This window comes from Rhea pennata, chromosome 1 (genome assembly GCF_028389875.1).
Source record: "Rhea pennata isolate bPtePen1 chromosome 1, bPtePen1.pri, whole genome shotgun sequence".
NCBI lineage: Eukaryota > Metazoa > Chordata > Aves > Rheiformes > Rheidae > Rhea > Rhea pennata.
In genome coordinates this window covers 29,552,099-29,624,187 of record NC_084663.1, presented here as the reverse complement: position 1 = coordinate 29,624,187, position 72,089 = coordinate 29,552,099, and the positions used below count along the sequence as shown (strand labels likewise).

Genomic DNA, 72,089 nt, shown 5'->3' with positions numbered 1-72,089 from the left:
CATTGTGCTGTACTACATGAAGAGGTTAGACCACATTTGTCTCTAATGACTACTAATTCTCTTTTTTTTTTTTACACACTTTTTAAAATGTCCCATTAAAGTGCCACGTGAATTAGGGAAGCCATATAAACAGCAAAGAACTTATTCTTTACAGCAGGGATAACATATACACAAAGAAGTCCAAATTCTGATCTCAGGAGGGCTTTTTGGCAACTTTATTAGAGTCAATTGTATTTCACAAGAGCAATTGGGAGTGGGATTGGCCAGCAGAGAATGCTAGATAAAGCTTAATTCATTGCATGGGGTAGGTCAGAAGATCATACTGAATGCTTTATTCAAGATTATTGCTTTATTGCACCATGCAAGAAAAAAACCAGCTCTTCCTAGGGTTATATTTTACTTTTCTGGAATTCGAATTCATTGTTTCATGAAAAAAAAAAAAAAAAAAAAAAACGTTGGGCATAACCTAGTCCAGAGAGTGCTGTGAGCTACTAAATCATTCCCACTCCCCAAATAATTTAATCTGGTCATATGGAAACCATGCTGAACTCAAGAAACATGGGTAGGAGATTGGCAGGTGGCCAGGCAGCATAAACCAAAGGCTTTCTGTCCTTGGGGTGGGAAAGCTACATTGTTGGCATGAGCTCTAAAAAAGTCAGCATCAGGAAGTATCTTGGCCAAGAGGAACTTGGCACAGCATTATCTTAAGTTTTGCTGAGGGACTGTGTATGCCCTTTGAAATCGTAACATCTGTGGAGGAAGGGTAAAGTGCGTAGATACAATGCCGTTTTATGGCAGCCCTGCTTAGTCAGGGAAAGCAAATCCAAAGTGAACCAATGCAGCCAGCTGGCTTTTGGATGAATATAATTGTGGAAGGGATCAAAAAGCTAGCTAGTGCTCTGTCTTCTTGGGTAACAGTAGCGATATGAATTTCTGAGCATTAGTGAAGCTTGCAGCTGAAGTACCTAGGTGTCATTTCAGCAAATACTGAGCGCTTTTTGGATTCTTAATCATCACTCTTAATGATTCATGACAGCAATGGAACAGCAAAGGATAACAACTCCACAAAAATGAACGTGATGTCTGCAAAGGTCTCGTGAGCAAGACAATACAATGACAAAACTTGGAAACAGAAGATTCTGAAATTCAGCATGCATAAATGGAATAAAGACTGAATACTGTGCTTTTGTTCACAAAAGGAGGACAGAAACTGCACACGTTTTGTATTTGTATGACGTTTCCCATTGGATTCAGTTACTCAGCTCGTGGTGTCACTCTCCGTGCAGTGCAGAGCCACGGCTAGTTCTTGCTCTGAAATGGGCTGTGCTATGCAGCACAAATGCTCATTAATGATATTTCATTACTATTGCTCAGGTTATTGCACTTTTTATTTTGTCTTTACTGAACATTAGAAAATAAAATTCATTTTCTGAAAAGGATCGGTTACAGCATTTCCGTAAATGCTATGTTTACCACAGTGACTAGAATCAGCATGATTATAGAAACACGGCCCACTTATCCATTTCTAAAAAGCAAATTAAGGTAATTGCTAGTATTGTACCTCTCCTTGAACTTCCCTAGGTAATTGTCATTTTACAGATACCTGCTTAAAGACAAAAAATGCTCATCCTCTCTCTCTTTCCCACTCTTTGAAAGAACTATAAAAACATCAAGGAAATGACTTTAGCAAATATAAAATATTGACTTCAGAGCCCCTATTTCAAATGCTTTCCAAAAACAGAGAGAAATAATTATTTTTTAATGTCTTTTAATAAGGTCCTTGGTGTTACTTTGGAATTACAGCAGTGGGCGACTTCCAGCTGGCAATGGTCCTTCTGGTGAGTATTAGCTTTAAGATGTGTCTCTGGCATCTAACAGCTGCCTTCAGGAAGACGTACGTGGCATTTTGGTTTGTTTAATTTCTCTTCGCTGTTGCTGTGCCGTTGTTATTGCTGCCTGGAGTTCATTAGCTGAACCAGGAGATGGCAGCAATGCAAGCTGCTTTTGTGCCTGCCTTTCATAAATTACATTTTGTGGTGAGCGGGGCAATCACTGACAGCCTGGTGCCGGCCACAACGGTAGATGCTGGAAGATGTTATGACATAAAGTACAGAAAGAACTTCGTTCAGTTCTCAGGATTTTAGAGTCTTTTTTTTTTCAATGTCTAAGTTACAAAGATCAGGGATTGATAATAAAAAAAATTATTGAATGGCATGACTTTCCCTGGTTAGCACAGCTGAAATACTCCAAACTAGTCTTAAATCATTGACCTTCATAGCAAGCAGCAAGTAGCACTTGACTGTTGAGCAGAGGAGGACTGGCATCCTACAGAGGAATCATAAAGATCGTAAATGTGGTTTGGGGCTGCTGGATTTTGACATGCATTAATGATTAGGTGAGAAGAGGCGCCGGGCGTGAGCTCTTTGGGTAGCTGTGTTTATAAAACCTGTGAAGCAGCACGGGGAGAGCCAAGGAGAGTGGTTCCTTAGCAGGAGCAAGCGTTTACACTGGCACGTTAACATACTCTGAGGAAGACGACTCTCATTTACCCTTCTAAATACGGACCAGCCTTTGGGGCGATGCCGCTGCTAAACTCCGCTGACGTTGGGTCTTGCGCAGCCGTCAGGATTCATCTCGCAGGATAAAGGTGTAAGTGTCTGAGGGCCCTGGGCAACAGGCTGCCGCTGGCGCACGTTGTTGTCCTCACAGAAGTGTCTAACACCTAAAGTTTTGGCTAATTGCTTGGTTTAATGAGGTAACAGAGCAAACCCTATTTACAGAATTGAATCTGAACTGGATGGCACTCTTTTCATTCGTGAGAAGTCAGTCATGACTACTGGAAACAAATGGTGCAGAGAGGGTTTATGAGGCTTTCTGGAGCTAAAAATGCTAGTATTTCCAGAATGAACAGATTGTTTTTTGTAGCCACAAGCCATTCCAATCACAGTAGATATTCCTGAGAAATTTTTTCCTTTTAGAAATTAAAGATACACAACCAGTGTCTAGACGTAATGAGCTCCATTGCATGAAAATCTCACTCATACTGCTTGGAGATGCAACTAGGTCATGGATTATTTTGATGTAGAGCACCTTGATCTAAAAGAAGTACCAATTAAAAGGAATCTCCTTTAGTTACATAAAACCCTGGCTCTACAAAGTTCGTTAATTTGCAGAACAAATGAGCACAACCTCTGGCTTTGTTTGAAGTTTAATTATTCCATGCCTGAGAGCACATAAGCGTGAGGAAAATGCACTTTTGCACCTTTAATTCTTGCTGTGGTCAGCCTGTAAGAGAAGGGTATTCTCTTAAGCACCGCAAGTGCCATTACATGCTATTACTACTTGTGTCCAAAACATTATTAGAAGCTACAATGAGGATTCATCCAACTGCAGTCTATAATAGTCTAGTATATAAAATCTGTCTCTCTTCCTTATTTCTAGCCACTCAAGTGCCTCAAAAGCAGCCGGAATTACATTTTCAGCATGTCACTCAATGGCTGGATTTAAATGCAGGCTTGTTGCTCACACCGGAAGACTGATCAGCTCTCGGCAATGCCAGCAGACAAAAGGGATCTTTCTCTCTTTCTCTGTCCTAACTAGTGAAAGCTCCAAAAAAAAAAAAAGAGAAAAAAAAAAGAAAAAAGAAAAAGAAAAAGAAAAAAGAAAAAAGAAAAAAGAAAAAAGAAGAAGAAGAAAGAACAGAAAGAAAGAAACGAAGAAGAAACCCCAAAGAAAGTTTTGTCTTTCCTTGTCACTTGACCAACCTACCGCTCTCCTAGCAATAGCAGACATTTGGCTGCACAGTATCTTGTGATAGGAGGCAAGAGCTGTTGGCAGGAGGCAGGGAAGAGGCAGCAAAAGGCTGAGCAGGGCTTCACTGCTGACCCCTTGCGATGGGCATTTGGCTCTTAATGACAGTCCTGGAGGTGCCGTGAGGTGCTGGCACCACTCTGGCCTGGGCTGTTGCTCTCAGGGTGGACTCACGCTGACAGCACTGCTATTACCTCGCTATTACCGTGTTTAATGACCCGCTGCATGAGACACCATAGTCGTTGCTCTCTCGTGCCTCTGCTGCAACATTCATGGTGGTTCCCATTAGATGCGCATTTCCTGGGCGTTTCAAGCCCCCAGGGAATACCAGGGCACCTCCCCTGCTGGGTGGCTGACAGCGTTCCTGCTGACTGTAGCTGAAAGCCATCACAGCAGACTGCATGGCCACCGCAGAGGGCTTGGTGAGTCTTTCCAATAGCATGCATTTGCAATTTTTCTGCACACATATGCAAAATATATGCAATTTGCAGCATATTTTCCAACAGTTTCTTTTGGAGATGGGCATTTACACAACGCTTTTCACGTTGAAATTCTGTTTTTCTTCAAACAACCTGCAAAATTGCTTGCATGCTAGCGAAAAACCCTCTCTAGGACGGGGAGAGCAGTGTCCCACTAAGACTAAGAGTTTGTAGTTCCGTATCTTCGAGGCTCAAACCCAGCAGGGAGCCAATGAGAGTCTGAGGCAGCTGCGCTGATCGGTGTGCCTGGGTGTGGAGGACGGCCCCAGATGAAGTTAAGAGTTGCAACAGGCAGCAGAGGCTACTGACCTGGCATAAGTGTTGTGGTTTGTCACATGTCCCTGAGCAGCTGGTTGTGAAAGACACTGTTTAAACAAAACTACTGTGTACATTTCCATTCCAGGACCTGTCTGCCCAGATTCTTATTTTCAAAGCGTATACTTGAATGAGTCACTACTGTTGGCCAGCATTGAGACCAACTGGAAATCCTGAATATTATTGCCCTGCACATCACTTGCACAGGAGATTTCTGTATGGGTTGCATCCTATTTCTGCTCCATTCACACCCTCTTTTCCCTATTTACATCTGAAATTACTCCTTTTCTGGCATGAAGGAGTCTCAGATACCTATAGGACATGAATATATCTCCCTGCAGAGCAAAAGCATCTCTATACAGGTGTTTATGGAGCAAATATTAACTAGTTAGTGCTAGCAATTTAGTGCTCTTAGTTTTATTCATCAATGCCTGAAACGATAATGCAACTTTTGTATCCAGGAGTGAATCTTCAGCTCTGGGGTTTACGTATTTGGCTGAGTGAAGCTATTCCCTACACAGAACTCGATAGTAATTTCTGTTTGTTTATGTTTGCCTGTAATATGATAATTTTACACCATTGCATTCAATCATTTCAGAATATTGGAGGAACATTATGGACATCCTTGGGCAGAAACTGCTTGATTTTGAGGACAACCAACCAGAAGGGAATGGTCAGAGCCCCTAGTTAACATATCAAGCAGTTTCAACAATAGTTGGAATTGTCCACTGCTCAAAATACAAATTGATAAATTTTTTCAGTACAAAAAAGTACTCATCTCAGCTCTTCTCAGTGTAAGTTCAAAGTGTTTAATTAACTCCGAGAGAGAAAAATGGAAAAGGTTGAGATGGGATTCAAAGTGGCCATGGTGCAGAGAAAAGGAAATGGGGGAAATGAGCCCTTGAAGGAAGAAAAGTGTACTGAGATACTAGGCAATGTGGAAGCCTTGGCGTAAGGGAGAACTTGGAGACTGTGAATCCTTCAAATAGGCAGGGATGGGAAGGGAACACACAGTCATCTTGCAGGAAAGAGGAATGCAGGAATGCTGTAAGTAATCTGGGCTGTGTCAGGACTTTAAGGTACAACAAAGTGTACAGCCTGTTACTAAATCATATTTGCTTATTTTGACTTGGGCCATGTATCTATCAGCTCCCTTGATAGAACAAAAAAATATCAACTCTCTCTTCTTTGGAAATGACCTTTGTCACTCCTCTCCCTGTCTTGCTCAACCAGCTCTCTGTAAGCCAACAGCCGAAACAATCTTTCCCCTCCAACAATTAAACACTCCTGATATTTCCAGTTTTTGGTGCAAAGAGAAGCATGAAGTCTGAATACGACTCATTCTGCAGAGCATGGGCTTTGGTGGGTCCCAGCATTGTGGTGTAACTTGCAGTGACAGATCATCTTTCAAGTAGACAACAATAACTCCACTGACTGAATGATGATAGGACTGTAATTACATGAAACCTGATAATAATTTTATTATTAGATTTTCCTCTATTTTCCCAGAACAAATGTACAATTAAGAAATGATACTATTGATATTTGCTTTTTTAGTGGCCTGTCAAAAGAATAGGCAACAAGTATGTGGCTATTCAACACAAAATAAGGACACCCAACAGGAATATCTTGTTTTGGGGAGCAAGTACACAAATATTGCCACTAATCATGAGGACACAAAAAACCAAGAGCGTGTTAATGAAATTTAAAATTGCGATTTAAAGTGGGAGGTTTTAAATATTGCCCAGCCTGACCATGAGGTCACGCTGAAAAGGAGGAAGTAAAATCTAACAATTTGAAGTGAAAGGTCATGGAATTCAGTATTCACACGAATTTCAGATCGAAACTAGGGAGCTAATGAACTGTAAATCATGGGGAGGAGGGAAATAAAATATAGGATTCAGGCTTGTTTAAAGGAAATATGATGGCAAAATATTTTAGACAAGGTATTTCCAACTGATAAAGAAGTAGGAAAGCTACTTATAAGACAGTGATGAGACTTCATCTGGAGTACTGGTCACCTATATTCAAGAAAGATAAATTTATATTGGAATGCTATAGAATAATATATGGAATCCAGTCCTGCAGACTTCTAGACAAATCAGGAGATAAAGAGCAATGGCATTACAGCTGGATTCATACTGCCCAATTTCAGGTATTTTACTAAGACGTCTGAAATTATAAGCATAGTCACCTCAGACTCGTGTAGTCAATGGACAGAGATGGGCATCTCCAGTGAATCATTCAGCATACATAAGTTCTGACTAGGCTCCTAAATTAGACATTTTATTTCAACATTTTAAGCTAGGTAAAATGAATATTGCCCTAGGGAATTTGTGTGGGGCCTTAAAAACAAAGGCTAAGAAAGGAAACAGCTGCTCTTGGAAGAGTAAACACCACAGAAGGGGTGAAGGACAGGGTTATCATAAGGACAAATAGATAAATACTGGCCATGAATAAATTCCCACATGAAGTCAAAATTTTCTAGTGAACAGAGGGCGAGTTTGGAGACAGCCTTCCATATGTAGATGGGGGAACAAGATACTTGACTAGAAGTAAATTGCAACTCAATGAATTAATGGAAGAGGTTATATGAAGGAGATGCCTGGAATAGCACACATTTGGATTGGCAGACACAAAAGCTCCCTTCCAATTCTTTGTGCTATGTTCTTTTATTTGGATTTTTCTAATTAAATACAAATGAGAGCAATCCTTTATATCTACATTAAAAGTGATGTCTTGCAAAACTGGATGTGTTTTGGCAAAGAATTAAAGGAACATGCTGCTCTTTTATCATTGCTTATCTGCACTGTGCAGAGAGAGAGGAAAGGACAGCAAAATCTACTTCCTGGAATCGGAATTACTCAAGAGGAGAAAAACCAAGAAGAGCTACAGTGCTGAGTTTCTGCGTTACCTCTGTTTTGTTACCTGCAAACTGAATAAAACACTTGTGCCCTCTCAGAGGAGGGAGGCCTATAGCCCCAAGCAACAGGCAAATGCATCACAAGGTACTGTTTAGAAGGAACTGAAATGCTAGGAATATGCTGCTAGTTGTCACCAGCATATGGAGGGTGTACAGCAGTGTATAAAACTGATGGCAAATTAGTTAAGAGTCCTGCTTCGTGACTGTTGCAATAGTGGAATATCATGGTCCATGCATTAGCCCCATATGCAGGCCTGAAGTGGCTGGAATATACAGTTAAAAGTTTCCCAGCCAGTATAAACATGGACTATTGACTGCAGCTGTGTGTCTCCAAATGAGACAGTAGAGCACAGGCAGGTACCTGGCAAACAGCTAGAAAAGGACTTGGGGGCAAGTATGCAGTGGTTTTGGTTACAGCATTGGCAGAAATGACATTGGGAGTACTGTATTCTGCTATTTAATCCTTACTAATTTTAAAGTGAATGAGCCTCTAAATACATTGCTTGCAAATAATGGGACAGATTCAGAGACATATCTGATTCCTCTAGAAATTGCACTGAATATTGGCTAACTACTTGGGTCAAAAGTGTTATTATGCAACAGAAGTAGGTTTGCTAAGGGGAACAAGATGTGTACTCCTGATTATCATATCACATGATAGGGGAAAGGTTGTGTCATATTCCTGCTATTCCATCCAGCCCTAGTATTTTGAAAATCATTTTGGAGGACGAAAGTTGTCAAAAATTTTAGGTTTAAACTTGAACCTGGATCTAAAAAAATAATTTTCAAAAAATTACTTTCTTTTAGAATGGGAAAAAGTTGATGGTTTTCCTCAGTAATACTCAGTATCATAATCGCTGATATTAGGAAACCCAACAGTTTGCAAAACAGGCCAAAAAACAAAGTGAAGTAAGACAAGCTGACAACACACAAATTCTTAAGAGGCACAAAACACTTGCTTTTACAACACAGCTTTACAACAGCACCAGTGTTTATTACTCAAAGTTGTTTGTTCACTAAAACCCCACAAGAAACAACAAATCTAGAGTTCCATACAGGATTTTTTTTTTGTTCACCCTATTCTAACAAAATCTTACTAGCTGCAGCAAAATGTTGTTTGCAAGGGCTTCAGGTTTGACAAGGAGTCTTTTCTTGTTTTTTCCATTAGGGGGATAGTTGCACTGTGATGCTGTTATTGCCAGGGAGAACGTTTGTGGTCAGTTGCTATAGACAGTGACAGTCTAAGTTCAGAAGTCCAAGTTTAGACATGAAATTAATAATGGCATATGTACAGAGAGCTTTATTATGCATTGTTTCTTCATGACTTACCAGGAAAAATTCTCACTGAGGTCCAAGAAAATTTGGCATGAGTAGGTCATAAATATGGAGTGAAGATTTACTCATGCTCAACTGCTCAACTGATTTGTATGTGATTTCTCTAACCAGGCAAACAGGGATATCTCTGCTGGACTTACTAAATCCATCCCTCATCATAAACAATTGAACTTATTTCCTGATTAATTGCCTTTCCCCCCGCCAAAAAAAAAAAAAAAAAAAAAAAAGTCCTCTGTAAGTCCATACTCATGCTGCTGCTGAAATTAGGGAAAAGACTAAGGGTTGCTTTTGCCTTATCTTTTAGTACTGGACTGTAGTAAGGGAATAGTTAGGCCCAGGTATCCCTTTCTGCAGCCACCTGTGGACATCAGGAACTTCTCTCTATATTTGAATAGTTACTTCTTTGGCTAAAACTCCAAAACTCCCAAAGGCTCTAATTACAGTTACCCCAATAGTTATCCTGCCTACACATTTCATTTTATTCTGGACTTGGGTTTCTTAGATGTTTGACCAAAACTGGTCAGGCTTCCAAAATCTTAAACTGAAAGGACTTCCAACCTGTATAACCTTTGCTGTAATGTAATACCCCTGAAATATTACAGCGGAAACTGTTTAGCTCTGGAATACGCATCCTAGCATACAAAGATGCAAGAAACACAGCTCTTGGCTTTCCATCTATTTTTATTTGAAACTTGTATCTTACCGTTGCACATTATTGATTCATTTCACTTATGATCACTAGCTCAGACATTTCATTAATCACTCTGTAAGAACTAACCAGATATATTTTGCATATATACCTGGAAGTAGATGCATGTGTCTGTTCTTTGCTCTACCTTCATAGAGGCTGTGCCTAGACAGCATCCTGGTGTCAGGCACCTTCAGAGTGAAGGACTAGATGATCCACAGAGGTCCCTTCCAACCTCAACCGTTCAGTGACTCTGTGAAGACCTGACAAAAGGCATCCCTTCCATGTCTTAGTATTTCTCATCAGGTATAAATAAGATCATGTGCCCTACCTATATGAAAGAAAAGAATGGGCTGGCTTTGCCTACAGAGTCAAGTAAGTCGCAATCAAGTATACCACTGTAGTGACTGCAGGCAGAAAGGGGGGAGGTTGTGGCTATAATTAGTTATGGGCAGATTTATTTTGGGCAATGAGGCCACATATCAACATTGAGGACATTATTTTGGAGCAGTAAATGTTCCAGAGTGAGGATCATGGCAGTATTAATGGGTTTGCATTCAAAAACTTGTCAGTACTGGTGGGTCATTTCTGAAAGCTTGCTAGTTAACAAAGAAATACAGTGTAAAACAGGCAATTTGGAGTACTTCTCTCAGAGACTGCCTTGGCTTGGCCTGTGTTACAGCTTTGTACCCCTTTCTTGGTTCTGGGATTTTTCATAATCGTGAGAAAGCTGATTGTGCAATACAAGGCAACTACTACAAATCTGACACTCTTTTGTGTCTAAGGGAGTCCTAATTTAAGAAACAGCAGAAAAAAAAGAATCCAACGGATTTTGTTTGCAAAGACAGCAGAATGATCACACCAAAAGGAAAGGAAAACATACCTTCATGAATTGAGGATGCACCTGGTTCCCAGAATTCTTAGTTCCTCACCTTCGTTTCTGACTTCTTTACAGCATTTAGTGGTGTTAACAGAGCATGCTTGGCTATGTCTCTTAATTGTTCATTATATGATTTACATGTCTCTAGAGCAAACTCAGCCATATATATATCTCCTTCTGTTGGGCTGGAGCACTCCATTATACTTTTTTTCAGGGCTCTTGTCAGAGTTAAGCTGCCTGTGCTCAAGGCCGGCTCTGCCATGGTGCAGCTGTGTGGCCTTGGATCGGATATTGCTATGTGGGAAAGGGCTGTGAGAAGCTGGGACCCCTGAGCTGCGCTGGGGAGTTGCACTTGAGCTGAAGCACTCACCCTTGATACTTGCTTGAGCTACATTACAGATACCCCAATGTTTGGCCATGTTCCTGCAAATCCTGACACTACCTGGCTTGATCTCACACCTGCCTCGTCACTCCAGGCTCATCTGATGATCCTAGACTGTTGCCCCTGGTTACTGTCACTGGACCTGACTCTGACCTCGACTTGCTGACTTGACTTCCTGCCTTGACCTCAGACCTGCCTTGCCACTGTAGTGACTAGGGCTGTCTGGTGATCAGGACTCTCAGCTGAACTGGTTACCACCACCAGACCTGCTCTGCTTTTCGTGTTTGAGTGCTGTGGGACAGCACTCGTTCGTTCCAAGGCTGCTGCCCCCGCTTGCCTTGCTATCAGCCTTGGCTCCTGGCTCGCCTTCCCTGACAGAGCTGCCTGCCCTTGCTGCTCCCTGAAACACTTTTCCCCAAAGGATGCTCCCACCTACTGCTGCTGTCATTTGTATCACTTTTTCTGTGGCACTCCTGATACCAGTTGTTCCAGCATAAGCCAGAGAATAGGCACACCAGTTTCTTACACCACGTGACTCCTTGTAGTCCAAGATTTTTGATAAAAAGTAGTCTTGAACCAGCCCACAGGCAATGTGTGATGTTGCCAAAATTCTAAATTGAGATAGTGTGCAAGAAGTCTGTCCTGTGACACACAAACTGTGCAAATCTAAGCAGTGATATGCAGTATCTTTTGTAAGATCTCACTAACCTGTTGTTCAGATACCCAAGAAATATTGATAATCTGGACATAGTGTATTTCAGATGTCCAAGCAGATTTAGCTCTTTCAAATTCAAAGTAGTCACAGATTCTTTGTTCTCGTCACCTCTTCTGACTCATTTAGATGCCTGAATCTGGCCACACTACCTTATATCTTAGCAACTGCTTTTCCCACCTCAGCTGCAATGTTCTTTCCTCTGCCTCTCCAAGGGCTTATCTCCACCTGTCCTTGTCAGATTTTCTTCAACCATAGCTTCAACAGCTTCAACTTCTCATTCCACTATAAATTACTAATGTTAACTGTTGCTCCTGCTAGCTACATGAAACCCAGCTTACAACATATACATGTATACATGCACAGTTCTGCATGAAGTTCAGTGTTATACCTAATCCATGTTGGCACCTTAAGACAGCATTGTTGTGAGATTGGGGTATCAGCAAGATGGCAACAACAATTTTACTTAAAGCTAGGCAAAATGGATCAGCTTGTGCCTCTGAAAAACACCGAATCTATATATTATGAGGGCAAGGATACAGGAAGATGAATGTGATTGACTGTACTGAGATCATACCGCATTTAAAATACTTCTACCATAGAAGTTTCCACTGCTGTTATTAAGAATTCCAGTTTATCCAGGACAGTCACTTGTTCTAATACTGAGTCTTGTGTTTGGGGTAGAGTCACATCTTCTGTATTTAATTAGGACTCTTCAGCCTACCTGCCTGGAAGGCTGCCTTTTTCTCTAACATTTCACAGGAGCCATCCTGGAGGAGTGAAATTGGTTCTCTGAGACAGTCTGGTAGTATTGTCCTGTATATATTCAGTGTGTGTGTATACATATATATATATATATACATATGTGTGTGTGTGCATGTGTGTATATACATGTATTTATACGCATATGCATGCACTGTATTTATTTACTGGCTTTTGTCTCTCTTTTGCTGTTCTTTAATAGGATGCCAAGAGAACTGATCAGAAGCTATATAACCCGTACTTAGGCCTGTAAGTGACACGTGAACAGTTTTAACCCTTCTGGCATTCCCCACCAGCTGTATATCGCAGCTGCCGCAGCAGATCCTCCCCACGCCCCAACACTGCGCGGACGGCCGGGGCTCAAGCATTTTTAGCCGGCTCGGGGCCGCGGCAGCCGCTCCGGCCCCCGTTACGGCGCCGCGGGCCCGCGCCCAGCGCCAGCCCCCGGCGGCAGCCCGAGGCCGCGGCGCCGGCGGGCCGGGTCAGCTCGGGCCAGGCCGCCCTGCCGCCGCCGCTCCCAGCATGCAGCGCGGCGCGGCGCTGCTGACGCCAAAGCGCCCCTCCCCCACCCCGCCGCCCGCCCCCGGCGTCTTTCCCTCCCAGCGGCGTCACACGTCACGGGCCCGCGCGCCTGAGTCACCCGCTCGCTGCCGCAGCGCTCGGCCATTGGCTGTCGCGAGGGCCCGCCGCTAGGCCCCGCCCCCGCAGCCCGGCCGGCGATAAAAGCCGCGTCGGCGCCTCCTCTGCGCCTTTAGCCCCAGGTGTCTGAGAGGAGAAAGATGCATCGATTCCGCTCGCGGGCCTTCACGGGGATTTCTGCCTTCGCCACCGATTCGTCCTTCGCCTGCTTTCGCCAATCACCCCCGCTGCCTCGGTTCGGGAAGTCAGCCTCGCAGAGACGTTGTAGTAAAAAGCGATCCTGCTCTTCTATCGGCTGATTGTCGCTGATACCCGGGCGGGGGGGAGCGGAGAGACCAAGACCCGGAGAGGGAGCCGAGGGAGCCGAGCCAAGCGCCGCTGCGACCATGCCCAAGTCCAAGAAGCGGGGGAGCAACCACCAGCGCGGAGCCGGTGAGCGCGCGGCTGGCGTCGGCTGGCGGGGCTCCGCGCATGCGCGGCTCGCGGGGCTTGTGGGGCGCGTAGTCGGCGGCTGCGGCGCGCCCCAAGGGCGCCGGCCGAGCGGCCGCGGCGGGGAAACTACTTTTCCCGTGGTGCCTCGCGGCCGCGGCGGGTGGGCCGCCGCCCCGCGCGGCTCCGCGCTGGGGACGTGCGGCGCCGGCCGCGCCTCGTGGGAAGAAGGGCGGGCGGGCGTGGCCGGCGGGCTCCCCGCTGGCGCGGCGGCGCCGGGCCGGAGCCGGGCGCTGGCTGGAGGCCGCCGCCGCTGGCGGGAGCCTGGCTCCGAAACCGCCAGCTCACGCCGGCCGCGCGCATGCGCGGGGCGGGGCGGCGGCAGGGCGCGACCCGCGTCAGTGCGGGCGCGGGGTGGGGGCGGGGGAAGGAGGTGGCGGCGGCGTGACACGTTGCTGCCTGGAGAGGATGCGGTTTTGCTGGGCAGTCTGAATTTTCTCTCTGGGCTATAGTAGCTGTGAGCAGGTTCTGCTGCGCTTATAAACCAATATTTGGAAAGTGAGCAATTCACCAAGTCTTTCTGCAGCTGCAGTTCTAGCCCGTGACTCTCTCGCTTGTCGTTCTTGCTACTTTTTCCCGTTGAAGTTCCCTGCTTGACAGTATTAGAAGCATAAAGGTGGCCATGCCAGGGCTCCGAGGTCCAAGGTTTCTCAGTCGCTGTGCTGGCCACGCTCCTTTGTAACTACAGAAAACACTGAGAGCACCAACAGTGCTTCAAGTGGATGGCCAAAAGCTTCCAAACGTCTGAAGTGTGAATTTAATTTATTGGACCTTACTTAGAAGTTGTAGAAAGGACTTGGACAGCAATCAACTCAGGGTTGATTCTGCCTTGATAGAAGCACTTTGTTGGTTTCGAGCCTTCCTGAAGCTGGTGCCCTGGCTTCTTGAATAATTCAAAATTGACTATATGACACAATTAAAATGAAGAGCAGAATTCTGAGTTCTGTAACAAAATTTGAGAGCCATGGGGAAATACTGTTAAGGCTGTTCTCTTACTTCCTTAGACCCAAATTAAGGGTGAGGATAAGACTGTTATAGAATATAAAGGATACCAGGTCAAAGCTTTCCAATTCTTAATGCAATAACAATAAGGTATAGGAATAAATAGCTATTACTTTTTATTTATATAATACTTATATTTATTCCTGTACCTTATTTGTTTATAGGAAAAGATAAAGGAAAGATGCTCGATGAGCATTAGTGGGGAAAAATGCTGCTGTCATCAAAAAAGACTGAAGTTGCTTAAAAAAAGCTGAGTGTCTTGTTGGCAGTTTGATTGCACAGACTTGACTGTGACTGGTAGCTTTAAAATGAGTGAAACTGAGATCTTTCTACACAACTGTTTTGATTTGATATGCAGAAACATTCAGAAGGCTTACCAAAAGCTTAGGAATCAGAAATGGAGTTTGGAGGCACTGGTTCTTGATCAGGTTGTATAGCAGTGGGAATTGGACTCGACTTGCTGGGTCAATTAAAAGCAAGCAGCCATAGGAACTTTTTTTGACAACAGAAAGAGGTATCTTTTGTTGCCTTCTTGAAAACTGAATGGAACCTTGCACTGTCTTGCAAAACATCGCTGTGCTGAACAATTCACTTGTGTAATGTGCAGCATTTCAGCCACAGCTGTGTTTTGCTATTATAAAAACAAGTTTAGCTTAAAGATGTACGCTGAATTGGCTTTGCTGCTTATGAGACTTGTATTTTAGCTCACTTGATTCTCTGTAGTAGGCCATAAACTGAAAAGGACAATGGAATAGAGTTGGATAATGGAAGTGAGTTGCATGGTATGAAAAAATGAATAAATAATTTACATATATTCTGTGTGTATGTGTGTATACACACACACACACAAACAGAATTTGAAAACCAGGAAATGCATCCCCTCTAATACTTTCTCGTGGGAACATGGGGGAACGTTATGTAAGGAGAGCAGTAGCTTTGCCTAGCATGTCTGCAAGAATCCTTTGCACCTTAGTTTTTCCCCTCACTCTTGCTGTGTGCTCATTCCCCAAATGTTTCTGTGTGGCTGAATCCTACTACTTGCAATGTTCCATGAGCAGCATGTATTTTTTTTTTTTAATTCAGCACTTTGCAGACCAAATTTCTAGGTTATCTAGGCTATGAGTGTTCGGTTACATTCTCTAATTTCTCCAATGGTTAAATTAACATAAAGCTATTTCTAAAGAATTAGAAATTCTGTCTATACTTAGAAAACTAGATGAGTTCCTCCCTACCATCACTGTCACAAAAGATCTTCTAGAATGGAGCCAGGGAGTGCCAGAATGGGTGGGAGTAAAGGAACTAGTAGAGACAGGAAATGGTAATCTGTGCCTGGTCGGGGGAGTGAATTGGGTGAGGGGGGTCTACTTCTGGAATACAACTTTTCTTTTTCTCTGTGAAAATGACCAAACTATTGTATTCATCTCTTCAAGGTGGTCAGCCCAGAAATGTGCAGCCTTTTAGTGATGAAGATGCATCAATTGAAACTATGAGCCACTGCAGTGGTTTCAGTGATCCTGCTAGCTTCACTGAGGATGGTATATTCTTTAACTTTGATCTATTCATGTTTTTGAAGCATAAAATTTAAGTTTAAGCACAGCCTTACAGCTCTGTTTAAATTTCTGTAAGAATCCTCTAGATGATAAATAATGGTATTCTGTTAATCACTATATGACTGTTAATCTAGTATGTATCTTTCTGTATTTGAAGTACCTATGGTAAGAACATGCTTCAGGTTTTATGAGCTTCTCTTAAAGTTAGACTTCTTTAGGTTATTCAGTGCTAACTTGTAGAGACAAAAAGAATTTAAAGATGCATTACAAAATGCTGATTATGATACCACATAGTTGAGGTAATATAACTGCAAAAGAATTTGAGATGGGGTGAGTCGCATCTGCTGGTTTTGAACTAGACTTGTCCTTTGGGAGACTCTCTATGGAAGCAGCAGCCCATCTCCTCTTCTGTCTCTGCAACCTAGGCAGTTGCTAAGTGTCATTCTGTTGTGGAGTGGGGACCTGCAGCCTTTTACTGCCACAGGGGAGGGGGATAAGTGTTGGAAACTTCGCTGAATTCTCGCAGTTCTTAACTGCACTGCTGTTGCAGAGACAGCTATGAAGTGATGTTGGATAGGACCATCTGTTTGGGTAGTACTTACTACATAAACAGTGAGTACTCAAGGCATGGATATTGTGGACTGGATGAAAATACTTTGCTGACTGAATTGGTTGATGCTGTTCTGTATCAAGATTTCTCTAACACCTGGCTAGATTCTGCATTGCTTTGCAGCACATGTAAGAAGTAGATAAAGAAACAGCACATCACTGAGGGTTGTGTTGCCTTTTTTCAATGTATTTTTAAGGGGGTAGTTAATTGTCATAGGCTGAACAACATTCTCTTGCTGTAATACTGAACACTTCTGTTGCTATTGTCTATGATAAGTTACTTTCGTAGATAAATATTGAAAAGCTTTAGTGTTAAATACTAGCCTACATGCTAACAAAATGTATTATATCAGTAGGATTAATTTTTTTCATATGAATTAGGGCCTGAAGTTGACGAAGAAGCAACTCAAGAAGACTTAGAATACAAATTGAAGGGATTTATTGATCTTACATTGGACAAGAGGTACGGTATGTTTTGAGAAAACACATTCAAATGTTTTCTTGCTTCCTCTGATGTAATGAGGGAATTATGTATTGAACTTACCTACATGAAAAGAAACTACAATTTCTGAAATTACAGTTATTTCATGCTGGAGAAACTTGCTTTACTTCTTGATTTGAAATGACCTGCTACCTCCACCAAGTTTTTGGATAAGTGAGAAAAAGGCTTTCCTTTCCTAAGAACTTGAAGGTGAAGTGACTGTTTCTATGCTGGTATGCTGTCATAAGCTTTGCAATGAATAAGCAGGCATATATGTAGGATACAACAACCCTCATTTTTCTATCCTTGAGGGAAGGAGTGTGTTACTCGTCTGATGGGACTAGACAAGGACAGACTACCAGAAAAACAAATGTTGAGCTTTAACTGGAATTGTTTTCAAAAAGGTGTCTTTTTCTTCTAACAGTGCAAAGACAAGACAAGCAGCTCTTGAAAGTCTGAAAAATGCTTTTTCTTCCAAAATATTATATGAATTTATCATGGAAAGGAGAATGACACTAACTGATAGCATTGAGCGCTGTATAAAAAAAGGTAATTAACATGCTTGCTTTTCTAGAATAATAATCTCTGTGAAATGGCTTAATGTTTAAGAGGAATTAAGGCTGTGAAGCTTCCTTAGTGCTTTGTAGAGCATGTAATAAATTATTTAGCAACTCTTCTTTTTTGAATTTAGATGTCATACTTTAACTGACCTAGAAAATTAACTGAAATTATCCTGTCTATACTTTCTCTTAACTTGTAATAAAAATGAGGGAAGGTGTATTGCTGAATTTCCATTTTCAAGTTTTCGAACTTGTAGCTTTAAAGTTTGAAGGAATGCACAAGATTGGTCATTCATTGTAGTATGTTAACATCAGGGGGCAGGTTTAGCTTGGTTGGTTAGAGCGTGGTGCTGCTAATGCCAAGGTTGTGGGTTCAGTCCCCGTACGGGGCTATGCTGAGGGTTGGACTGGATGATCTCCAGAGGTCCCTTCCAACCTTACCATTCTATGCTTCTATGATCTAGGTAAGAGTGATGAACAGTGTGCAGCTGCAGGACTGGCATGTCTTCTGTGTGTGCAGCTGGGGTCAGGAATTGAAAGTGAAGAGATATTTAAGACTCTTGGACCAGTTCTGAAGAAGATTGTTTGTGATGGAACAGCCAGTATCCAAGCCAGGCAGGCTGTAAGTGTGTGCGGGGTGTGTGTGTGTTATTTTTTTGATCTGTTCTGCTTGCCAAGAAGGGACAAAGAGCAATTTTCGGCCATCTCACTGTTGTGTAATACAGAACTAAAGGTTGCTACATTAGTGTAAACTAACACTATTAGTTTAACTTCCCAGTAAGCCATAGCAGTTATCACTGGTTTGAAAAGCTTTATACGAAACGTAAAGTTTGAATGTCATTCTCACCTTCAACCTGGGAAGTTCAGTCAAGAGCTATTAAATCTATTTTTGTAAAGGCTTTGACTCTCATGATACTGCAGTCTCCTTACCCCAGTTCTGAGGGCCATGGGACAGCTTTACAGGCTGTTGGTGGTTCTTTCATGGTACATTTAAATTTGTTTTTGGGTGACACTGTTGAAGTTCTGTAGAAAAGCATAATATTTTCACACTGACTGATGTGACTTTCAGTTTAAGCTATAACTTCTGTAACAGTAGCATATTATAGAAATGAATTTGCATACATTAATATTAAATATAATTAAATTTCATATAGTCAGTCTAGAATTACATGCTTCAAATGCTTAGAGTAATAATGTTTTACCTAGTCATTTCAGCCATACATCAGTAGTATGGCTAAAATTTTTGTTATACATCTACAAAAAGCATTGACTATACATTTATACAGCAGTATATACTGAAGTGTTGACTGAAGCCAATTCAAAGTTTTTGAAGAGTTTTGTTCAGAATTTTTGAATTTGATTAATACCCCTTCCCTCACATTTACCCATATGTGGCTACTCTTCCTATTGTATTCCAGCTGTTACAACAGATATTACTAGCTGTAACAGGAAGTCATTAGTTGAACAGTGATTGCTTCTTAGTTTGTCATGGCATGCTTAAGTGTAGTTTGGCTTGTTATGTGGTTAGCATGAATGTCACTTCCAACAGCCAAAAAACATTGGAAACAGACTACAGGGGAGTAGGGAAGGAACATGTAGGACCTTGCAGTAAAAGCTGGAAAGTTCCAAGAAAGACTGTTGAAGTCAGTGGTTTTAATGCCATTTAATTTGTAATCCTGGGAGCAGAGAGGGAGAAATTTCCCACAGCTGTGGATAAGTATCAGTTGTGTGTTGTTGTTTATCAGCATAGTTTCTGCTAGTGTTTTCTAGTGGTATTTAAAATAATTACATGAAAATAATTCTACATGTGGCTTTTTGGAAGGGGTTTTAAAGTTGAATTCAATAATATTGCATGAAAACTTCCTGAGAGTTGCCTGTGTAATGAAATTATCCTGAGAGTAGACAGAAAGTGGAAGGTAACTATTATGAAGTTGCTGCATTAAATGGTGATTGAATAATTTAATTCTGCTGAGGTCTTAATCTCAGGTCCCAATTACTGTAAAATTTTACAGCTGTAAAATATCAAAGGTTCAAGCTTAGGAATTTTGTCAACATAATTTTTAATATCAAATACTGACATTCTTTTCTTCTGTGCCTAGTGTGCAACCTGCTTAGGGATTTGCTGTTTCATTGTCACTGATGACATTACGGTAAGGATAACATACATATTTTCCATACTGTTGATTAAATATAAAAGTCTTCAGCCATGCCCATGATCTTGGATTTTTCATGTTCAGGAACTGTACTGTACTATGGAATGCCTTGAAAACATCTTCACAAAAGCTTATCAGCGAGACAGAGACACTAATGGTGTATCAAGTACACATAATACTGTTCTTCACATCAGTGCTCTCTTAGCATGGACGCTGTTGCTGACCATTTGTCCAATGAATGAAGTGAAGAAGAAAATAGAAATGTGAGTAGCTTTCTGGAAAGTAAATGTAGTATGTGGGTATGTGGTTTTGTGTTCTGCTTTTTTTTAATTCAGTGAAGTAGCATCAAAATTTATGTTAATGAAATGTGGCTAACTCTTTCAGGCACTTATATAAGCTTCCAAGTCTGCTGTCTTGCGATGATGTCAACATGAGAATTGCTGCTGGAGAAACACTAGCTCTTTTGTTTGAACTGGCACGTGAAACAGATGCTGTAAGTATAAGTCAGCAGTTAAATTTTCTTGCCTTGGGATGATTACGAGATAAACTTGTTAACCTGTGTTATATAGCATCCCTGATCCCAAGAAGTGATGGATAATTTGCTGGGTAGGGAGACTGCTTCAGTTTAATTGGGCATGACAACATTTCAGTGTCTTAATATTTTCATATTAGCTTAAATGGTATGAAACATGGCCAACCTAATAAATCATCAAATGATGCTTCAGAGCGCACTAAAAATGTAGAGTGTGAGCTGTAATGTCTAAATCCAACACCAGCTTTTTTTAAAAAACATATTTTTAAGAGATGTTCAAGATAAAACACTTATAGTTGGCAGGTTCATTAGGTACTTTAGTTTTCCACAGACAAATTTCAATCATTGCCAGTCTACATGGTGGTCTTCTCACAACTAATACTTACCCTTGAGTAGAAACCATGATGACTTTTAGCACTGTCTTTTCAGTATCTTTATTTGGGTATGTCTAGCAGGATTGCCTAAGTAATATTGCATGACTATTAGAGTCGGTTGTAATTTAAGAGGAGGGAGTTTTAAAGGGAGTTGATACATGTACAAATACGAATCTTGCTATGTCGAGTGAGATTTATTAGGGTTTGCCTTTGAGTCAGGTTAGATTTTAAAAGAGCTGCTTGATACTTCCTCATACACAGCCAAACTTGACTTTATATTCTTTATTGTGCCTTACTAATTTTTGAACTGTTTTCTTGACAGCACTGAAGAAAGTAGTCGCCACTTAACCATGACACAGTTTTGAGAGAGCTGCCTGGATGGCTCATAGCTTGATCAAGGCTGTTGTGCTTTGCCAGAACACTGTCCAAAATGAAAGGATAACTCCACCTGAGTCAGGATACACAACATGCTAACACTGCATAATTTGAAACAATATACTGAGACTTCTGTTTAATTTTAGCAGTAAGGATTTGAATCTTGGCTATGGAAGCCAACTTTGAAAGAAAGGAAAATGATCCCAGAACTTGATCCTTCATTTGGTCAAACTGACAAGTGACTAAAAACTTAAAATGTATTAAAGAATGAAGCTATGGTTACTCAGAACTCCAGCTACACTAATTCTGTTTAACCATCACTGTGAAGTAGAAAAATATTTACTTTGCCTCTGAACAGTGTATTTCAAAAAGCATGCAGTAAACTCAATTTAGTCAGTAAATGTTCAGCTAAGGTGCTTTTTTATGTAAATGGCTTACTATTTTAGGTAAACAATCACTGAATTAGTAAATGAAGGAGAGAAAGTATTGCCTGTTAAACATTTCTGCGCTAAATTTTACTTGATCTTCTGTAAAACATGCTTTTAAAACAAACGCTTTCTAATTTACCACATGGTGCCTTACAAGTATCTCCAACGCCATGAATTCTATGCTAATAACCAGCTTGTTCCCTCAAAGTGCTTCTCAGCTTGTTGACAGGACTGACAGCAAGGTTCAACAGATCAGTTAGGCAGTTTGAGCCCCTTGGAATTATGGAGCAGAGCAGACTAACAGGTATATATGCACACTGAAGGAACTCCACTGTGTTTCATATGGCTCTTACTACCAGTGTAGAGGTGATAGTATCCATCTTGGGTAAATGGATCCTGTGACTTTATTCTCACTGATTCAAGTTAGAACTACAGAAAGTCACTCACCCTATCTCTTTAAATAACAAAAAGAAAGATCACTAAGCTGTAGAGGTCTATATGCACAGAATTTGAAGAGACCAGTTTTGCCCCTTGCAGGGTAGGATGTTAAGTCCAGAAACTGAAAACTGTTCTTTTTTGGACTAGGATTTCTTCTATGAAGATATGGAACTTCTAACAGAGAAACTAAAAGCTCTAGCTACTGATGGAAACAAACACCGAGCCAAAGTAGATAAAAGAAAGCAGCGTTCAGTCTTCAGAGATGTTTTACGAGCTGTTGAGGTGATTCTCATGTCTGTCTGTGACTACATCAATTGTAATATGTAGCATACAAATGTATGAAAATCTCTTATATAGAACTACTGTTTCTTAACAGTTAAGGCAGCAGAATTAAAAATCTACTTTAAAGAAATGAGACTTCAAATTATTCTGGTCACTCATGCTGCTTTTACTTTAAATATAACTGCAGTTCTTGAATAATGAAGAAGTCAATCTTGATTTTACTCTAGTCCAAGCTTGACTTTCACATTGAAAAATACTTTTTCTTCTCCCCCCCCCCCAAAAAAAAAAGCCTAAACATTACAGTATAAATAGTAAACTCTTTTAACCCATATGCAGGCTTATTTTGTTCAAGGCTTTATGTGACATCCAGATTAGCTTTCTGAATTTTCTGAAAAGGCTTACTTGTAAAAACTTCCACTGAACTGTTGTGGAAAACAAAAAGCAACTTGATAGTATCTTGTGAATAGTGAGATATGTTTCCAAATTGCAGCTCTTACCAGGGCTGAAGAACTGTGTGTGTTCCCCTTTCTCGCTGTCCTAATGCTTATACAGTAATCTTGTTAATCTGGATGTGGAGTACAACATACCAATTAAAAAAAAAAAAAAGTACTTTAAAAGATTTGGATGACGGCATCATTCTATCTAGCAAAGGCATTATTTTAAATTGTATGTATTGCTTTAATTTTGGACAGGAACGTGACTTTCCTACAGAGACAGTTAAATTTGGGCCTGAGCGCATGTATATTGACTGCTGGGTTAAAAAGCAAACCTATGATACCTTCAAGGAGATTCTGGGGTCAGGGATGCAATACCATTTGCAGGTGAGATGCTGTTTGAAACATGCTATTTGTTACATACTCAGACTATCTTAACAAGAGTCTTCCCTGTTTAGTCTCTTGGTAATAATTAGGACTATGAAATGTGAAATCATTAGTGGAACTTAAATAATAATTTTTGCATTAGTAGCATTAAACATGGTACCAAAATAAGTTTGTTTCAGAACACTTTCATAACCTGAGTTTGACTCAAGTCAGCTTTGTACTTGGTGGGGGGGAGTGAAGAAGGAGAGCTGGAAGAACTGTTCTGGTGAGCTGGCTCCAAGTTGTAGCTTGTGTGTACTGGGTTAGCAGGTAGTGGAGTTAGCCAAGAAATGAAAACCTGAAGTTGAATCGCTCCTTAACTTCAGCTTTTTTTCCTGAGTTGTCATTCTTTCCAAGCAGAATGCATTAGTCATCTGGCCACTATAAAGCTGGATGTGCTCCACCCTTCCTGTTCAAGCTTGTAAGAAGGAATGAAAAGACTGAGTCAAAAGTAATGAGCATGATTGCAGCCCAGTGATGACAGTATTTGAGAAGGGTGTGAATAAGTCTTCATCTCTGCTTTGGGAACTCTTGTTCACTAGTCATCTGGTTAAATATGTATTGGAAGTGGGACTGTAGCCTAGGAATATGTGTTCCCATAATACTGTAATAATCACTGAATAAAACCTTCAGTCTAGTGTGAATTTTGTTCTCATGTGACTAAGGGGAGCCTAGGCATGTAACATCTTTTTCAAATACTGCTTTAGAACCAGTTGTTAGTGTGTTGTGAAACCATATGGATCTGGGTCCAACTGCCTGATCTTGTTAAAAGGATGGAACAAAACAGTAACAGAACAGTGTCTTACTTGCTGGCGCAAACAAAATAAATGGGATGGCTGTCTTTTTCTTTGAGGGGGCAGTTCTTAGCCTTATTCTGTTTCAAAGATGACACTTTTCCTTGATTAATAACAAATTATACTGCAAGTCATGTCAAACTGCCACTAATTACTTTCAAATATCAAGAAGCATTCGATAGTTAGTAGTCATCTCTAGAGGCTAATAAAAATGGAATTTTTTGTTTGTTTTGTTTCGTTTGTTACTCAGTCGAATGATTTTCTTCGGAATGTGTTTGAGCTTGGTCCGCCAGTAATGCTAGATGCTGCAACCCTTAAAACAATGAAGATATCCCGTTTTGAAAGGGTAGGTAACTGCACCTCACTATATTTTGTTCACTTGATAGACTAATATGTTTCTCCTGAATTAAATAGCATTCAAGGCATGTGTTTCCGAAGCTGTCATCCTTAAGCTTGTCATCTTAATTCTGACATTTTAATGCCCTGTATTGCCCTGAATGAAACCGAACCTGACTTGTACTGTGTCTTTATCAGCTCCTATTTCTTGTTGTTCCACTAGGCACCTTTCTGTTACTGCTTCTAGGGAGTCTCAGGGTTGACTTAATTGCTGACAGGTATCCAATTCCTGCTCCATATATGTGAAGTTTGGTCTCTTGTGAGAGACACAGATTTTTTTTTTTGGGGGGGGGGGGGGAGGTGGAGATGTACAGGAGACTGTAGTGACAAGTCTTTACAAAGACAGTGTCCAGAATTCTGCAGTGTAGAGCACATACCAGAATGCCTTTGTTCTGTTGGTTGTGAATGTAGTAATCTCATGTGCATAGTGACAGTGTGCACAGAACCATCTGACTCCTCCAAATCTTTTTGCAGTCAAGACCTTTGTAGAGTTTAAAACAGCTGTAGGAAGACAGATACCTTGTAAGTGGACAGACTGCGTAGTTTACAGTCCCAGTGAATTTGAGTGCCCTAAGGAAGAGAATGCATGAACTGTAGAATTGTGCTTAATTTACATTGTGTCTGTATGATGCTTACAGAATTTAGAATTGTTTAAACTTCCTTTATATGGATGCAACTTAAAATCTATCCTTTTTGGTCTAAGTTTATATTGTAAACCGTACAAGGTCTACTGAGTTACATAAAAATGTTTAGCTATTTCTGAGATACAAAAGAAATCTGGGACATAAGCCTTTTGAACATCTGTGAGATTAATTTCTGTTTTTATTTTGTAGCACTTGTACAACTCTGCAGCATTCAAGGCTCGGACAAAGGCTAGAAGTAAATGTCGTGATAAAAGAGCAGATGTGGGTGAATTTTTCTAGATCTCCTTTTTTATGGCATTCAATTTTAAGACTTGTATAATTTAAATATATTTAATTTTTAAATGACTGTCTAACTTTTTGTAGTCACAGCTTGCACCTGTACACTGGGATGATGTATAATATCTGTAAATATAATGCATGTTGTTGCTTAGCTACACATATATTGTATATAGATTGATAGTAAGATTGGGTGCAGGGGTGAATTGTAATACTTAAATGCAACTCACTCAACTTGAATATATTGTAACTCAGCTGTTAAATGGTGTGGATAAATGTATTGAATTGCCATGTGCTGATTTGATTCCTTAATTTGTATTAAGGAAAATTAATTTGAAGTGTTTTTTGGTAGGAATGTGTTAATATGGAATGGAACTTGTTCATGTGAAATTATTTTAGTAACTTTTTTAACTCTTAACTGGCAGATGGATGAAGAAAATTCTGCAAAGTATGACTTTATACTGAATGGGACTATGAAGTTCAATTAACTTCGCTTATAGTGAAGCAGTAAATGACAAAACTTGCCTCAATGTGAGATAAAACCGAGATTCATGTGTTCTGAAACTGGTATTAAAATTTTGGAATAAAGATTTTTCTCACAGTTTTCTATCTGTCTAATTACTACCTGAGCTGGAATGCTAGAAAAACCTAAGGGTTAAATTTATCTCATGCAAAACTACGCTTATTTGCCCAGTCAGATACACCTTTGAGTTGCTATCAATTCTTTAGCAGATGCTACATGAAACAGTATCTTGCTGTTTTTAAGGGGGGGGGGGTGTATACATTTTTTTTAAAAACTTATGATGGTCTACACTTCTGTTTATCCTTTATTTGTGACAGTAATTTGTGTTATAAATGGTCAGAAATTTGAGGAGCAAGGGTCAAATGTTTTTCTTAGTTTTGGTATGCAAAACACCTTGTCCCTTTATCCTACAGGAGATGACCTAGATGCCCTGTTTCATCTTTTTCAATCTTCTCTCAAATTCAGTTTTACTCCCAGTTATTGGCACATTCTAGTTATCCAGAGACTAGTCATTCTTGGATAGGATGGTCTAGTGTAAAGACAACAGATCTTAGCCTGAGCTTTTGAGGCAAAAGATTTATTAATACAACTGCCCACTAGAATAAAGGTTCTCGAAACTGAAGGTCGTATTATCTGCAAAAGAAGTTGACACAAAGATGTGTTTTAGTAGGGGGCTTTGGCTTTTAAGTTTTTTTTTTTTTTTTTTCCTTTTCCCCTTCTCTTTAGCAGAAACAAAATGGGATTACAGCAGAGCATATTTCAGTAAAAATGATCTAGAGCAGCAAAAGCCATCACTTTTTGTCACTGGATTTCAGCTTGGACTTGCATGGTTGGTGGGGGGAAGGAAGCCTAATAATTAGGTTGTGCTTTCTCTAGTCTGTTTCCTCTTTTAAAACAAACTGTGAGACTACTTTAACTACTTTAAAGTTGTAAACATGTAACTTAGAGAATATGCTGTAAGGGAACATGAACTCTACATTGAGAAGAAATTAAAACTGAAACCAGAATGAGTAATATCTGCTAATGCCTATGTCTGATTGAGTTGCCCTCTTCATAGCAGTCCAGGGCAGCAGACATCAGCAGAAAAGACACTGTCCAGTACAAAGAGGAAAAAGGCTGTTTTGCTGCCTGCTGGGATTGATGATAGGTTTGTGGACTTTCTCAGTCTCAGGACTGGAGACAGATGGGATTGCTTGCTTGCTTGCTTGCACCTCCTAGCCCTGAGGTCTTCTAAGGGACCTATACAGCTACTCAGACTGGGCTGCTGATTCACAACCTGACAAGTAGGGTGGGAACCTGTAAACTCAGTAGATGTATCTTCTGTGATGTTTTCTGAAAAAAAGTTCTTTTTCGCTTCCAGGTTACTCAGTGTAGGATTCAGTATCCTATAATATAAGATTGTTTTGGGGGGAGATTTCTTGTTTTGGCCTATATCCCTTTTTCTATTAACTAAGCTGCCTAACTGCATCATTACAATGTGCCATAGTATCCCATACTACAATGCAGGCAACAACAAAAATAATACACGGGAGTTCTTTTAAGGAACAATTATCCATACTAACAATTGGTGTATCTTTTTTTTTTTTTTTTTTTTTTTTTTTTAACAGCTAATACAAATTAGCCCATCCTGTTACTGTGTTCCACTTGATTTTGCAAAATCGTGTGGAAGAACGAGGAAAATACCCTGTTTCCTCAGCATATGCCCCGAGGATACTCGTAACTACAATATTGTAGTTGAGACTCTTCTACTTAGCAAACTAGAATAAAGAAAAAGGTTAATGAAATATTTGTTACCAGAAACAAATCTTCCAATTATCTATTATAGGATATTATAGTGGTTCCAATATAATAGAGGTCTGTGTGTGCTGATTTCTTTTTGGAAGCCAGTCTACTTAGCCAAGAAGAACGCTAAATATAGACCGAAAGGGACAGTCTGTTTCATAGCTGCATTCATGCAGGAGCTGACAGGTTCTCATGGGTCTAAAAGTAGAGAAAGAGCAGCACACATTTTCTTCTGGTGATTGTTACTGGCTGATATCTTCCATACTGGCAAATTAGCTCAGCGTGGTTATGTTGTAAGTAACATTTCATTCTCTTGTTTGTTTTTTTTTTGTTTTTTTTTTTTTAATTCTTTTTAGACTTGATTGTCATCTTTTCTGTGCAGAATTTTCAGTGACTTCTTACACAAAGTGCTAATTTAACCACAACAATTAAGGAGAAATTATAAAAAGTTGGATGGGGAAATAGTCTTTAAGGTTGAATGAAGTACAAGGTGGAATGACTTGAAAAGCACAATATTTAGATTAGTTTGTTGGGAAGCTAATCAATACTTCTGGACAGTGACACTAGTGTTTGTATCTCTTATTTATTCCAAGATGCTAATGGAAAAAAAAAAACACAAACAAAGTAGACTTTGTTCAATAAGTACTGATTTTCTTCACTGCAGTTACGTGCGCAGTGAGTAGATTGGTTTAAAATATTTAATAAGGAACCCAGAAATGTATGAATTCAATTTCTAATATTAGTGGATACTAAGAGAGTACTCACATTCGTTATAGCTAAAGTTGTTAAGAAGAGTCTTCCTGGAAGCTGCAGGAAGGTACTAATCAAAATGCCCACGAGAAACAACTGCTCTTCTGAAGCTCAAAATAACCAGTCTGTGCGTGAGGTGGTGACTTTTAGCATACTGTTGCTGAAACAAGACTCCGTGACGACAGCAGCTGGCCACGGCTGTGCTTGTAGGGAAATACCAGCGATAGCGCGGGCGCCGACGTCGCCAGCAAAAGTTGCTGTCTCGCACCATGTGACATTCCACGGGGGTGAAAGGGGAGCCAAGCATCTGTCCTGAAATTACTGCTGCACGTCTGAAAATCTTAAGGGTTATAAAGGCTAATAAGGTTGTAAGGGTAATCACTACAATTCTAGCTTTTCTACCTCATTTTTGTATTTTTCAGCAACAATTCTGAACAGAGAAAAAATAAACTAATCATTTCCATGTTGGGCTCTATTAAATTTAAGTAAAAAAGCATACATGTAGGCTTGTCAATCTCCACTTTCTACTGGGAGAACTAGTCCATTTTTCAGAAGTGAATAAAGCAGTTTTTCTTTGCAGTTTTATTGAGATTTAGTGAATAGTTATTTGACTCTGCTCAAATTTGGAGTAGAAAACATCTCTATGGACAAATTACGACAGCTTTCTCCTCAGTCTGCTTTGATGAGGGAAAAACATCTTTTCTGTAAGCAGTTAAGACTTGTATTCCTCATACTTCAGGTTCTTAATTGAAATGGTAAGTGAGGAATCTGGTCACACTACCTTCCCTCTCTATTTCTTGGAGAGGAAGAGAGAGGGAGAGGCACGTCAAGAGGGCAATTCAGCCTATCTGGGATTCAGAAATCACCCTTAGGTGCCTAACTCCTGCCATGAAGAGGAGGCTTGTATAGTGTGGAGCACTGGTAGGTAAATTTAACTTGATCTAATAAAATACTAAATAGATAAGATGTAACTGACCCCAAAGTCTGTGCTAGTCTGTGAGCTCCCTCTTTACATTGCTGGCAAAAAAAAAAAAAAAAAAAAAAAAAAAAAAAAGTCCCACCTTAAAATAAGAGGAACATACTCTGGAGGTACCTTATTTTCTTTACTGATTTTAGAGGGAGTTAGCAGCAATTGGTGCAGTTCTCCAGGATGCATAGTTACAGCAGCTGCATCTCCTCATGGCTCGAACAGCACTGTGTTTCTAGAACACATTTAGAACATGTTTTTTTTTTTGTTTGTTTGTTTGTTTTTTTGTTTGTTTTTTTTTTTTTTTTAATCATAAAACTGCAAGACTCTTCGAGAAAGAATATGTAACTCATACAGGAACCTACGTAGGTGTTGCTTCTTCTTCATATATAATCATCTTTCATAACTTTTCATATATAACCACTAATTCAGTTTGTGCATCTAGACTTGGCAGAGAAGGTGTTTTTACTGATCGAGCCCCTTCCAGTGCCCAGGGCTTTAATCTGAAGAACAAATTTGCCATCAGGCTTTAATTTGTCCAGACTTAGCATCTATATCCAAACCACATTAGGGGAAGAGTATTTTTTGCTCCATTTTTCACAGGTCTGTATCTGCTTTCTTGCCATATCTTACCTCCGAATTGTTTGATGCTTAAAGTAGAAGACCGGGATGTTATCCTTCCTGGTGAAGTTTGTGACAGTTTTGCTTTCACTAGGGTCAGGATATCACTCTCCAGTTTACCAAGTACCTACCAAGGTTATTTAACTAAGCAACTAATGTTCAAATCAACATTGCAGCTAGTGACATAGAGTTTCTAAATAGGTCTAAATACATATATATGCATGCACAAGTATCACTTTGAAATGAAATTTTAGACTCATCAAAGATCTCCAAGAATAAAGAGCAAGTGCTACAAACTGAGAGATCCAGTTTCAAGATTTCAAGATCCAGTAAGCGTGCTGGGCTTTCAAATCCCTTTATTTTAAGGATTATTTGGGCTGCTCAGCATTTCCTCAGATCAGGATTTCTACTGTTACCAGCTATTTTGCATATCCATGTTTTAACTTTTTTCTTTTTTAGATATAATGGAGAGGCCTTCTTTGGAAATTAACCTGCCCAATACTCCTGAAGAGGGAAAACTTTATGTAGTTGATTCCTTAAATAACCTAAACAAACTAAACGTTTGTCCAGATGAATCCCAACATGTGCTAGGTATGTATGGCAAGTGATGCTTAGAGGTTTTGCTGCACATACAGTAGGTCGTAAAGGAGAGTTATGTATGGCATTTGAAAAGGCAAGCCCTGCTGTTCCACCAAAGCCAGCAGCCCAACAGGCCACTATGTGTATGTCAAGCTCTGTGCTGAAAAATGTAAGAAAAAGATCGCAAATGGCATCATTTACACACAACAGACAGAAGTTGCCATAGCTAAATGAGAGTAATGGTTTAGCTGCTCCTCTTGACTATTACTGGTATTAAATTCTTGGCAATCCCTGCATTTGGCTAAGGACTCACTGTCGAGACTAAACATGCCCTTCGTTTCTATTTAGATCCATCAGGTGATTCTCTGCAGGATAATTTCTCTAGTAGTGTCCAATATATTCCTATTACACGAATAACATCATGACTCTTCACCAGCACTAAAATTCACATGTGACAATACTAACACCAGTGAATTTCTGTTGATTCCATCTCCTAAGGGCTCAAAACAGTTACCCGAAACACTCTGTGAGACTTTTAAGGATTTTAATTCACAGATCTCTGCTTACAGTTTCAGATATGGGCTCTGCCATTTCTGTTCTTTTATATGATTTTTATCTTGGCTTGTGGCAACAAGAATAATTTTAGATAGTGATAGTTAAGACATACTTGAGTTCTTTGTGATCTGAAAGCATTTTGAAAGCTGGAGTTCTTTGGCAGCATTCCACGTGACATTATTTGAATCTGTTTTAATTTCCCTTAGTTTAATGGCAAATTTTGAAATTTGACTGAAATGTTTAAATAAGTTTCAAATGGCCATAACTTACTCATCCTTTTAGTCATAGGATCTGAATGCCTTTCTATCACGTCTGCTTCTGAGTCCTCTGATTTTTCCTAATGCAAGTAACTAGAGAGGTGCCACTTTCTAGATTCAATGCAAAGATGTTAGACATCAGCTACTTTATTTTCATATGTAGATTATCTTGATATTCTTATTTCAACATCTACAAAAATGCATGGGATAAATCAGTTTTGATGTCAAAGAAATTCTGTAGTGTGGCCATCTTGTTTCCATTTGTAGCTTTGATAAAGCAGTGTTTACTTTCCAAGTAAATTTTATGTAATCATGTAGGGTTCTGTGAAATAATTATGTGCTTTCTCCTCACTACATTTCATCAGTAAATAAAGGTAGCCTAAAATGTAGCTTACGTATCCATTTGTAAAGTGCTTTGGCTCCTTCTAGGATGATTCTTTTAAAATATGTATTTTTGAATTCCTCTAAAACTTGGAGATTCTGTAAATATCTTATCCTACCAGTAAAATATATAAAATGAATTTTTCATGGTCCGTAGCTGTCTTATTCAGCTGTGTATATATAATTCTGATTCTCCTGCCAGAAAATCGGTAGGATCTGTGGAGTATTTTTCACCTTCTGACAAAAACTCAGTGCCTGTGGATGATCTATTAATTGCTACGGCAGATGCCCAGTTTGGTTTAGAAATGATGTTTCAAGTGTTGCGGTACACACAGCATTGCTTTCGTTCAGCAGCTTAATATGACCGGGCATAATTAAACACACTAGCAATCATGTTAAAAGCTGTTTAAAATGTAAAAGCCTTTTGATTAGTTTGGCTGAAGCCATGCAGCAGTTCATTTATGTTTCAGACGATAAAACGGTCTTGCCTCTGCAGCGTGGCAGGAATCCGTGTTCGGCGATTCCTTACAATACTGTAGTCTGGCACGTTTAGCCAGTTGCGTAGTAAGAAGTGTTCACTAGGCAGAGCGAACGTGGAGCATTTCTGAGAGCTCCGCTGATAGCTCACTGTGCTCGAGAGACTGTAGCAGCAGCTCCCCTGTACATAATGCATTTGTTATGAATACTAAGGGAATAGAAAAATATATATTAAAAGGTTTCAGTTTACCCACCGGCAGGAGCATGTTAAATGCAATAAAAAAAAAAGCAAAGATATTCCCAGAGACCTCCTACTAGTTCAATGAATTACTCAGCTCCATTTGTTCATTATTAAAGTCCCGTTAGGGTGTATGCATCATTCCCTCAGCTTTATCACAACAGGCTCTGTTGCAAAGACCTAAAAGATTTCTACCAGATAAAACCAGAGCACAATCTAGAAATTCATTTTTCATAGATGCACATGCTACTTTCCCTTTCTGATGGAAATTTCATTGGAATTAGTAGATCTTTATACAGCTGTTCAGCTCCAACAAAACCACATATTTCAACAACAACAACAAAAATATATTAAAATATTCCAACAGCTATAGTAGCTGTACTTCCAAATTCAAGCTGAGCTCATAAAGTTGTTTTCTCCCCTTCTCATACAATATTACAGGAAGGTCTGTTGGCCAAAATTAGGATGTGTTTCGGGCCACATCTGCTTGGAGCCAGAAGGATTTTGTCTTGTTTATTGTAACCATTCTTAATGTATATTATCAAAAAATGATTTGTTATCTCATAGCAGATGAAGAAGATGAGAACACTGGTGGTACTGGAGAACACATGGCATGGAGCAACATAAGAAACCAATGTTTGTTCTTCGTCACCTTGATTCTTTCTTTGATTGTCAGTTTGGCACTTGTTTCATTTGTAATATTCTTAATAAGTAAGTAAAACAAACGGTGGTTCTTAAAAATGTAGGGCCAGATGAAAGAAGAATTTTACCTTATAATGTGTTATTGCGTGTATTTGCACAGCGAAAGGCTTTAACAGGTTATTGGTCCTTGGTATAAAAGCACAGGCCTCTACTCCCTGAGCTAAAAGGTGCAACTTTGTTGTGAGTGCAAAGGCTTTGTGAGCTTCAATAGCTATCAAGATGAGGGCAGAGTGTATGACTGCCAAGTAATGTTTAATACTGTCTCTTTGTGCTTGTATCCAATGCAGCTTCCACCTCACGTGCTCGAGAGGCTTCTTAGAACTGAAAGAAAAACCAGATAAATAGTTAGCTCCCAAAATACATAGTGGCTCATATTTAGTGGGCAGAGCTCAGGTTTGATACACATTACAGGGAAATAATTTGGTCTGCTCCCTCAGCCACAGAAAAATATGGTTTCTCTATAGTGCTGTGCCAGTATTAACTCATTCCCTCATGATAGGAATAATTTTATTAGACAAGAATGAAAGGCTCCTGCTTTGTTGCAGCTATTCTGAACTCAGCAAGACTGACAGAATAACTTTTTAAAAAAATTAGTTTATCTTTTCACAGTGCTTTACCAGTTGAGGCCAGATTCAAGACAGCAATATAATCTACACCTAAAAGGAAGGCTTTAAGCAACCTGCATTTAATCATGAGGCAATAAGAAAAAGAACTTAGCTCAGCAAGGTTAAACTGTGTTTTTGAGAACACTGGCTGGAAACTAAATGTTTCATTTTAAAGCTGATTATATGATGATGAGATGTTTCGAAAATATACTTTCCATTTCTTTCCAAGCAAAACTCATTCTTGGTGTCATTCCACTGAATAACACTGAAGTGAATATTTAAACAGATCTACATGAATATATTTTATTTTATTCAGAAAGGTTGCAAACTAAGAACCAACTGGAAATTGTTTGAACTAAGAAAAGTTAAAACAAAAGTAACAAAAAGCAGATTAGATATATCAAAATTGGCAAGTAGCATCAAGTCTGTACATATAACTATTGTTCTGCTAGAGTAGGGCTGGTGATGCTGGCTTAGCTGACACCGTTAAGCTACAGGTGACCTTGGCCTACAGAGCCCTTGCCACTTTGTGAATTTCTATGCTAACTTTATTGAAGACAGCATGAATTGAATTAATTTAGATTACAAGTCCATTTTTAAAAGAAATGGAATCTATGTGAAATGAAGATTTCTTCCCCTATACTAGGATATTTACTGGAGCATAGCAGAGATACTCTTCTTAAACAGGAAATCCCAACCTCTGACCAAAGTTGTTCACAAGCTCTCAAACGACAGAACATCCGAAAAGTGCAGAGCACAAAGGCAATCCTAAGTGGCATGACTGTAAAAGCTGAATAAAAATATCTTATACTTGAACTGCAGAGATGCTTCACTGGGAGTTGCTGAAAGTACAGCCCTGGTGCAGATGAATGAGTAATGTGCCCTTCTAGTGGAAAAAATGATAAAGTAAGTTAATAGTGGATATGCTACTGATAGGGATTAAAGGAGTTTGCTTGGCCTCAGGTTGGTAGAGGCCTGTGTTTTTGGGAACAGAATTTCCAGTAGTGTTTATCTCAGATTATGTTTGCAATCCATAGGTATAGACTCATTTTGTATTGGTACTATTACACTTGAAGTTTTTGTCAGCTTCAAACCCATGGGTAAAGCTTATAAACTTAAGAAGGCCAGAATAAAATTGACTCCAAATGCATATGTGACTGATACTGTTTATTGGTGTTCCAGAGGAAACTGGCTTCTTAATGCTAAGAATTAGCATTATCTATTCCACTATCTGCAAGACTTCTCCTTTAATCTACATAATTTAGAAAATCAAGTGATGTGACAGTAGTCTTAGGTCTTGGTGAGTGATTTATAGTTGTGCTTTTATAAAAAGTACAGATACATACTGTTCAGAAATAGCATTTTGGAGTCCCCAAATAAGACTGCAGAACCTGTCTTAGCCAGTATATTTGATTCTATTATTCTGCAGTGTAGTGCAGAAAACAGAAAATAAGCAGATAAAGTATCTGGTGAGCAGTAGTGACAGATGCATAACTTTTTCTATTATAAGGTTCTGCAGTTGTTTTCACGTTATTGTTTTTACCCATCATAATTTCCATACAATCTTCCACAGAGATGCAAGAGAGGAAAGTGATGCTTAATCACTTAAAACTTAAATGTTGCCAATTTAATATGTGGTGCATTTTCCTTCCATTTCCAAGTTCAAACCAGGAATAAGATGGACCAACTATCAAGCAGACTAGTATCTGAAAAGAAAAACATAGAAGAGCTTAAGAAAATGAACAATATGATATTAAAGTTTCTAAATCAATCAGGAATTAAGGAAAAGGAGAGCGACTTCTTCACACCAACTCCTGATCTTCATGAGTACTTATTCACTCATGCTGAGCTGAAAATCCCTGGAGAATAGATCTTCTTCGGAATGAAATTCAGTATCACTATTTTCATGCACTCAAATATTTGTACACATGACACAGAGGTTGCTTAAACATTCTGATGTGTTTACAGGAACACTAGAAAAGACTAGAAAGAATGAAAAAATATTAGAAAATTATATTTGATCCTGTTTTATGTGAACATAGATTATCAAAACTAAGCCTACATCATTTACACTGAGCAGTGGATTGACAAAAAATTTTCAGAAGTGTTCCAGATTCCCTGTATATCATAAATTGCAGGGCTAGGGACTTAGTTTTACTTTAAATATAAGTGAATGATCACATAAAATAGTGATTTTTTTATTCAAATGATTCCAGCAAGTCTTTATTCACTTAATCATTTTCCTGTGTCTCAGGAACAATTGTGTTTGCTTGTTTATTATCTGTATTTGAGAGTAACTGAGAATTCCATAACTTACTAATAAATAAATCCCATTCTGCAATGGAGCTTGGTAGTTTGCTTTACTGTGTGTCTAAATATATTGATCTATGACTTAAGAAAAAACAAACTTAACTAAAAACAAACATGTCATATTCAGCCCAAATTAGACTTGACTGAAAGTTGGTGTCATACAGTCCTAAATGAGAAGTGGGTTTGGAGGACTCAGTCTGGAATGCCCATCTCACAACACCACAAACGTGCTGTACTCAGTATTTATTGGCAGTTTCGGGAGGAGTGTTTTTATAAGGTGATGTGGGATCACATGTTCTTGTGCTCTTCCCAACATCTACTGTTGCCCACCACTGGAGACAGTGTATGGGCCAGATGGAAGCCTGGTCTGAGCCCTCATGTTCTTAAGATGGTGCAGTGCCTCAGAGGGTGAAATGACCCAATGCTTTCTCTGACTTCACTCAGCCGTCTGAGACTGACGCCCAAATATGCATCACACAAGGTGGGTAGCATTGTCATTTTAGTCTTTGGATCCTTCTGTTAGCATGCACATGGAGAAGCCACTTCAGTTACCAATAAACAAATTAGTTACTTCTGTCAAAACAGCACAAGGATAAATGACACTGGAGTATGTCCAGCATGTGCTGTTTTACTTTGGGTTCTCCTCTTTTTCCTCAAATGCTTTCCTCTCATATCTTCTGGTTCATTTTACAAAGATGTCATCAAATCCCGCAGTCTCCTTTGTTAGAAAGAATGACAATGAAGACCTAGCTCCGGGGATCTTTTCTGGTATGACCCTAGTTGGATTCACTCCAATTCAGTTGGACCAAACTGCCAACAGGAATGCTTTGCTTTACATTTATGTTTTACATCACCTTCCTTCTATTTCTTGAGCCCGTTTTCTTTTCTTATTATACTGGTGTCAAGTCATTCACACAAAAACTATAAGGTTTGATTTTAAGAGTTTATTACTTCTGTTGTTAATTCCCAGCTAGAGTCATAATTAGTTCCTCTGGACATCACAAGTAGTTGTTACAAAGGTGAGTTTAATACTGCTAACAGAGAATGATGAAAGAAAGTGCAGCACAAGCTGTAAGGAAATAAACCCTAAAACTCCCAAATGAATGTCTTTTAGTAAATGCAGTTAGTGATGAAGGATGAAAGAAAAAAATAACCTGAGACTAAAAACATGACACTCGCAGAGTTGTTTCTCTGTTCTTCCCTGAGCAGTCAGCTGCCTTTTAATGACAGTATTAAGTTCTCATCTCTCCCACTCATCTTGTAGCTACTCTAACTGCTTTCAAGCTCCTGTCTCACACTGACACACATCCATACTTGTTAGCCAGGGAAAAACAACTCTGGTAGTTGGCATTCCGTGTATATCAAACATGTGGATTTGTCACATCCTATGTTGCAAATGCAGCTATCAGAGCTGTCTGTGGTTCTCTAGAAACTGACACCAACAGTTTATAGATTTTTCTGGTGGGAGATAGTATAAATAAAATCTGTGCTACAGCAACTGCCCCCAAAGAAATGGAAGTCTCTTCATCTCTCTGATCTTGTCCTCAATTACTGTTAATTTAGTTATTCAATTAATAATCACAATAAATCCACTTTTTGTATTTCTGTATCTCTCCAAGTGCTCGGGTTTTTTTCCCCTCCAGGGTTTGATCCTGTGAAGCGTGGGGTTTCTTGCTTAACAATGTGCAGGAGTGCTCAGGATCACATAGGATTGAGCCCCCAAATCACCCTTCGCATATTTAATTGCTTCTTTACAGCAGTCTTGATCAGTGATCAAAAAAGTGCAGAGGTCTGAGGAACTCTTTAAGCCCGTCCTGTTAGCACTGTTGAAGAACGTCTGTTGCTAGAGTCAGGGCATACAAGGGAAACAGGAGGCAACATTGTATACTGCTGCTTATGACTTCTCATCTCAAGTTACCAATATCTATTTACAGGAGGGAGAGTTTCCACATGAAATCAAAGCAACGGTTGAGATAGCTGCCTCGACAGCAGAGAGCCATAACCACTCCACCAACACTTTCTGAAGTACTCTCTATAAACAGAAGTAAATACTAGCTCCTTCAAGGGAACATAGCTGTCAAATCTGTGGGCAATAATCCAAAAAAAAAAAAAAAAAAAAAAAAACAACAAAAAAACCAAAACAAACAAACAAACAAACAAAAAACAAAAAAACCAAGCTTGACTCTTACAACTTCCTACAAACTTTACTCTTCAGTTTGTTTCAGAGCTCCAGCATTCTGGTCCTGAATAAATTATCAAGCCACTAGTAAACCCTGAGCTCCAACAGCACATGACATAACCCATGTCCTACATATCTCACAATCTACCTCCTGCAGACATGGGTAAGATCTCCATGCTCGTACGACTGCACCTCTCCAGGAGCCTCTGAATTGTCTGGTGGTATGACAAAGTGCTATCAGTGCAGAAAGATGATCTGGCAGTAATAGGTAGCCTCATCTTACAGTGGTCATAGTCATTCTCCTCAGTAGTGCAGCCTCCTTCTGTTTTACTCTCATTTACAGGGTTTTAGAGGGATCTTTTCAGGAAAATCTGAGTCCACAGTACATAAAAATGACACACAAAGGGTTCAGATAGATTTAACAACATGCCACTGACACTCATCTCCCTCTCTTTCTCAGCAGCTACAACTAGCTATCATTCCTGGAATGTCAACCTGACTTCAGGAAACTGGTCACTGAATGAAACTGGGCAATACTAGAAAGATTTCTAGTAAGCAAGGAAAAACACTTAAGAATTAGCCAAGAAACTGTCTTCTGCTTACATCAAAGGCACCATTGCGCCACTCTTTGGCGCACTGGGGGAATCCTTGGGTGAATAGATAATAGCAAAAAAAAAAAAAGAAAAAAAAAAGAAAGAAAAAAAAAGAAAAGAAAAAAGAAAGAAAAACTGCCTTTTCCTGTTTTTTTTTCCTTGCTGAGAAATTTACTCTGTTGTTCCTGACATCCACAATGGTCCATGATTTTGCTTTTGTTAACCCACTTCTGGATCACTATATGCAACTAACAAGTCTCTTGCTCCAACTACGCTACTAGTGCGTAACTAACTACATAGTTAAAAAGTTTTTCCTAAAGTCTAGCTGAAATCTTTCCCACTGAAATTTAAGCCATTGCTTATGAACATGAAAAATACTTTACTTTATATTACACTAACTCTGCAAGGCAATTTTACTCTTGAGAAAGCTATTTTAGTGTATGAAATCCTTGAAATTTTAATACACATTTCATTCTTAAACCCTAGTATGAGCTCAGTTTGATCTGGAAAAGGAGCTGTCTCCTCTTGGTGAAGAGGACTAACAGATTCATTACTACTCCTGATTTAGGGAGAAAGCTTCAAATGCTTTGTTCACTGATAACAACACAAAGCTGAACAAGGGTAAAAATAACAATATGACATGTGTAGTCCAAATCTGGAGGGAGAGGAGAAAATTGGAGAAGCAATAGGAGCATTGTCACAAGTTTTGCTAAACCAGTGAACTGAACCATGTGCTCTTAGAGGTGAAGTGCTTTGTGCTGCACACAAACCAAACTATTCAGGAACACTAAATGAGGTGTCAAGGTATTTGCAAAATGAGCACAGCAGAACCTTGTTCAGCAAAGCAGAAGTACTGTCAGAACTAGAACTATCTGAAGAATAAAAATATTATTTCATAGCAACTCTTGAAGTTCTAATATTTATTTTCATTCTACAAAAGCAAAAGCTTGTAAAACTTCACATCAAGTTGTCTGCAAGTACCCATTTTTAGATCAAAAATTCCCAGCTTTCCTGTTTAATTCACCCAGTCTTACTGGAGTTTCTGGCTGTCAAATTAAGAAACTTTTCCAAAGCAATATGCTCCAGAGAAGCTGTTTTATTCTGAAACTGTTCTTTTTGCCAAATAAAATTGCAGCTGGTTTGAACTCTAATTATCAATGCCTGGGTAAAACAAACACCAAATACCAAGTAAAAATTGATTTCATGTTTTGACGAATAACTGAAAATCATCTGACGTTTATCTATCCCAGAAGATGTTTAGCTTGATCTTCTTGTAGCTTGCTAGTGTACTTTATCTGGGAAGATGCTGACAAATAATAAAAGTTGTATCAAATCCTTAGATCACAGCCCAGTGCTACTGGGATTAAGGGAACTGTTCTCTTCAACTGAGAAAAAAAGAACATTCAATCCATTACATGCTACTGCTCTTATTGACAGATTATCAAGAATACTGAGATTCAGAGAAAAGGACAGAGGGGATGAATATAATATCACTTCATAAGAAACACGTAAGATATAGTAATACTACAGCCAAAGAGGTTGTGCTAGTTTGGAAACCCTATCAATCTCAGAATTCAAGAAGATGTTTTTATAGACTCTGTTTTCTATCCCTTCCCTGGTTTCTGGGCCACACTTCAACAATTGAAATGCTGTCCACGATTCACTGATGAGCCAGCAAAACCTCTGAATGGCAATGAGAACCTTCCAGCGGAAACAGCCTCAGCACAGCACAGCTGCTAATTTATCACTGTGAGGCAAACCGAGTTACACAGAAGAGTGAAAGGAAAAGTTAAAAATCCATTGCCTGCCAGTTTAAAAATCTATTAATAATTATGGGTTTGTTTTCCAAGTTCTGCACCGCTCATTTAATCTTAACATCTTTTTCACCACATAACTGACTTTGAAAAACATTGCTTGTCTACAAGATGACACGAGATTTTGAAATGCACAGAACCCATTGCTCCTCAGCAAAAGCTGGTGGCTAATTTATTAACTTCCAACAGTTAATGAATGCTTCATTTTTTTTTCTGAAAAGAACACTGAAACATTTTCTTGAGATGATCTTCTCTGGATCTGTAAAGTCTATCTATCGATAGATAGATACATAGGTGGTAAGAATAATGTTTTTACAAATTTTTAAACAAGGTCACTGAGATTCCAGTTCTTTCTGTGCATCATCAGTCAAATTACACTTATTTTAACCCATGAAGCAATGGAAGCTGAAGAGCTGAAGCAGACGCTTTATTCTCGTGGGCAAGAAAGAACCCAGATTGACTTTTGCATCCTGGGATGGGGTTAAATAGCTAGATAACAGAGGAAAAGTTTGCTACTTGTCAATCTATTAAAATAAAAATAACAGAATTTCATGATATTATTTAAATAGCGTTTTGGGTGTTGTGAATCTGCTGTTGTGAAGTGGAAAACAAAGTTTTCTGAAGAGTGCTTCCTGCGCGAGCACACCTGTAAGCTTCTGCTCTGAGTGGTTAACCACTATGCTTCGACTCCAGGCAGACTCTGGGTTGCACTTCTTGTTGGACGTCGGATATTGTAAGTGAACGTGGTCCAGTGAATAAGAGAGAGCTGCCTGAGATTACTGCTGTTTTGAGGCTGTTCTGAAGCACACACAAAGATCAGAACGAACGCTGGTTGTGCCTCAGCTGAATTACGGACAGTGGGTGAGTCAGCCTGCTAAAGGCTAAATGAAACCTAGTGAAATGAATCAGCAAGTATAAATAAACACTGGCTGACTCATTTAAGCCTCCTCCTTGAGGCACAGTGGTCTTAGGAAGAAATTGGGATAAACTACTGCAAGGGCACACGGCCACCTGAGCTTCAAAGCACTTTGCCAGGTCTTCCCCGAGATGTGGTGTGCTCCTCGAGCCCCGCAGGTCTCCGCGGAGGGCCTCCCCACAGAGAAGCGGAAATGCCGAGCAGCTCATGGCTGGCAGCCCCAGTTTCTTGGCCAGCCTGTTTGTAACAAGTCACTCGTTATTTTTAGCCCCTCCTCATGAGCAGGCCCCGGGAATGGTGGGTGTTACTTGCTGTCAACCTCAAAAAGAATCTTGCTTTTATTAAAACTTTCCGTAGCAATAGGAAACCTCGTAGCTCAAGGAAAAGGAGAATGCGGCTGTTAGGATAAACCAGACTTTTATTCCCCGTCGTTGTGCGTAGGGAGGTGGGGGGGTAGGGGGCGGAGGCAGAGAGCGGCGCGCGCCCAACGGCCCGCGGCGCGCGCCCAACGGCCGCGGCGGCCGAGGGAGACCCCTGGCGGCCGCCGGCGGCGCGCGCGGCCGCTGCCGGGGCGGCAGGACGGAGCGGGGCTGAGGCAGCGGCGGGGAGGCGGCGGGGAGGCGGCAGCGGGCCCGTCTGCGAGGCGCCACCGCGGCAGCAGCTGTGCGGCGGGAGCGGGGGGTCCCGAAGAGTGCCACAGCGGGCGCGGGGCAGGCTGCGGTACGCCGAGGGCTTGGCGGGAGCGCGGGGAGGACGAGCTGAGCGATTGCTCTCCCTTGCCTGTGTGGTGCCTGCAGGAGCAATTTCCATGGAAATTGTCAAGTGGCATACTCTACAGGTTTATGCATACGATAAGAGCAGGGAAGTTTCAGAAGTTCAGCAGATCAAAAATGTTATCTTAAAAAAAACCACAATATATTAAATACAATTTTTTCTTTTAGTATTTGCGATCCAGTTTCTACTGACTTCATTATTCAGGGGCTGTGAATCTACTTTGCTATATACTATGACTGTATACCTAGAGGCGCATGATCAAATCTAAAGAGGAATTACAATGTGAGTGGCTTTTCAAATGTCCCCAAACTTTTAAATGTTGTCTTTCAATGTAAACACTGGTCAGGAGAACAAGTAAGGAAGATCCACTGCCATAGGATGTTTCCAGGCCTGTCCCACCTTTCTGAAGGAAGAAGGAGCAAGACTGAGGCAGGCAAGGCCTGCTGGTTAAAAAGGAGGGAGGTTTGGGTGGGTGAGCTGTAGGAGCTGTGCAGATGTGTGGGGCAGAGCTGGAGTGGCATCTGAGATGGAAAGAACTGCAGTCCCCACTGGAGGTGGGGCAGGGGCATTTTAGGGAGTTCCTGGCCTGGGAAAGAAGGGAGCCTGCGGTGGCGTCTCTTGATGTGTGAAACATAGCCCTGCCTGTGGGGTAGGTGAGGCAGGAGCCTCTGAGTCCAGTACTCAGCACATGGCATTTGCCAAGCCTGGGAGCTGGAACAGGACTTCTGTGGTAGCAATGTCTGGGGAGAGCACACTGGTTCCTGCTGTTGTGCACGGCCTCACTGCGTGTAGGCTGCATTGCAGAGCCTTGAAGGGGTAGTGTTTTCTGTGAGAGATGGTTAGCTAGGATCCCTCTGTTCCATTTAGCATCTTTTTCTTCCTTCAGTGCTGTGATAGAATGACATTTTGCCACCCACTGGAATGGCCGTTCACTCTCTAATAGGAAAACATACTACTAAACCTATTAGGCAGTTGTTGACATGGATGCCCATACTTAAGTCATTACTTTGACAAGGGTTAGGCATATCCATTGATTCTGGGGAGATGTAGATGCACTTGAAAATGATTATTATGCAAGGTGCAATTTTATATCAGTGATCTATCAACTTGTTTTGAAATGGGAATTTCTTATGCCTAATACCCTGCAGAGCTGGGAAAGATGAAGCCATTTCATTCAATAAATATCCTCCAAGAGAGAGTATAAAGTTGACACTATTATACTTCATAGACCAACCTTTCCATTTCTGTGAGGGTCTGGAATTAGCAGTTTGAATTTCTATCGTCCTACTGAAATAGCCATAGTAATGGCCAATAATGGTTATTATATAATACCTGTCATCCTAAAGGAGCTAGCAAACTGGCCTTTTCTGTTCTCGCTAGGAAGTTTTAATTATCCCAGAGTGAGCTGGGTCTACCCAAAATAGGTTAGACATCTCATTACTGAGAGTATTCAGATTTCCTTCTGGGGAGCTTCTGGTCTGGATTCAGTCCTCTCAGGGTAGCTGTAGTCTGACTGATTTCTGTGTCCTGGGGGATCATAACCTGTTGCATTCTAAGTTATTTCAATGCAAACTCTCCTTTGCCTCCTAAAAGCTGTCATTCCTGTATACAGGGAATTTTGACTCATATTTATGGTCTGTTAAGTTATTCATCATGGCAGAAAGTGTATCTTATTTCTAACAGATAACATGATTCTGTGCATCTTAGGGTAAGGTCCTGTTTTCCATGTGATGACATGACTACAGGCTCCATATTTTATAATCACAAAGGTATTATATAGGCTAGTTGGAATTGTAACACACTCTTCCCAAACAGTTGATCCAGTCTCCAACCCTTTACTTAGGTGGTTACAGTAGAAGCAGTACCTGGCATGCATACACTACTTGGAAAACTTTCCATCCAGGTTCTCTTTTGCAACACCAGGTGTCCTTGATAGGTGTGTTACAATAAAAAGTCTTTGTAGTACTTTCCAATGATTCATGTTCCCTAGCTTAGTTCTTTGTTAGGTATCTAAAATAGCAATGGGATTTCTCATTCATCTCTCTCTTTAAGGGATTCTTTTATGAATACCACAGACTGCAGTTTTCACCTGCTGTTAATTTCTTCTACTAATGCGCTGTGTTTTCACATACTTCCTACAAAACCACTTTTCATGTGATGGTCCTAACTACTGATACAGAGTTACTTGAAATGGTTCCTCTCTCAAATGTATTTTTCCCCATGCAAATGGAGCAGCTTTAACAGGAGTCACTGAGAGCTCCATTTAAAAGCCCTGTAATTTGAGGCCTCATCTGGGAAATAGTCCTCAGCTGGAAAACAGGAAACACTAGCTGGAATCTCCTTTGGCCTGCTGCACAATGGCTGAGCAGTTTGCCCATAAAGCTACTGGGCAAAGCAAGAGAGGCCACAGCAGCATTGGCATTGCCTTTTTTTTCCTGCGTAGAGCATGATTCATCAGATGTGCTCTGAAAAAATGAGCAGATTGGGCACTGTAGGAGAGAGACGTGCAAATAGCTCATTTCTGAATCCTGGCAGATCTTAGCCGTGAACTAGATGCTAACTGATCAGCATTGCCAGGAGAGGGTATTTAGATGCTCAGGAATTTTTTTGCTGCAAGGTTGTTTTTAGATGCCTGCGATGTTATGTGACAAGTTAGATGGAATCTTGGAGTTCTCAATTTTGAGCATAGATGAGTAAAGTGGCAGTTAGATGGAAATTAGGAGCTGACAGCTGTACCCTGGAATACTGTCCAAAGGATTAGGAAGACACAAAACAGAGGCTTTGTGGCACTCAAATCCCAGTAGCTCTTCACAAAGGTTACTAGCTGCCCCTCAGGATGATAGCCTTTTGCGAATCAGTACCTTAAGCTCCCAGAGCTATACATTTTCAGATGTGAACTGGGGGTAGCAGTGTTTTGTTATTTCAAAGGGGTCGTATGGGATAAATGTACTAAATACTGTGAGGCATCTAGTGAGGAGAACCAGAAAATAGTATATTTTTTTCCACTTAAAGCAATAGCAAAAATCACTCCAGGTTCAACAGGGACAGGATTTTCCTTGGACGCAGTATTACCGTATTTCACCTGTGTGAAGTGTAGGGAAGGGAGCTTCTTAACCCTATTACTCTTACCTCTGGCAAGCCACACTCCAGGTTGGATCTGAAGAGTGGTTTCTTCTGAGGCCAGAGGAGGTGTCTTGCTTCCTTTGGGATGGATGGAAAGGGAGAGGATACTGTGTTGGTGTGGAGGGGCTAGAGACTTTCCTGACACTAAAAAGAAGAGGTTACAACGGCATTACTGGTATTTATCTTTCTTTTCTTTAACTCTCTCCTTTCTGGAAATTTTCCTCTGATTCCATTTGGCCTTTCAGCCTCAGTATCCCAAGTGCAGAATATCCTGATGCAGAACATAGCCTGAATGAGTACGATGTTTTGCATGGTTTGTGTTGGAGCTCACACCCAAGTGCTGATCACGTGAAACAGCAAAGCTAGTGGGCCCTAGGCAAACAGCAAAATTCTTTGGTAGAACTTGTCCCATTTTTTAAATATTCCAATTCCCTCTTACCTTACAAATCACTGAATTAGAAAAACACAAAGACATATGATTCCTGTACTTTGAGACATATGGTCTGTGGAATGTGTAACATTCTAACACCTTCAAGGACTTCTGTGTACATCTGGGTACATTCACAAGTGGTTGGAAAGAAGAAAAGTTCTTATTAAATAAGGACTGCTGACAACAGGGAACTTGCAAAGGGTAGGTCTTAAAACGATGCTAGAGAGAAATCTGAACAAAGCTTTTCAGGAGATGATACAGACTTTTTCCACTAGGTGGTGGAAATCTGCCACCATCCAGATCTTCTAAAAAATAGGGGAAAAAATCGCATAATTATGAAGGGCAGGCTGAATTAAGACAGAAAATAGCTGTAATAATAGCTTACGATGTATCGATTAAAATGAGTTCTCTGCCTGTCGAAGAGACAATCATAGAAAATTATTCTTAATGCTATCCCTGACACAAAGGCAAAAATGTCAGTTAGGGAGGTTTTCTGATGTTTTAGAAAAGGAAATGAAAGGATAATTTAATCTAAATGAATTCTCTCACCCTCTACAGAAGGACTGTCATCTGTAATTTCAGACCATAGGAACTCATGAAACAAATCTCTCATGCATTTATTTATCTTCAACTGACAAAATATATATTTTAAATTAGTAATTTTAATTAACATGCTTCATAGATCTCCCACAGCCCAAGACTTGCTGCCATATAAGCATTGTTTCTAGAGGTGTCCTCATGGTGGCAGCAAATCTATCAATTATTTAACACAACAACAGATTTGAAAATTACAGAACTTGCTGTTGTTCTTGGCATAATTCAGTCATGGCTGAAATGGCAGAGACAAATGTATGGTGGTAACATCAGAGAAGGAACAAGGAACATTTTGCTTTTTCTTAAACAGCACCAGACAACCACTGGTGACCTTGCTCCACCCTTCTTCCTGCAAAGCTACTCTCAAGCTATTTCTGACATGTTGTCATTCATGTTTTAAGACGAAAGCGACTGTCATGGATGCAGTTTTCAAATATACTGAGAACCTACCCTTTTCACTGCATTTCATGAAGGTTGTCTCAGTGGCTTTTGCAATTCACATCTCATAGAATCAAGTCAACAGACCAGCATGGTGAAACAAATGCGATGATTGGTTTAAAGAAGCTGGTTTAAAGAAACTGTCATTTATATCATAGGCTGGCTCCTCATTTAATTAACAGAATACAATAAATCGTGTTCTTGTTAGTATCATTCAGAGCATGCTGGGTTCATTTTCTGATCCTTTTTTTTTCAAAAAATATTGCACATAGGAAATGTCATAAATTATAACCAGTGTTTACACCTTGTGTCCTGGTATCTGACCTTAACTCTCAGCCCTAATAGCCTTCCAGTCAGTGTCATCATTACCAATCTTGAGTTCTGCTCATCACATAAATATCTTCCTTCATTTATGCATAGGGAGACCTTAATTCTGCTCTTGAATTCCTTGATTTCTTCTTGTATTTATCACAAAAGGAAAGTGGCTCATAGTGAGGTTAAAAAGCTGAACTTTGGCAGGAACTGTGGTGAGCCTTCATTTAATGAGTTGCAGCTGATCCACACTCTTCTGTTTATGTTAGTGAGGGTCACACCAACTCTACTTTCATGCTTCATGTCATCACCAGAGAATATCATTTTGCCATCTGATCTCTTTCCTTGGTCTACCTGATTCCTGAGCAGCCTACATGTCACATGAGTGTCCCACTGAGCTGCACAACAGCAGTGATACTCACTCTTTCTGCCAAAGAGATCCTGCATTCCTAAGTGTGATCAGCAAGATTTATTTTTCTGTCTTCAGAAATACCTTTCTGTATACTATTCTCCTGCTTATCTATCTCTCTTCTTTCCTTCCAGAGTGAGACACTGACATCTAATTTCAGTTAAGCAGTGACATTGTCATAAGCAGGGAGATTGTGCAGAATTAGGCTAGCTTCATCCCTAATAGCCTTGCAGCCAGAGAGTGCCAGCCCAGCTGTCCAGAGTAGTATTTTTATTTAAGCACTTTTCTTGACTGGGTTCTTGGGCTTAGTTAGTTGTGTCAAGATCGGTTGTCTTTTTGCTCCTTCCCTTTGCCTTCTGTGTAGAGACAGGGATTGGCTTCAAATCAACCTTATGTAAATATCTTGACTAATATATAGTTGATAGACCTTTACCCTAAATTATCATTTCTGTTACATTTGTGATTTCCGCAACATCAAAGCATTTCTTTTCCTGCTCTTGCAGTCTTCTATAGGTATATCACATTCAATTAAAATTTACCTTCAACATTGTTGTTGACAGGATGAATGGAGACCAAAGATTGTCTAATGACCAACTTATCTGTATATTCCTGTCCTCAATAGGACGGAATGAGAATTTTCCATGTGTCCTGTTATGCTAACAGGTCATTTTACCTCTGCTGTTGGAGACGTGCACAGGAAGTAGCTACAAGCAAATTAGTCCTTGTTCTCACAATGCTCCTGATATTCATGCTGTGCAGCGGAGTAAAATCTGTGAACTTGCTAGCTGGTGAAGTAGTTAAATAGATACATATATATATATATATATATATATATATATATATATATACACACACATACACACACATATATATGTATGTAAATGCTAGAAATAACAGGCTTTCTTTAAAATATATTTTTCAATATAAAGGCCATTTTGTTGCCTTGATCATACTCAGTCGATTAAAAAATTAGGCTCTACTATGTGGTTAATATGGTTTGGTTTGGTTTACTATGCTGTTTGGTACTGTCAGGAGAATTTTGAAAAGTTTACAGGCAAGTGGAAAACAAAACAGAAAACATATTAGTACACTTCTAGAGAATGATAATGAACTCAGACAGTGGTAGTGGTAAATGCTTGTGAGCTGTTCATGTGCTTGGGTGATCACAGAAGTGGGTGTACTTTTTTTTTGTAACGAATAGTTAGTCATTGCTCAACTGAAGTCTAACCGAACAAGTATACTTTGTTGACTCATAGCTATGCATTACAATGGGAAGTTCAGATCAGAATTTAAATACAGTGCTATAGTGACAAGTGACAGATCTCCAGTTAGCTAGCAATACTCAGACAGATATGTCCATAATTAATTTATTTTTCTTCTGTTAATTAACAGCTTTGTTCTTTTCCTTTAGTGTTATTTACAGACTGCTGTTAAACACAGCAAACAATACTGCAGCAGAAATGTTAGTAAAGGAGGCGACTGTTGCCTTTTTATTTGATTTCTGAAGTGTCACTCAAAAAGTTAAATTCTTGTGCTGCCTAAATAAAAAGATTAGAACTCTGCATTCCACAGACATTCTCTAGTAACTTCCAGAAATCCATTATTCATTAAATGTTACATCTAATTTTAGATCTCTCTTATAATGTTATCCTTCACCCTCAGAAACTCAGTATCATTTATAGAAGGTTTATTTTAGAGGCTCGTATTACACAGAATCACATTAGCAATCCAAACCATTGCTTCCTTGTGCACAGATTTTCAGCCAGGACAATATTATTAAAATACAGAGTTACAGTACTTCTCTTCAATTTTGACTTAATAATCCCAGTAAAGTACAGTTTTATTTGTGAATGTTTCCTATTATGAAGATGGACTATATTAACACTAAATTGTCTTGATTGAGCTGGCTTGGGTACTGATGATGTTACCATTGCAGCAACATCTGTCTCTAACTGTATTGCATACTCACGAAAACAGTAAGTAGTACAGAGGCAAGCCTGTGCCAAATGCCATATTGTAATATCTGCATTTCTATCAAGACCTACACTAGTTAGGTTTAAAATAGGGTTCATACAACTTTACAAATCAGACATTTGGCTGCAGCAGAGACAGCAGTCACTCTGTGATTCTATTTGTTATGGCATGGTTATAAATGTCAGGATTCAGGGCAAAATCAGTTCCAAATAATGACATTATACCTACATAGTTTACGGATTCTATCTAAAGGAGTGGGCATATATGAAAACACTGAATTAAGAACTACCTATTGCAACATTTATAGTATAACTTCTTTCTAAAGTTTAATGAAGGTTTACTCAGCACTTGTTAGATCACATCTAGATACTGCATCCAGTTTTGGACCCCCAATACAAGAAGGATATTGATAACATGGAATGAATTCAGTGGAAGGCCACCAAACTGGTCAAGGACTGGAGCACTTGTCCTGTGAACAGAGGCTGAAGGAATGGGTCTCCTTCAGCCTGGAGAAGAGGTGGCTTTGGGATAACCTAGCAGCAGCCTGCCGGTGCCCACAGGGAGGTTGTCAAGAAGATAGAGCCAGGCTCTATGCAGTTGGGCGTGGCAGGAGGACAAGAGGCAATGGACATAAAGTGAAACAAGGGAGGCTCTGACTGGATATAAGGAAATTTTTTTTCCCCGTGAAGACAGTCAGGCAGTGGAACAGGTTGCCTGGAGAGGTTGTGCAACCCTGGAGGTTGTCACGAACTAAGTAGATAAATCCCTACGTAACCTGGCCTGATCTCACAGCTGACCCTACTTTCAGCAAAAGGTTGAACCAGAGACCTTCTGAGGTCCCTTACAACATCAATTATCCTATGATCCTATTTGTTTGCATATGTTGAAATTATTAATGCCTACATGTACTGCAAGACAGGTTTTCAGTGAAGTGGTCATTAGGCTGAGCCACTAGTGAGAGGCACCACCACTAGCCATTAACCCTGGTGGCCCAAGGTCTGTTTGGCCAGATGGAAGATATCTCTGGGATCAGCAGATGAGTGGGTCATAATCTCATCACTGAATGTGTCACTGTATTAGATGGTTTACTGGCAAATCTTAGGGATTCCTCTAGCACACAGCACTGTAACATCAGAGAGGCTCTCCAAGGACAAGGAAGCACAGCAACAGCAATCTAAAAACTTTTTTTTTTTTTTAAATATCTGTTCTTGCTTGTCTAATGGGATAAGGTGACTCCCAATGCAAAGCATTTTCTCAAGCAGTTAGCTCCCAGACATGCTTGCCTTTTTCCAGTGTCCATTTTAAGGGTAAGCTCTTTGAAGTAGAGGCCATTTGCTATCTTGCGTTCTGTCTAGTACAAGAGAGTATCAAATTCAGTTGGTCTTAGGTACCATAGTAAACAGAACAAATAACATTTAAGACAGGAGAGGCTACAACAAACCAGTGTATCAGTGGTAGCTGATCCTACTGGAAATCCCTCAGTGCAAGAAGAAAGAGATCAAGGTAAGAGAGATACTTAGTGGGCACTTCATATATTAGAGCACTATGAAGCCACCTATACAGGCTGCTTGAGACCTATATTCTTTTATAATATGTACCACTATTACAAGAAAATAACTTCATCCCTCAGCTATGAACAGGGGAGAGGATCAAAGGATAGGTAGAAAGTGAGAAGAGAACTAGGTTGGGGAATAACTATACTTTCCTAATTGCTATTCCAAATGGTCACCCGTATTTCAGATAGAAAATTGTAAATCCTCTTCTAATTCAGATAAGAATATGAGGGTGGAATGGGTCATTAATAATAATGATACAGCTATATCACTTTGTGTGTGTGTATGTGTCTCTTGAGAGCCTGACAATAAAGAGTTACCATATACATGAGTGGAATTACTATTTATATGTATATGTGTCTATGTGTAGCATTCTGAGGATCCAGAAGGTGTAGAAATAACATTTAAAAAGAAGTAGAAAAGTATCATGTGGTATATTACTGCTTCTGGATAAGGGAGCCAATGAAGGTGCACCAGCAGCTGTAATTCTAACACTTTCTAATTTCTGAATGGCTGATTTGCAATCTGACTATTCTTTTGTTGTAGACTTTTTTTATATTGCACACAAATACATGCATGTGTATATGCATATCTAAATGCACACCTGAAAAAGATATTAAATTCACATACATCTAAACACACAAAATAATAAAAAAGTTATTGCTCCTCCAAAATGTTTCCAGTCTTCTAGATACAGTAGCAAAACAGATTTTTTTTTTTAAAAAAGGAAACATAATTTAGTATAGATGTAACATTTAATCTTAACTTACATTATTTTAGGAGAAGTGGTCATATTTCACTTTTATGAAAAATGCAGCTTCTATCTAGGAGAGACAATTTTACACTAGTCTGAAAGGTTGCTTGGTAAGCATGAGGCAAATTCTAAGTGTTAACTATTATGTCTGACACTGAATTTAGTACACGATGGGAAACTGCAGGCTGAACATGTAACAGGAAAAATTTTCTTATATTTCAAGGTTTAAAATCCCATAAATCTCTTATCAGGCTTCCTAAATTAATGATTACAAGAAATGAATTCACCTGCTCTTGTATTGAAAATGGTTTCTCTTCTAATTTCTATCAGTTTTCTTGCTGCCATGAAGCCAATTTGAATAATGATTTTTTGCAGTTTAATAGCCCCCCTGGTCTTAATCTCATCACAGAAATGAAGAAGAACATCTGTACCTTCAGACAGTGAGGATGACTTTAGCCTATCTCCAGGTAAGTCAGTGGGTTCCCTGGTTTGTTATATCAATTCTCATACAATACCAATGATCATCTTAAACTTTTGTTTTGTATAGATTCCTAACGTGAGTAGAATGACAGCCACCAGCCATCGTGCAGTGTCAGAACAGTCATGGCTCCTGGTTACATCAGTTGTTTAAATACTGAGCGTAAGATTGCATCAAGGTTTCTGTAGATTTATGTGGTGATGAGAATTCTTTATTCTTGCATCATTACATCTGAGTTGGTAAAAACTAGTGCTCATCTGAGCAGAGTGACTCCTTCAGTTAATGCTTGACCCTAATGGATACAATGGGAGTTTTCCCATTGAGTTCAGAAATTTTCTGTCTGTATGTCTAGAACTAGATGCAGGATCTAAGAAACTATCCCTGTGACTGAAACTGAATCTGTTCTCACCATGGTTCCTGGGAGTGTTTGTACTCCCTGAAATACTAAATTCACTAAATGATATTGCCTAGAATACATGGGAAATTGTCTGTTGATGCAATGCACATGCAAAGCCTCGATTAGGAGAATGAACTTAGACCTGGATCTTCTCTATTATATTAGAGTGCAGTAGGTTGTTTATTCGACCCCATTGGAGTTTGGACTCCTGCCTCTCATTTCCTGGGGGACTGCACAGTCACTGTGGGGAGAATCCACTGTGCCTTGAGGATGGGCACCCGGATGGCTGGTCTGCCCCAAGTCAGGTCTCCTTGGGGTGGCAGTAACACTGGAGGGTAATGTTCCTAGGGTTGTCCCATAAATGTCACGACTCCAGCTGATCATGGAGGGTATGAATAGCTTGCTAGATCACTATCCTCAGCAGACACAATTTCTTAAGTTACCCTAATGCATGAGTGCTATTCTGTGTGTCACGTATTAAAAAAGAAATGAGGAACTGTGTTAGAGGTAGGACAAAGACAGTGGGCTCAGTAGAAAAGGTGAAATGAAGAATGTGGCTGTATTACTGGGATGGATACACGAAGATAGACAGATAGACGAATTATGTTGCAGTCCAAATTGTTTTATGTGTTGTCAGGTTTATGTCAGCCCTCATCTATGATATCAGCACTGTTCACTCTTCAGAAGAAAACAAGGGAAAACAAGAGGTTTCACCACGTGAACTGACTTAAGATAAACTTCACAGTACTTTCTCCGTGCACCCGATCATCTATTAAAAATATTTTGCTGAAGCTCCAAGTTCTGGAAGAACTCCAAGTCACTTTTGATGTGATTTTTGGGAAAGTTTTAATAATAAAAAATATTTTGATCATATAAATAAAATCTTTCTTCTGATCTGAAGTTTGAACCTTTGCCCTTTTTCTGCTGTTTTGAAATCCAGAGACTGATAAAAATATATTAAAATATTCAGTGCTGGGGAGAATATTTTAGCATCTTAATATCTCACTTGGGAGTGCAGTTTCAGGCTTTCATTTTATTGATATTTTGCCAGAAATTATTTCATAAAGTTTTTTAAAGGTTTGGAATATCCAGCTCTATATATGAATGTTAATGAGATGTATATTGAAAATCCTGGAAATGATATGAAGTACTGTTAGTCAAATTTGAGAAAATTTTAAGGCTGGCTGAAACAGAACCTACTTTTTCAAATCTACTTTTTAAAAAATTGCTGTTTGATATGGGGGTTTTATTCAAACCTGCATTATAATTTATTTGCTACAAATGATAAAGTGCATTTATATTCAAATAGGATATTGAGTCAACCAGAGTATGTGAAATGTTACAAAAGAGAAAAAATTAGTACATTAAGAAAAACTTAGCTACAGGTTATTTCTTAACAGTATTTTTCCATCTATGCGTTCTTATGTAGAAAAAACTAAGGAGTTCCATCACCGTGAGCCTAAAAATAGCTAAAAGCTAAAGCTAGAAATAGCTGATTCAGTTTTGTATTTTTATTATTTTTCCACATCAAGCTTTTCTAAACAGGCAGCTTGAACAGTCTACAAATGTCATGCATATCCAACATCCTGACCAATCTAAATGGCCTTCCAGTCTGGATGGAAATGGCACAGTTTTATGGAAATTACATACTTTCTATCACTTCCTGCTCGTTATTAGTTCTAAAGAAAAATTGTCCCTGAACACGAGAGCTGCTTCCTTTCTGATGTGTTCTCTGACTCCAGTGGCAGTTAGACGGTAACTGTCCAGGCCAAAGTTGCTCTTCTTCAGACACTTCCATTGAGTATAGTATGCACAAAGCTGTCATGGAGATGTGTATTAAATTCCTGAGACTATTAGTAGATGAAAGATGTTACATCCGCAGAAACTGTCACTTCGGAAAGACAAAACAGATATAAATCCAGCCTAACTACCAGTTAGGTTCAGTAACGATCTGTGTCATTGTAGTGGCACAGACTGGAACGATCTGCTCTAGCTTATCCAACATAAAGCAGTGGGCTCTATTCACTTTACACCAGCAATACACAGTGTAATTCCACTTTTATAGGCTGAATTATTGGAGTTACACTGAAACAAGATGAGAGAAACAGAAGTGAATTAGACATTGTGCTTTTAGTGTCTTTTGAAACCAGATTTGAACAGAGAGGCTACAGCCAAAAGATGTCACTGCCTATTAATGAGAAATGTGTTTGTTTTCATTTTAGAAAAGCTGTGAAGGACTTAATTGTGTATAATATTTTTCACTGCCCTGTGTAAACTGTAGTCATTTGTCAGTGCAAAATGGGTGTAGATTGTTTCCATTTAGACATGTTACCATTGTGTTATCTTACACAGCATGCAGGTCACCTTGGGCAATTCTGCGGAGAGAATAATTCAAATAAGGTAAAATATATAAGAGCTAGGGAAAAGGGAAGGTCCTATAATAAAGGAAACATTTTCATGTTATATATACATTTGAAGTTCAGTTTTGCCATTTTTTCTGAGGAGAGCATCCAAGCCAATCCTAGTTTTGTAAACAGGGAGAGCAGAATAGGATCCTCTAAACAGATATTTTTTTAAAAAAATGTTATTGGACATTTAACTGTTAATCTTAGGATTTGATCTCTAGTCATCTCAAGTGCTCATCTCAAGTGCCCTTTGTGGTCCTTGTTCATAGGACAAGGATGTTCAGAAAAAAAAATAGAAATCCAGTATTTTTTTGCTAGAGTTCTGCAATGTTTAATCACATTAGGAAATCCATTAAAATTCATGGTCATCTTAGCAGATGCATAGATAACAGTTGCTGTCCCAGATGCATAGATAACAGTTGCTGTCCCTCACACATCTCAGATCAGTGCTAGAAAAAGAAAAATCTATTTTGTAGCAAGCAATGGTTATTATGCTGACATTTTTTTCTGTTTGGAGCTAGGTTCTGTTTCTACCAAAATCTTCTTGTGGCTGTGAAATTAGAAGCTGGATTCATTCGTTTTCCTAGTTGTATGTAAACATTTATTTTCTATGGTTATGTTTCATAAGGTACATACATTTTTATCATAAAACTTAGGAATGCTTGAAAAACATTTTTTGTGTTGCTTATTTTCCTATGTGAAAAAATACATGTCTTTGAAGTATATATACAGATCAGGGTAAACATTCCTGTTTTTTTGGTTCCTAGAGGACAAAGTGTAATGCCTAGTTTGCTTGCAATGAATATCTAGTTTGTTTGCATGGGGTTAGAAAGGAAATCATTTTCATTACTAAAAAAAAAAAAGTTTGTTGCAGAGTAAAGCATCCTAAATTGCATTGTGTTCTTAGCTACCAGTTATAAGTCAAAGTGTTCAGTAACACATATTTTGCCTTTGAAAGACAGAATCTCTGGTAACATCATATTAAAGCAATTATCTCAAAGTAACATCTCAATAATCTTGCACTGGCTTCCAAATTATTCAAAAATTTCTTCTCAGTTAATCCCCTGCTTGAAACAAAAATTATGTATCTGTTTGGCCACTTGCATTGGCAGACTGCATCTTAACCCAAGAATATGTAAGACAGTCTTCCACTAACTGAGACTCTTTTTGAATTTTATCTTTGCTTGGCTTGGTAGCAGTTACATGTGTCATGCTGGACACTCCTGGTAAAACCTAATGAGGACAACAGCAACTGCAATAATTCAAGCTCCAGTACAAAACACTGGGCAAAGCCAGGGGCTTCTGGTTCGTATCCAGAAGATCTATACTCACCTGAGTAGTTTAGAAAGTAGAGTTAGGAAACAGCATTTGTCTTCAAATCTCAGGAAAAAGCTGCAGACAGGAATAGCTATCAGAGGCACAATCTGATACTGAAGAAAGGTTAGTAAGACTGGGTAAGGCTCCTGCACCAAGAACCAATCAGCACCAGAACCAAAAGCTGCTGGTTCTTTTAGCTGTTCTTTCCTGTTTTGTACATACTTGTTTTGGTTTACCTTCACAAAACAAAAATAGTAAGAGCAGTAACAGCAGCTGTGGTCTAGCTTAACTTTTCCTTTTCGCCCCTCAAATAGGACAACTGCTGCCCACTAAAAGGCAACTAAAAAGAAAGCATGTAATTAATACTTCATACTTTCTGTTTCTAGTACTTTCATTTCCCCACTTTGTCTTCTATGGCTTTGATAAAAAGAACAAAGGATTTTTAATGGTAGTTGACAGTAAGCAGCTTCAGTACTAGAACTGACAAATTATATGCAACTATTGAATTTCATTTTGTGACAGAGCTATGTTAATGTTTTTAATTCTGAAAGTCTGTGTACCACATCAAAATGAACTGAACAGCTCATGAGGGCAAACACAGCCAACACTGGAAGACAGTTTTGGCCTATGGACTTCAGTAATATTCTGGTTATCACCAAACTTAATTTTTAACTGCTTTGCCACCTGATAGACGCTGCAGTCTTGACTTGTGCACCTGTACTCCCACACACCCCACCACAGTAATAGTTTTATTACAGTGAGGCAAGGTTTGCAGGCAGAGCTGATATCTTTTACCAGACCAGATGGTATAGTTGAGAGAGCTCAGAGTGCCACAGCTGAATCTAGAAAAGCCGGTGTGCTGACCTAAGGGCACTTAGGCAGAGAGAGGTGACTTAGCCAACCTTTGGCATGGAGAGAAAGTCCCACATCCCAAGAGCGGGATCAGCCCACTTAAGTATTGTATCTTTAACCTTGTGTTGACTGTGGTAAAACATGTTTTCTAAGTCAGTCCTATGGACAGCACAGGAAAACAAATGGCTGGCCTGTGGGTCCCAGAAAGGTGGGAGCTTCTCAGCCCTGTCAAAATTCAGGCACACCAGAACTGCCCAGAAAAAGACATTTAAGGCTTAAGAGACATTACTGCAGACACCCTTGTGTTTATAATATTGTGGCCGAAACAGTAACTTTGCAACAACATTAAGAAAAGAAGTCATTACACATCCTTATATTCTTGATCTTTAACCATAAAACACAGTTTTTCTGTTTTTAAATATCTCTTCGCAAAATATTGAAATAAATAGCTAGTGAGCAGTATTGTTCAAAGAACTAATTTGCTGCTGTGATTGTTTATGCAAGCTATATCTTCTGTTGAGCATTTTAATGTTTTAGTGAGTCATATTGCAATTACATTTTTCCCCTCAGTTAGATGACAGTAATTAGCTATGCTACAGGAAATTGCTTAAATGGAAAATTTTATGTAGGCTTCCTGCAAATTTATAGAATATATCATGGGAATAGTTTTCCTATGCGGCTGAGGGACATAAGTCTTCTTTCTCACCCCAGTTTTACACTGTTTTACATCTATTGACTTCAGGAGAGTTATGCATGGTTTACCCAAAAATGGCTTTCATTTCTAAATGAGACCAGAATCAGATTCCTGGTTCTGTATCAGAATCAACAATGAAGGCACCATGTTGCTTTCTTTGCTCTTTAAAAAAAATGTTAGCAGAGTGACTTGTGACTTAGTGGAAGGAAAACATGAGCAAATACAGGGCTGAATCTACCATCTTTACCTGGGATCATGTCTGTTTAGTCCCTTAAGGGTTACTTTGTGCATTTACCTGCCCGAGACTTCTAGGTATAGCTGTTAAAGGATTTTTATATGTAGATACAAACATGCATACAAATGCATTTATACACATTTCTAAACACATCCTTGAAAGGAGAAGGAAATACACTTGCATGCATTTAAGTCTGTTTTGCGGCATATGTTGACAATGCCAAACAATTTATACTGCTTTTGGAATACACAGACATTTACAAAAAATGTTCATAATTTAACTTATTGTGATCTGATTTTTTCAAATAAAGTGTATTTACAAGATTTTTGTGAATTAAAACTCTGCTGTTTAATGCGGCACAAAAGCAGTCTGAAATGGATGGTGTATCTCTTATGGATCCACATTAAACTATTTTTCATTCGGGAAGCAAATGATGGATTGCTATCTAAATCTTCAAAACATTCAGAGCATGCAAAAAGTAAAGGCAACAGGTCTGGTGAGTCAATTTTGATTTTTTTTTTTAAGGAAACGCATTTGAATTCCTATTTTAAGTTAACAAAAAGAAAGTCATTAAGTGTGGTGACCAAAACATGTATAGCACAAACATTATCACTACTAGTATAATTAGTGGACGTAGAAGGGCTAAAATGCTCAATCTAGCAGCTAATTAAAACTCCTACAGAGGGAGTTCAAAATGGAAAGTTGGCCACAGGACGATAATGACTTGAGCATCAGTCAAAAACAAGGGAAGTTATATCCTATTCTCATGAATAATGCTGTGGATTCCGGGGCAGATCAGTGCAGAGAAAGCTAAAATATATTGATATGGGCTCTGTTTACCTTTTAACTATGTTACTTCTTTCTCCTTCTTAATGGCCTTCCACGCTATGTATCTGTAGGAAAGAAATTTCCTCTTTGTTTTCTTTTTAGCTGCATTTTCAGAATGCACTTTGGAAACTACATTCTGAATCTAATCTGAACTTAATGTTGCCTCTGCTACTGTTTCAGCCACAGGATTTTTTTGTCTCAGGCCAAAGTACTTATATGCTGTTACAAAGATTATTAGGGTTTGAAGAATATATACTTACACTAGTAACCATCAGATTTCACCAACGGAAACTTTCCATTGTCTCAATGGTAAAAAGGTCCCAAAATGTTAAAGTGAGGTTCTATTATATATGGTCATTTTAAGATACTTAATGGCAGTACATTTTATTTAAAGATAAGTATTGTTATTCTTATGTTAATAAAGGCCTTCTAGTGCTGATAATCTTGCAGCTAAATTTGCTTCTACTAAGGTAGAAGATATTTGTTGTATAACGTATCAATGGAAAGCAGTCCTTATAGTAGTCCTTATATAGTCCTGTTTTCTGAGGAATAAATGACAACACCTTGATCACAGAGTGTGACTTTTAAAGATTTTCAGTATCTTGTGCATACTGCTGAAAACAGTATCACCTCTGAAATTGACATTTTTATGATGCACAGACGTGCTTTGGGTCTTGTTTAGTATCTCTGACTTTATCTAACTGCATTAATTCTGCAATGCCATGTCATATATCTAAATGTTTTCCCATGTTCACTACACATCCATGGGTTTAATAAAGCTATTCCTGGTATGAGAGCACAATTTGTAATTACTCTTTAGCACAAGTGTCTTTTGATTCTTGCATAGGCTGTCATGCAATTCATAAAAATGTTCATGTTTCCTCTTCTTGGATAACTAAATTTGTTTAGTGAGTACTAGCTCTAAATTCTGCATAAGAAATAGCCAGATACTTTTTATAAATACATGTACCATATCCTATTTGCGGGCAGACATACAGCCTACCTTACATTTTGATCATTTGGTACTGGAAAGCATAAATATATGTGTTTTAAGAGACTGTATTTCCATCTGCTGCTTAAAATAATTATCTGAGTTGCTTTTGTTTACACACAATGTTATTTGTGGATCTGGCTTTATTTTAATTCATTTTGAGGGACTTAAAATATTAAACATGCATTTAAAAACAGAGACACTAAAAGGAGACATGCAACATTTTTAAATGATCATATTCTCTTATTTGGAGACTGCCCACAAAAGAGAATATAGAGCTCTTAGATGTCTGATTTGCTAGTTACAAAACATCCGTCTATTTTAATGTTGTCCAGCTGAAGCATAATATTGCAGCCTGCCAAGAGATTAAATGATTTATGAGAAGAAAATGAGTCAATGAAAGTGGACCTTTAAACATAACCCCATTGCTGAAAACAACAGTGATACAGGTCAGTGAATTGCTGCAGAAATTCTGAGCACATTGTAAAGATAAAATGCATTCTTCTCTTGGGAGAACAGCTTTCTTAAAAGAACAGCAACTATTCCATCAGTGTACAGAGGGATGTAAAATCACCTTCTTTAGCTGTTAGCTAGGCCTGAATGTTACCTATTTTCATATCACAAGTTGTTATAGTAATAGGGGAGAAAGATTACATAGGAAAAAGAGGAAGACCTTTGTGTAGCTCTTTTTGATGAGTGGCATCTGTTGGAACAAATCATGATTTTGGAATATAATTCATACTGATGAAGAGATATTGATATGACAAATTAGCAGGGTTGGTAGCACTGCCAGTGAATATATCTATATGGTACCTTCAATTTTAAGATCCAAACTTGGTTTGCTCGTAGTTTTGCCAAAATTTTCCTGCTGGATGTCTGTTTCACACACGATTTTATCTCTCCCTGTTCCATCTCCCTTTTCCTCAAAGTTTCTGCAGTTTTTGAGAATGAGACCAAGGGTCAAGATGTCATCCTGCTAAGTTAAAAAAAAATTGTCAATCTTTTCTTTTAAGTAGATCTTAAGTTTTGAGCAGGACTTGAAATTTGACAATAAGTAGTATTTGTGGCCAGAATGGCCTTATGCAGTGAAATGCTATTCCAGACTGGTCATACTTTTGAAAGGGCTCAATTTCTATACACTCAGCAAAAACTTAGGTAAGAGGCGAAAGATGCCAAGAGAACAATCTGCACAAATTCTGTCTGATCAGAGTCTGTAAGCACCTCAGTTTACCTGTAAGTTTCTCCAGCCTGAACTTCTGTTTCTGCACATTTTCAGTCTGAGAGAACTGGGATACACAAACTGAACATGATCAGGCCTAATCCTTATGGGAGACAGAGAGTTTCATGGTCCAGTCCCTGCCCCAGAGCTGTTTATGTGTTTTTACAATGACAACGTAAGTGTAAGAGTCTCCAGAAGCCTGGTCCTCCTCCCTGTGATACAGAGCTGGTTGCCCACCAGGAAAGTGCCTGAGCCCCAGTGCTGAGAGTGCAGAGCAGAGAATTGGCTTTGTGAAACAAGGGGAGAAGAGCTGAGTGGATCATGAGATGTAGTATTTTTAGTTGAGGGAAGTGTGAATCTGGTGGACCAGGTGGGAACACAGAAAAGAAGGCAGAAGCCATGCTGCTTGTCTGAAAAAGGCTTGGGAACCACAGAGCTATAGAATCACATATCCTCTTGATTACACCTCTTTTAGGGTCCAATCACAGATTTTGAATGGTCTTTACATAAGGCCAACCTTTAGCAGAACTGGAATGAGCATGGAAGCTAAGAAAGGCCAGGGGAAGAGCAAAAGGCTCCAGCATGGGTCTCAGCTGTGCCCTATTTCCTTTCACTTTGAGAGGCAGAATAGCACAGTATTTGGCAAAGCATTTAGTCATGCTCAGGGTACTGCAAGCTTTGCATTTGTGAGAGTGAAAAGCCAGTTGGGGGATAGTTGCATGAACTACTTTCTCCTCTCCTGTGAAGTAGCAGCTTTGGAGACAGGCATGCCAGGAGATGGAGGGTTGAGTTGTCCTATGACAAGACCCCAAGCAGGCGTAGTAGGTGTAGTGAGAGGCAGAAGAGCAAGAAGGGTACCATGAACTGGCAACTGGACTACTCTGCAGTAGCTAAAGGGTATGTGATAATGCAGATACACAAACAGACGAAAATTAAAGGTACTTTCATTCTGCTATCTAACTATTAATTATCTAACATTCTGTGCTTGACAGTGAAATATTGTTCTTTTGATATGTCTTCTTATATGCAAATTATCTAGAATGAAACCCCTTTCTCACTGATATCAATGTAAATTTTGACATTGACTTCATTTGAATTAGGATTTTAACCACGGCATATAATGCTTGGAGAACCATGTAGCTGAGAAGAGTCATATTTTGTGATTTATCTAACTAATATTTGAGATTCAAGAATGAACTGAAAAACTGAAACAATAGAAAAGCTGAGGCAGAAAATGGAAATAATAAAAAGTGAAATACTGGACCATATGTGTCTGCAACTAGATGATGATTAAATGGCAGAATTGTTGAGGTTATACTGTGAATACAAGGTTCTTTTCCAGTGTGATTATCCTAGATGCCTGAAGGGCAGCCAAATCAGTTGCCTCCTTCTCAGCAACTCTGGGCACCAGATGCAGCCTGCTACCTCGCCTGTGATCCATGAGCAGTGTGTGGCATATGAGGTCCTGGACTGTGACAGAGGTTCTGCTGCTGCACTAAAGCTCATGTGTGGCCATCTACTGGACCCCACGGTGAACCAGCACAGTAAAAGACATATTTTGCAGATGTTGCCTTGTGCCATGCTTCCTTCTCGTCATGCTACCCAGCACGTATCCCCAAGCGCACACTGGGTTAGATAAGTGTGCATGTTGTGCGTCAAATGGATGGTGTTTCTCATCCACTAAAAGAAAAATCTTAGACATTGATTTCTTCCTTTTACTGTTACAACTGCTGGATTCCAGCATCTTCCGCTCACAGACCCCCGTCACCCTTACACAGTCTCTGCTTTTCATGCTTAAGAAATTAGAGGCCTTCAGCATTCCATTGTCTCCTCTGGAGTTTCTTTCTTTCTTTGAAACAGTTCATCAAAGTTTAAACTAAGAAAAAGGCCATACATGAGCATCTTTGAGCAACTTCTGTTTCAAACACGTCTATGTTAATTTGTAAGAAAGAAATGGATTAATCAAAACATCAGTCCCTCTTCTAATAAAAGCACAATGGGGGAATTTGCTGAAAAAGTTGACTACTTCTGTTTTCTCTTATTTTATGACTTAAAAGCAGAAAAAAAAAATATGATAAAAGGGTTACCAGATGAGTATTTAGCTCACTTAGACTAAACTTTAATGAAATGATACACATCTCTTTGGAAACTAATACAGCTAATATCTGATCCAAGATAAAACTTGAGTGCCTAATTTTATATACATGAGTTTTATCCTGCTATAACATCTGTGCTGAGGAAAACAGAACTACAAGTCTAGTCATTGGATTAACTTTAAAAGTAAATCCTCAAATTGAGTACCAAAGGAATCTAAATTCCTATGGTCTGAATTGTCCTGCTGCATCTTTCTTTGCCTGTGTTCAATTCCATTATTCCTCTCTAGCCCCTTTCACATCAAGATACAGTTCTGAATGTAAGAAGGTAAGAAGCTACGTTTATGTCATTTTTCCAGCTTGGCTATCTCTTTGTATTTGTAGTAAAGTCTCCTTTTCATTCATCCATTCATTCATTCACTCACTCATTTTTTCTAATGCAGATAACTCTTTCTCAGGAGCACAGAAACTTGGTGATAATCCTTTCTATAATCCCTTATAAACTGTAAGCTCCCAGTGCCATTGTCTTTTATTTCAAATGCCTCCTGGGACACTTGTGACACCTCCTCTCCTTGTTGCTTAGGCTGCTGTAGGTTGTTACGAGGGGTAAAGCCTCATTTGCACTATGTGGTTTTGTATAATGAATATTTTTGTGGATACCATTCTTCTGGGTTTAACTTCTATTACACAACTGTGGGTGTTTCTTACAGTTTTCCAATCCTGAAATTCTTGTAGCGGTGCAATGTGAGAGATAAAGAAAGCACTAGGCCTTGCATGTTATATGTGTGTATAAATAGCCTAACTTAGTCCTAACCATGACCCTCTGGTTCCTTTGTATTAGCTATGCTGTGAACATCAGAAACCCACAGCCCGGGCTACCCTGCAGCCCCCAGGAACTCTGTAGGTATATGCATGACTTCAGTGGATTTGATGAAATTACACTAGAGAAAAATTGGAGTGGTGTGAGAATGATTGAAGACTCATGATTACCATATGCCTCTTAGTAAGGTGGAAATTTATGTTTAATTATATACTGAATTCCGTAATGGTTCATCTAACAATACTGGTAAAACATTCATTACTGTAGTCCTTTGGAAGCATCATGCAAGCATTGCATGGATGATATTTCTGCAGTGCTCACCCCACCACTCAGACCATCTGCTTAAAATACATTTGAGGTTATTTGGGAGCTGCTCCAAATTGCAAAGATAGAGACTAAACTGAAGTTTCTGAAAGAAAAAAAAAAAGAATCTGGGATCACTCCTGTTCAAAGGGATCTCTTTGCAAATTTTAAACATTTAGAAAATTGATTTATACACAACAAAGAACAATGATTACTTTTGTTGAGGACAAAGACATAATGCAAAGAAGTAATATGTTTTTTGTTTTTCTGGGGGCTCATCTTAAATTGGAAGTCAGTAATAAAAGAAAATTGGGAGCATGCTAAAACAGACTTGATAAAAATAATATTTTAGATTATAAATTTTTAGGAAATAGTTACTGAGGTGCTGAATATTTATTGCTGATTCTGCTGGTGGGTGAATGCTTATTTTTCTTTTTCTTTGTGTGCTAGAACAAAAAAGGCAGCCACCTTCAAAGAATATGTCTTCTCTTGTGATTTATACCTCTAGGGATTAGAACTGTATAGAGATCATGGTCCCTAGGTGGACAGAGTGATCTTCTGCAGAGGTCTATGATTAACTTTCTGTCCTATCTGTGAGATAACACTTGTGCATTGATGTTTTTACTTACATAGATCTTTTTCAAAATTTATGTATGCTGTAAACAAGCAAAGACATTCTGCAATATATTGATACTGAAATAATTTTGCATCTTTATGTGTGTCAACATTGAATCACAAATTACAACCTGGCTAACTCACATATTTGTTTAGTGGTGTTTCATTTGTATTCATTTACCTTCTGAAGGAGAGATTGCCTATCAGGAATAGAAATCTCCTTACTTTAAAATTTTAATGGTAGAGAAAGGGGGGGAGGGAGGGCAATCAAAGTTTAAAAGGAAAATTGCTATGCATCATTGTAGAATTTCCTTTCAGAGACAAATTGTTTTCTGAAATAGACTTTAAAATATTATAGATAATCTTTTGATCTCCTCAGACCTCTTTAGGTAGGTGAAAACTTCAAGAAGTTTTCTGAACTGCTTATATTTTTGAGAGGCAATTTTCAGTTTAAGCCTGGTTAACCTAAGTGGCAATACAGACCAACTAAAAGTGAACAAGCAAGGGGCATTCTTGAAACAGGGGTTCTCAAAATTGCAGAGCGAAAACTGATTTTAAGAGAGACAATCTCATGACATGACATCCCTGTGGAAATGATACTAATTGTTTACATAGAGAACTGTCATGCAGAAATAATGTTGTGTATGACGAATATTTATGTGCAATTGGTACCTGGAAACAAGGAAGAATCAACAATCAGGAATATAGGTGTTCTCTTGAGCTCATAGCCAAAATTTGAATTTTTTTTCTGTAGTTAACTGGGATAACTGCTGTCTGAAACCACACAGAAATAAACTCATGAAATATAGATCTATAGATCATTACACTTGATCTCAACTTGTACTATTTAATGCTTTAGAATCTAATCAAAAAATAATCTAATCTGATCTACATCTAATTAGATACCTAATGCTTTGGGAAGGTGAGAGTTTTTTATTATTTAACATTATTAAATTCTATCAGTTTGAAACTTGGCATATACTTTGCTCATCTTATACTCTTGAAAAAGAAGAGGAAAATCCTGAATATAAATGCTGGAAATCGATCTGAAAAGAAAGGGCCATAGTAGTAATACAGTGGCAGATGATTGCAATGCTGATGTTTCTTAAAGACTTTTTGACTGGTTGGAATGCAATGCTGATATGTATGTTTGCTTTCCCAGCTCTCTAATCAATAGTTTTCTACATTTTCTCCCTAGTGTCATCAACTAATTGTGCTGAATAGTAACCACCGCTGTAAGTATGGCTGAAACAGTTGTTTCTTCTTCCAGTTTTCATTAGAGTAGGAAAGATGGTCAGTACTGAAGTGGGGTGGAAAAAAGTGGTTAATGTTTTATTCATAAGAAATTAAACAATATTATATTAATGTTACTGTCCATCATTTTAGCTATTACCTGGTTTTGACTGGGACATAGCTGGGAAATTGCTGGATACAGTGCAGTACTCTAGGCTGAGGCAATGGCATGAGGTTGAAGAAACCTTCTGGAAGACCAGAAAATAACACATCTGCAGTCTAATGATGTGTGACTGCCAGTTGTGATTAAAGTTCAAATTTATGGAAAACTCTATGTTCCGTGCTGCTCTTAGCTACCTGTGGCAGGTTTATGCAGATATTTTTTTGCTTCTGCTGCTCAGTAAGATAAGAATATTTCTTTTGGAGGAGGACGTTGATGCCTAACTCTGAGATTAGATACTGGTATGTGAAGTAAAGTTTATTGTGTTGCACCGTATCTTGCAAAAGAAAGAGAAGCTGTGCAGAAATTAGCAGCCCACATAACAACAATACTTCATGATGCACACTATTTATTTCCACTCACAATTTGAGACATTGACTTTGGTCTAAAAAGTCCTGAATTGGCTTGGAACCTTTCTCTTGTGCTTGTGCACTGTCCTTGTGCCGCTGGGACAGTGGGATGCCGAAAGTATAACAGTAGCTGTTCTAAAACACAGAGCTGCCAGCTGAGAGTTTTCTGTAAAGGGCTCTCAAGTTTGCAACCTGATTCTTTGCCTCATTAATAGGGGTCCTTTTATGGGAGCAAAACACCAAAATTCAGTGACAGTTTAGGGTGGAGAGGAAAGTCTGTTAGTACAGTACTAGGCTTTTGTTATTTGGTACTGGGAAGTGGGATAAATATTTTCCTTGCCTTTTATGTGACTCCTCTGTTATAAGGCAAAGGCACCTAAAATCTCTAATAGGTATCTCCTATATGCTCTAATTCTGAATAAGTAAAGTATGTTCAGAGCAGCTGTGTGGAAACACAAGGTCTCTGGACAAATGGCTTTTGCCTCTGGCAGCATTTCCAAGGTCTATATGGATATTTGCAATCCAAAAACTTCTCCTTTTTCTATTTTTGCAAGGGAAGCAAAGGAATTAAAAGTTCATTGTCAGTGGAAAAGTTAAATGAGAGCTGTGAGAGCAGTTTTGCTGCTTTTGCAACTGTAACTCATACAGAAAATAAGCTAGATATCATACTCATCCACCCCCTGACCAGACTTACATAAATCAGTGGTACATGCTATGCAAATTTATTTTGAAAGCAGACAAGGAAGCATACCAAACTATATCATATAGGGATGGAAAGTGTCTATATATTTTAAAGCAAAAGCATACAATGTCTTATACTGGATGGTGTAGAACTACATCTGTAGTTTACATTCAAAATGATGTTTTTTCAGTACTATTTTCCAGTTTTTTAAAATGACTCTCTGCTCACTCTCCTGTAAATTGTAATCTTTTAGTCCATTTTATATGACAGAACCAGTTTTCAGTTGATTAAGATTTAATAGGAGAACATGCTGCTTCATAGAAAAGAACACAAGGGACCACTATGTTCCTGTTTTTCAGGCAGAAAATGAATTAAGTTTATTTTTCTGATAGATTCTGTGTTTTCTGGATTCTGTGTCCAAGATCATTATCTTCATTCTTTCGGTGGAGGAAAAGGGGGGGACATTGCATACAGCCAGAGATGTTCAAAGTTAGCTAAACTGTAAAATGAATGTGTAAGTCCTAAGAAGGACTTAAAATCTTTGATTTTGTAAGTGAAAGTATTCCTTATTTTTTATAAGGATTTTATAGTTTTGAGAAATAATATAGATAAATCTTGTTTTCATAAACTTATGCTTTGTGGTAAAATCTTTTACAGCTGCATGTCTTTATGGCACAAAGTGCTAGTTCAAATAAGAGACTTCGGGACTGGAAGCAAGACTCTGGAAGAATTTAGGCACCTAAACACAAAATTGTGATTCTGGAAGGGTCTCCCAAGTGTTGCATGACTGCAAAGGGGTCAGAACTGCCCAGACTTTGAAGCTAAGTGCTTAACTTGGGCCTCAGTCTAGCTGAGATCCAGAAATGCTCCTCTGCCTGCCTTCCAAGAAGGGTTTATTCCAATAGGCTCTGTAATAAAATACTGAATACATAGCACACAAAGGCAGGAATTACCTTATTTTGAGGCACAGTTGATGTGTGCTTAGCAGCTGAGATCCATTCCATGCCTCCCTGCAGCTGAGGCAAGATGCAAACCTGCATCTATCATCTCCAAAACAAGTACAATCATCTGTAGGCAAATGGCTCTTTTCCATTTTGTCTGCTGAAACTGTGCAACCAACTAGAGATGAGTTCAAAATTCCCCAAGCCATAAAGCAAGTGCAACCGTAGGTAAAGCTCTCAAGTTAAGGGTCTTCCTCTAGACAAATGATACTCTGATCTCTGCACATCTTCACTTATATCTAATAATTATTGAATATAAAATACATAAAAAGCTTTAGCAGCACTGATCACACCCGTGAGTCTTCTTTCCAAATGGCTTTGCTAACCATCACTTATGGAGTCATGCTCAGCCAGTGTTTTTCTGTTCTGGTTTCATGAATCTGGAGTTTGCTGTGCATTTATGGTTTCAAGAGGAGTGATGAAAGGCGTGCCCCTGCCAGTGCCATTGCGGCTTGCTGGATGTGTAGGCTTTAGGTGCCCACATTTTCTTTCTGGATTTACCTGAAGTCTCATCAAGAAATCTTCATTAAAACTATTCTTTCAGTTCCATTAACTTTTCAGTCAACAGATCTGTGATCATATAGATGGGGTAACTTTTTTTTCCCCCCTAAACTTCTGTTCTCAGAAATAAAAATACAAGTCTAATATTCCCTCCCCTTAGTTGGAAGTGAGAGTTTGGGAAACTTGTTCCATTTAAGTTATGCCATTGCATAGGTACTGGGAGCACTGATTACAGAATATTGCAGGAGTATAAAACATTTGACCTTGCTTGTTCCCTTTTATTCTCTATGAGAACAATGTGAATGAAGTATGGAAAGGACAATTCAGATAACCTAGCAATATTTTTTTTTCAGTATCCTGAAGTATAGCTCAGGTCTTAGAATCTCTGTTAACCATGCTGTAACTTTTTTTTTTCCTTTTTTTTAAACTTAATCACCTCTTCAGTCGCTGGGGCATAAAATAGACTGTCATTACTGCCTACCATTTTTGCTTCAAGGCAAATTGCTTCCATGTTTTACAGCAACCTGTTTCTGTGCTCTCAAGACCTACATTACAATTTGGGGCAAGGCGACTTTGCTACAGCTCCTGTCTTTGGTATAGGGAAAATGATTTTAATCTTTAAAGATAGCCAGTATATGCAACGGCTCACTTTTTATTAGCTCTATTTGAACTACCTCAATTGCAGGTAATTCTAGTGCCTGTGGACAGGAAAATTACAGTTAAAATGAAGGTTATTTTTCATGCAATGACATTTTGTTATGAGTTAGTTTTCCACCTACTCTACAGCATGAGTTTGAAAGGACTCATATTTTGCCATTTGACTGCCTTTATTTTGAACATAAATGGGTTGGTGGTTTAGAATTTGCTTGTATATTAGAATTGCTAGTCTGGTCAGCTAAAGAAAATGTGTTTTGTCATGTACTAGTGGTTAAGCTGGACAGCCTTGAAGTTTTACAACCTATGAACAAGACTCAGTAAGGAATTAGAGGTCTACAAGGCTAAGCCCTGCAATTAGATGCTGGCTTCGTATTATACTCTGAATAAAGCTTGATGGGTAGGGCTCTATTTTAGAAAATGGAAGATGTAGTTTGAACCTCTTCATGCTCAAAAGGGATTTCCTTATCTCCTCTATACTCCTATACAAAGGGTCTCCTGTATACTACAGGAGTGCTTTCACTACTATTTTGGTTTAAAAAGAAAATAATAAAAGCTCTGATCTGTTCTTAGTAATAGCATTTGTAAGTTCTAACTCTTAGGATAATGCTTTTGCCTCTGTTTCCTATACTGATGAAGAAACATAAACTCTGCAGAGCTAATAGGATTGTGTATTTCCTAATTGGTATTTAGTATTTCCTTTTGGCTAGTTTTAGATTCTTTGCTACTTCTAGTGTGCTTTTACACCACAGCTGAACTGAACCAGATGCTGCAGTAATGGATGGCTCTTTTTCCTCACCTCTATTCCCTTCTTTACCCCATGGGCTCCTGTTGTTTCTCTTGTGTTGGCATTGGTGTTTATCTAATCCTGCAGTGAACTGGTTCTGTTCTTCTGGCAGGTTGGCTTCATGAACTGGTTCACTGTGGAGTCAGATAAATGCTAGCTTTGGTGGCATTGGTGGTGGCTTTCATAGCAGCTTTGATGGCAAATGAGAAACTCAGTCTGGGAAAGGCAGTCAGATTGTCCCTTTTAGCAGCAGATAGTTTTCAGATGCTTTAGACATATTATAAAACTGCACTTTTTTGCGTATGAGGTTTGAATTGTGCTTACGTGCCAAATGCTAAATTTAACTATCCAGTTGCTACAGACAACTGCACCCCTCACATTTTTAATGAGAAAGGGACAGAAGCCCTGGCATTATATAGACAACTTGCACCCTGACTGCTAGCTGTGGACAACCATTGACATAGTCCATATGTATCTTAGACCCAGCAGCAGCTCTGGTGCACCCAGGATGCATTGCATTTACAGCGATTAAATATGTACAAGGGCAAGAGATCCAAACCAATTCCTGACTTGCCAGAACTAATGCACATGTGAACAGATCAGTGAATGCACAGCAATCACTTCTCTGATGTGACTTTTTTTAATGTGGCAGCCATTGTGGGTAAGAGTGTACAGCTGCACACAGGAAATCCATGACAGCCTGATACTTAAGTATACACTATCTAAGTGAAGGAGGAGTAGATAAGCTAAAAAAAGGGGGGGGGGACACAAATGGTATTTCTTTACAGTCTTCTAACCTCTTGGCATCCTTACTTTAAATAAATTTTGAGCTACGTATTCTTTTTTTAAATAATTTTGAGATAACTATGATTAAGCAAATGTAATCAACTATAATAATCTAAAATAAACCTTTAGTTATAGACTGTCCATGTCCTTTTAATTATGCAGACCAATTATCTGTTATGCTTCTTCATGCTAAGGTGTGCTTTTAATTATTTTTTATGAAAATCAGATGCTAAGAATCACAAAACTACATGGCTAAAACTGAACATATTTTTCAAGGAATGGGACCATCCTCATAAGTGGATTTAATTTTTAAAACTAGTTTGGGAAGAAATTTAATTTAGAATATAAAAAGACTGGAATAAATGTTGTATCTGTTTAGTTCATGTGATCTACCTACTTTTTCCTGCAGAAGTTAAAATGGCTAATATGGCTGACTTATGAACAGTAACTGATCAATGTGTGCATGACTTCATTTTTATGAAAGTTATTAGTCTCGTACTGTTCTTTCAATTTTTAAGATGCACAGATTTCTAGTCTGAAATAGGTATAGGTCAAAGGGATGCTTACAGCTGTTCAGAAGGACTGCCTTATTCAAGCCAAATTTTTGAACTGACTTCAGAACAGAGTCATGAGGAGGAAAGGCAGAAGGAAAAACCTCTGATTTCCTCAAATACCAACTGATACCAGCAGATAAGCAGTGGAAAGGCCATACAGAAATTTTTCTCCAAAACATTTTTTGGAGAAGTGTCAAAAGAAAGAAGAAAGTTAGATCACTCACTTCATCCACAAATAAATATAACAGAAAACTGAGTCAATCCAAAGAATGTGGGAAAATTATGATCCTGGACAT

At 39.1% G+C, this 72,089-nt stretch overlaps 2 protein-coding genes and 1 long non-coding RNA gene across 5 annotated transcripts; 2 read left to right on the top strand and 1 right to left on the bottom strand.

The window, feature by feature from the left end:
• The first annotated feature begins 13,220 nt into the window (after nt 1-13,220).
• IFRD1 (interferon related developmental regulator 1) lies at nt 13,221-25,769 on the top strand. Of its 2 annotated transcripts, XM_062583593.1 has the most exons (13): nt 13,221-13,357; nt 15,847-15,951; nt 16,957-17,038; nt 17,481-17,605; nt 18,081-18,238; nt 19,716-19,766; nt 19,854-20,032; nt 20,154-20,262; nt 22,064-22,198; nt 22,891-23,019; nt 24,103-24,198; nt 25,082-25,153; nt 25,594-25,769. In XM_062583593.1, the coding sequence occupies exons 1-13, from the start codon at nt 13,312-13,314 to the stop codon at nt 25,654-25,656; spliced, it is 1,350 nt and encodes a 449-aa protein (XP_062439577.1). In that variant the 5' UTR covers nt 13,221-13,311; the 3' UTR covers nt 25,657-25,769. The 2 variants fall into 2 exon arrangements, with proteins under 2 accessions (XP_062439577.1, XP_062439586.1); XM_062583602.1 differs by having other exon boundaries at nt 25,082-25,769.
• Nucleotides 25,770-26,252: 483 nt separating this feature from the next.
• Nucleotides 26,253-28,395, bottom strand: LOC134144556 (uncharacterized). The gene is made up of 2 exons (XR_009959414.1): nt 28,239-28,395; nt 26,253-26,324 (listed from the first exon to the last, which is right to left on the bottom strand). It is a non-coding gene; the product is annotated as an uncharacterized LOC134144556 (long non-coding RNA).
• LSMEM1 (leucine rich single-pass membrane protein 1) lies at nt 27,461-35,950 on the top strand. 2 transcript variants are annotated; one of them, XM_062583573.1, is made up of 4 exons: nt 27,461-27,766; nt 30,271-30,402; nt 32,869-33,009; nt 35,267-35,950. In XM_062583573.1, the coding sequence occupies exons 2-4, from the start codon at nt 30,276-30,278 to the stop codon at nt 35,473-35,475; spliced, it is 477 nt and encodes a 158-aa protein (XP_062439557.1). In that variant the 5' UTR covers nt 27,461-27,766; nt 30,271-30,275; the 3' UTR covers nt 35,476-35,950. The 2 variants fall into 2 exon arrangements, with proteins under 2 accessions (XP_062439557.1, XP_062439548.1); XM_062583564.1 differs by having other exon boundaries at nt 27,482-27,766; nt 32,866-33,009.
• The last annotated feature ends 36,139 nt before the right edge of the window (nt 35,951-72,089 follow it).

Excerpts from the sequence above, each read along its gene's own strand:
- LSMEM1 (XM_062583564.1), top strand. The coding sequence starts at position 30,276 with ATGGAGAGGCCTTCTTTGGAAATTAACCTGCCCAATACTCCTGAAGAG. Across the intron at positions 30,403-32,865 it reads TGAATCCCAACATGTGCTAG|CAGATGAAGAAGATGAGAAC; the intron begins GTATGTATGGCA and ends GTTATCTCATAG. Across the intron at positions 33,010-35,266 it reads ATTTGTAATATTCTTAATAA|TTCAAACCAGGAATAAGATG; the intron begins GTAAGTAAAACA and ends TCCATTTCCAAG.
- IFRD1 (XM_062583593.1), top strand. The coding sequence starts at position 13,312 with ATGCCCAAGTCCAAGAAGCGGGGGAGCAACCACCAGCGCGGAGCCG. Across the intron at positions 13,358-15,846 it reads CAACCACCAGCGCGGAGCCG|GTGGTCAGCCCAGAAATGTG; the intron begins GTGAGCGCGCGG and ends CATCTCTTCAAG. Across the intron at positions 17,606-18,080 it reads TGAGCGCTGTATAAAAAAAG|GTAAGAGTGATGAACAGTGT; the intron begins GTAATTAACATG and ends TCTATGATCTAG.